The 72,089-nt window shown below is 47.1% G+C and overlaps 1 pseudogene; it reads left to right on the top strand.

Moving 5' to 3' along the window:
• Positions 1-15,067: 15,067 nt before the first annotated feature.
• Positions 15,068-67,779, top strand: LOC149360935 (uncharacterized; annotated as a pseudogene).
• The last annotated feature ends 4,310 nt before the right edge of the window (positions 67,780-72,089 follow it).

The following is a 72,089-nucleotide window of genomic DNA, read 5'->3' as shown; positions in this document are numbered from 1 at the left end:
GTGGTCAACCGGCCCTCCTCTTCGCGTGCCTGCGGACACCTAGTCCGCGCGCCATGCGAGTCGTCCCAGCGGAGACCTTCACGCCGCCTTCGGAATACCGCGGAAGACTGCGTGCTCGCTGTCGGCGCGACCTCCGCGGCAACTCCTGCCACAAGTGCGTGAAGACCAGGAGACTCCTCCATAGCATGTAACTTGCAGGCGCGGGAGGGGGGGGGGGGGGGGTCTATTTAAGGTTTGGCGGATGTGGCACGCATTCGTCCCCTGCGTTAGCTTCCCCGCAAGGCACCCGTCTCAGTTGTATTACTTTAACCAACAGGGGAGGGCGCTCGCGTCGCAGCGAACCTAGCGCCACGGATCGCGTTGTAATGCGGGCGCGCGTGGGGAGAGGCGGTTCTCTTCTGCTCGGCATCTGGGAAGCACGCGGACGTGTCGCGCGCCGCTCCGCTCTTCACCGTGGGCGCCTCGTGGTGGGAGCAGGCTCCAGCCGCCCTGTTCCGTCCGTCCTCGGAGCTTCCCCTTTTCCCTAGCGGTGGCGAACGTTCGCTAGTAACCGTGCTGGTGAGTGGGATATCCTCGATTCCTGAGTGTATTTTGTTGCTAGCTCGCGCTATTGTTTTTATAGCAATAAATGCCTTGTTTGTGTCAGCCAGTGTCTCGTTGCTTTGTTCCCGCAGAGCAAGGCCCGCCGTGGTTGGCGAGTGCTCGCGACCACGGGGTGGGGTCCGCGCGGTTTTGAACTGGGTCAGCCGTGGTGAAGCGGACAGAACGTATATATATCTACCGATTTAAAACCCACAAAGGACAAGGACGACAGAAAAGGAGAGACATACAAAGCGCTTTTTTTCACCTGATTTTATTTTTTGCGAAAATCAATTTTATACTCATGGTGATCGCCTGCGCTTGCTTACAAGAACATTACCAACGAGTGATAGCTGGCACGTTCTTTCAGACAACCGGAGTGCCCGAGGTAAGATAGGACGTACCTTTTTCTGACAACGAATTTGATGCAGCGCTTACGCAATTATCGCCCGCTCGTGCTATCTCAAGAGCCTCCGCAGACTCTCGAGTTTTTTTATATTTACTTTTAAAAAGTACTTTACAACTGTGAAAACGGGACGGCGGGCTTCCTTGCTTTTCTTGCTTTTGTCCTTACACTTCAAACAATTGGTACTCAAGTGCCCACCTCTTTAGTTTTCCACGTTGTAATTATGCTCTCCTAACTTCTCGTTTATGCATCTTCCTGTCTGCCCTATATAATATTTGCTACATGCCAAGGGCACCTTGTACACTACTCTTTCTACCCATCTTACAAATGGCTTTTGGTGCCTGAGTCTGCAAGCGGCCTTTGCCTGGTTTCCGGAAGTGCTTTTCGTGCACAGGGCGCTCAACTTATTCGGGGCTGAAATTAAAACGTTTACGTTTACTCTGTTGTCATTTTTTTTAGGTTGTGTGGTAGCCTATGTTTATATGGAATAACAGCCAATTTTCTTTTGTTAGTTGTCTTATCCCGTTGTCTTTTCTGTCATCCTTGTCCTTGTGAGCGCTTTCACTGTCAAAAACAAAATAAAAATGATTCTTTCCGGCGAGATCTGCGACAGGCTTTTTCGCGTATGTGTGACCCCACGCTCTAGCCCCCGATTTCGATTATGCCGCGTGGTCCCATCCTTACAGCGAGCTAGGCGCTTTTTTATTTTTTTTTTGGTTTCACATTAAGGCTTGGTAAAAAAAAAATGCAGGCCTCTTCACCGTTGGTGTAGCAGCCGCACTCCGCTGTTTGGACGACCCCAATTGAAGACCATCGATTTCGACGATAGAAGCTGGGAGACCGAACTTACCTCTTTCTTCGCGTTTCATAAGGACGCCACGTGTGCGGCACCGCTCTTTTAAGGCGTGGACACATGTGCGAAAAGTGCGTGCGATACGCTGCGGCGCGTCGTTGCGACCATCGTCGCAACGACCGAACGCAGCTCGTCGCATGCGTCCAACCTGCTGGATGTCAACGACGAGCCGTGCGCGGCAAACGCAACGACGAGAAGCGGCAGCCAATAAGAGCGCGGATAGCGGCAGCGTCATGATGATGTCAGCTTCGCTAACACTAACATGGTGGTAGCCTGTTTACCAGCGACTGCCGACCTGACAAGATGAGCCATCTTCGTGAAACGCGAGATTGTTACAACTGCCAGCATGAACGGATTAAAAGAGTCCCGGATAAACGAGAATGAATTGCTAATATCGCTGGTGCGAAGGCATCCAGCGATTTGGGATCAGAGGAGCCCCTTGTACAAGGACATCGACCGGCGATATGCAAGCTGGACGGCTGTCGCCAAGGAGATGGGCCTCGAGGGAACCGCTGGTAAGTACCTACACAGAAAAAAAAATGCATCGTATGCACCAACAAATATTTTGCCTGTTTCTTCAACTACTTTGCCTGCACTGTCTGTCGTTCGAGCCAGCGGCCTGCTCACCCTAGTGTGAAGCGCGCACTGTGCCGCAGCAGCAGTTGCGCGCCTTGCGCGGTTTTGCATGTGCTCTGCGCGAGCGACTGCCTCTTGTGATGAAGCGCGCATCAAACCGCAGTATCAGCTGCATACCTCGCACGGGCTGCGCGCGCGCTCAGCATGCCTATGACTGCGGTTGCTCCGAGCTTTCTCGGAGACACACAGAGGCAAATCGCCTGCAAAAGGGCTATTTCTTGGTATAGTTGGCAGTTTACCTTTACAAGCGCCAAAAAAAAGAAGGGACGTGAAAGCGCCCCATGCCCTGTCTCTTTCGTACCCCCGTTTTTTTCGGCGCTTAAAACCTCGCCATAATGAAGAGAAATAAGGATTCAATTCGTACTGCAAATGACGGGAAATATGTCACCGACTGTACTGTTCCCGAGATACTCTCCAACACCACCATCGTGTCGTTTTTTTTTTTTTATGAAAACGTGTCGTTTTTGTGAAAGCATGCCCCTTTGCAGAGCGCCGGCTGTTCGCCCATGTTTGCTAACAAGTGTGCCGTCAGGTAGCAATTGTTGAAGTGTGCAGCTGCAGTAAAACAACAGCTGTTAGTAATGAAAAATTGAGAAACAACTATGTTTTATTTCAACTCAACAGCCATACAGATTGAATTGCCTTAAAACACCATACAAGGTACAAGCAATCACATGAACAACACTGTGAACATACAAGGTAACATTAATAGTAAATTACAGAGACATATCAGAGAAAAGAGAATAAATGTCCGTACAACAAATGCTAGGCAGCAGGTACAAATAACCAAACACTCCTAACAATGCTGTACTATATAAAGTGCAAAATAACTCATTATTTCGGTAACAAAGGATATGAAGAGAAAACCCTAGTAAAGAGCAACATGAAGTTCATTTGGGGGATGAGGTCTTTAAGTTTGGCGGTAATGTGGCTGTCACTGGCACAGGACAGAGTTATCTGGATGTAGGCTGGTGATGACATATGGTGTGGTCTACTCTGTGTTTGCATCTGACACAAGCAACTAAGTAGCACATGCAATATGCATGCTTCTGGAAATTAACCTTCACAATAATGTCTGCTTCACCTGCTATATGTGATTACAGTGCTGTAAAGTAAAAATTCGAGAATATATACAATGCACAGGGAAGAAAAAGATTTCAGAGCCATAGGTTCGAAGAGTTAGAATGCAGTGCTAAAGAGATTGTTTCAGACACATTTGGCTTTATCTCATGTCTGTTGCTGTAAGCAGTATTTTAATGCTGCCAGAGCCCTTTTTTTATGGTAGAGCCTTGACTGTGGGTGAAATAGTTTTATTATCGTTGGAACAAGTAGCCATTCATTTAAACATTTGTACTGAGAATAAGAGATTCCCACATGGGTATGATATGCCCATTGTGCACGACAGAGCCTAAATAGTTTGGTAAATATAATCAAGTAAAGTGCTGAAATAACACTGCGCAGTCTCGACATATTTGGTATTCATAGTTAGGCTTTTTGGCTAACAGGAGTATGCTACGAGTACAAACCCAATAAAACTTGTCTAGAATGGTCGAATGACACTGTGTGAAGGAAATAAAGTAACCGTATAGTACAGGCGCTGGCTTTTAATCATACTTCATGTCCTTGAGCAAAGACACACAATCTTGAGAACTGCACAGGCACAACGATCTTGCATTCTGAAAATCGCTGCAATGAGATTTCACCTCATTTGTTCTGCAGCATGCAACTCGAGCACTCTGGATAAGTGAGATCAAAACTGCACTGTCCTAATCTTCATTGCTATGTGGCCTCCCTGACAGTGTTTCCTCCATTTCTTTGTGCTTATAGCTGACGTGAAGACAGTCAGCCAGCGGTGGCGCAACTTGCGCGACACATTTTAAAGGAAGGGCAAAGAAATGAAAAAAAAAAGTTGCTCGGCAGCAGGAGATGGAACGATATCTTGGCCGCATTATGATTTAATGCTGTTCCTGCGGGACGTCATCGAGCCGCGAGAGTATGTACAATTCTTCCTCTCGATTCTTGACGTTTCACTTTTAAAGGTGGTCTGTGTCCTGTAAATTCACTGCTTACGTTTCCTAAATATTATGCTCTAATTTCGCTTCGACTAATTGACAGTCACGACATAGGCAGCAGTACAGGATCCTGTACTGGAACAGCTATCTTGCTTCAACAAAAATTAACCAGAGGACATGAGTGTAGTTCAGAATTCAGGTGGGAAGTAGTATAGCATCGCAGGATATTTCCTAGCTTTGGCGGAAAACAAGCAGCCTTATTAAGAAACAATGAAAGTGACAAAAGATATCGCATATCCGCCATATCTTCCTAATCGATGTGAGAAAATTGAGCAACTCTAGTGTGGTTAACATGAACATTGTGACAAAGCCGCAAGCATGGAATATGCCTGAAGGCCACATAGAGGAAATGCCAGTAAAAACCAGGCTTACAAATTACAATGTGGTAGAGGCTGCTATTTCTCTTTCCAAAAAATAGTGATTATAAACTGATATAGTCAGAGCATTATAAGGCACCTGAGGTTACAAGCTTGCTTTCATAAAGGGCACTTGACAAATTATGTTGAGGGTCAAGTTATGAAAAAAGAAAGTTACCTTGGTACACAGGTTGTGATAAGGACAGTAGCTAAATATGAACAAGTGTATTAGCCCATCTGTGGTGATGATTGGTGGTGCTGACAAATCTGTTATTTCTTTCTCAGATCTTCCAGCAATGTTCGAGCTTTTTCCGCAGTAGAAGTTGCGATGATTTGTGGTGCTGACAAATCTGTTATTTCTTTCTCAGATCTTCCAGCAACGTTCGAGCTTTTTCCGCAGTAGAAGTTGCTCAAAGCAACTCCGTCGACGAGATTTTGACGGGGTTCGAAGAAGAGGGTTCGAACACACCCCCACAGCAGCTCCTCGTGGATATGCAGAAAGAAGCAGGACCAAGCCGTCAACTAAGCCAGTCACAAAATTCTCCGTTCACCCAGTCCGCAAACCAGTCCCCCTGTCCATCATTGCCTTCACCACTTATAATTTTGGCCGCACTATCCAACCAAGCATCAAACTGCCCCTACACCATAGCTTCTGCTTCTGCAGAGAAGAAAACCCCCCCAAAATAAAAAGTGAAGCACTGGACGCCGAGATTGCAAGCGTTAACGAAGCGCTGCAGAAAAAATTGGACTCAAATGAGCACTTCTGCCTGTCGCTAGAAAAGGAGCTCAGCAATGTTCCGGAGGATCTGCAAGGGTACTGCAAGATTAAGCTTCTGGAAACAATTATGCCGTTCAGAGCGGGCAGAGCGCCCACCTGTGCTGTGCAAGTGATGGACCCAGAAGGCCCATAGTTTCAGATAAAATAAAATATCTCAAAAGAGATTTGTGACTCTGCACAATCATTTTCCTTAAGACAGTCAGAACAACTTCATGCAGTCTCTCCCCTCGCTGTTGTGGCTATTTTCATGTTTTTTGAACCCCAAAATATATTTCTTACTGGCAAGGTTTAACTTGTAAACAGGACCTATTCACTCCTAACTAAGCCATATTTCTGGCACTTACCACTCAAGGAACTCTGTTTTGAGATTCCTTTTATTGCAAAAGCAATGGGGCATAGCCGAAGCCTCCAGCTGTGACTACAGGGCAGTGCCAAGCTAGTGTCTAAACAAAAGCAAGCTAAGCGAAGCATTAAATGCTTTCAGCTTTTGTTATTGGTGACCGTGTGGAGACTGAAAACCCAGAAGCGAACATCCAGGCAAACAAAAGTGGACCCTGAGGTGATCCGAGGAGAGAACATGAAGCTGAAACCAAATGATTTTGATAACCCACATACATCTAAGCGAGTCCTGATACAAGAGATATCTCTGCCCGCACCAAAAGAATGAACACAGCCATGTAGCAGCGACAATTTTCAGACCCAGTGGTCATTGCAAGAGCAGGTACAGTATCCACTCCATCCAAGCCACTGGATGTAGCGCCAAAAAGATCTTGATCATGCAGCAAATTCACAGCAATAAGTTATTTAATATGAAGAGAACTGTCAAATACATGAAATGATCCCCAAAGGCACCATTCTTTAATAAAGCACAGCGTCTTGCCACGGCACCTGGCCAACACCACTGAAATATTGCCTGTATATTTCCCGCACATAGCGGGCCCTGGTTCCGAAGTTCCTTGCACTGCAGCGTGCCACTTGCAAAGGAGGCTGCGCAAGCTGTTGCCGGCACTGGCCAAGCCTTCTTTGTCCGCTCATACTCACAGAGTCTGCATAGCCTGGTGCACAGTAGCAGCCCTCTCCTACATTGTCCACCATTCAAAAATTGTGCAGGACGCACAACGCCTTCACTAGTTCCTCGGTATTTTTTGGCTCCTCTCCCATCGTTCTTTCCAATATCCGCCAGCGGGTCACCAGGACTCCAAATGCGTTCTCCGCACACCTCCTGTACCATAAAAAAAAATATTTTAATCTCAATGATGCCAAAACAAAAAACACTTCTTCAGAACTACAAACATTTCTGTCAGTTAGCTGCAACTGCAGTGAACAGTCATCTTAACAAAAAAAAAGTTGCATTGCAACACAGACTGTGGTTGCAAATATGGAAAGGTAATGCTGCAACCTTTAGCAGTTTGTTGTGCAAAAACTACCACGGCTAGGTTTACAGCAGTAGTTTATTTATGGCTGAAGCACGCGAATACTTTGTTTGGTTTTTGCTTTTAATTGGGTTTAACATCTCAATGCAACTCAGGCTGTAAGAGAGGCGCCGTAGTAGGGGCCTGACGTTCTTTAATGTACAGTGACGTCGCACAGTACACGGGCCACTATCATTTTGCCTAATCATCACACCACCATCAAATCACCATCACAACAGAATGGATATAGCCGCACCGCAACAACTACTTTCAACCAGTCTTGTGACCATAACAAGAGAAGTTCCTTATAACTGCCTCACTTGCCAGATACATCAACCAAACCACAAGAAAAGAGCAGGGCCCGCTGAAGCAGAAGTGAGATGCCCTTGAGTGCAGCGTTCCTCAAATACATTTCCTGCTTAAAGGTACAAGGGAAGGTAGACTTGGCAGTGGGACAACAAAAAGCAAGGCGGATATTTTTCATGCATCATCTACCTCTTCCTTGTTCCACATATTAGCCACATGGTGTCACAATATGCACTATATGCAAATAGATCTCCGCATTCACACACATACAAGGTACTCAGAGAAGTTCCATTTGAGATGTCATTGGAGATGGTGCAATAAGGATTTCTTCTCATCATAACAAAGAACAACTGAAGAACAATAAACAAAGCTTGTCTCTTTTTTTTTGTGACATAAGATACTTCTAGTGCTTCAAGGATTGCTTGTTTTTGCCTTGAATTCTCAGTTCATAAAAACAGGGTTAGATATGCTTTAGATGTGCAGTCATTAGCACCTGTGTGCCTGCATGCCCTTTTTTTCATTCATATGAGGGAGGAAAGAACAGAAACCAAGATGTACGTGGTTACCCAGCAGCTTTGGGAAGCCATTAAGATTCTCTGAAGCTAAAAATATTGAGAACCCCTGCACTAAATGATTGTATATTATTATGATTTCGTAGCATACATAAGGTCATGAGAGTTTTAATAGCACCAATTTTGTTTGTATTACCTTGCCCGGCTGAGGCGGTAGTTGAAGATCCATTGGCTGGCTTCCAATCCCCGCCCAGGATATGGTCTTAAAAAGTAATGGCGAAGCTGGAAAGCCTCGTCGCCGACGAGAACACAGGGTGCAGGAAGAGTTGTTCCAGGCAGACGCATACCTCTAGGCAGGTCCAGCCTTCCCACTTCAAGGCGCTTCCCAAAATTGGATTCCAGAAGCACCCCCCCCCCCCCCCATCGCTCTGCTTTCCGTAGCCTCCAACATCAGCAACAACAAACCTGTAGTTGCTGTCGACTACGGCAAGCAGAACGATTGAGAAGGTGACCTGACATAAAGAAATGTTTACTTTAATGAAACTCGCACAGCGCTCCACAGCATTCAAAAGTGTGACTCCCGGGATCTCTTAACAACACATGAAATGCAACCATGAGGGCATAAGCATTGCCAACTCTCAGTAGATTAAATTGTCTAAAAGTTTTGCACAGCACAATCACCATGTGCTTTAGCATATAGAGTGTGAAAAGAGGTTTAAATGCTTAAAAAAGTAGAGCAACTTTCTAGCTGTGACTTGCACGCTTGTAACGTATTAATAATAAGCATGTTTATTTTCGTCACTTGGTGCACAGGAGTGAAAAGAGACGACTGATGGAAAAGCTGTTCTTTTTTCAAGTTTGCAGAGACTAGTATGATTGGATTTACAGTATAAACACAATTCTATAATGCATTTGCCACATGACCTGAATTCCTAAAATACCAATATAAATTTTGCATGCAGACTTGCCTTGTAATTAAAGTACATGCTGCCAGACTTGGCAGGGGCCCGAATCTGCACGTGCTTCCCGTCGGCAGCTTGGATGCAATTTGGGAACTGCCAATTTCTGTTATATCCCTCAGTGACACGCAACCAAGTCATAAGATCAGGATCCTGAAAAGTATGCATAAAAAGTAACGGAAGAATGTGCATTAGGCAAAGAGCAATATTGATGTATGAGGTTTGAGCGGCCTAACATAGCATTACTAACCTAACAAAGATAAAAGAGGCTAACAGCAAGGAACTGCCTTGCAGTTCCTAAGCAATGGATGAAAACTGCCTTGATTCATGTTTCTTTGAACCAGATGTGCTTATCTGTGTCCGTGTGAGAACGTGCATGCTCCCATGGGGTAATGGAGCCCTAGTTTAAAGTACCTTAACTGTGCCTTGGACCTAGTGGTATTATAAATTACTACAAAGAAAAGGCATGCATCAAAAAGTCTGGCGCTTATTCTTTTTTACGACCAAATGAGTGCCTATAGAATGCATGAATCTCGAACCAAAAGTGTTTTTAACGGCAGGATGTAGAATCGCAACACAGTTAAAACAAGCTAATAATATTCTTGGAAACATTGCCTGCTCTATGTTCATTCTAAAAAAAAATCATGCCACTGTGTGTGCTCTGCGAAAGGATATGCATCAGGTAAACAATGTTGATTATACAGTCCTGAAACTTATCATCCAGAGATTGGCACAGACTGTCCAATTGAAATCAAGCGGCCGAGCAGGTATTCGCAGCTTTCAGTACATCGGAAAGCTGCTATCAAATCTAGTCCACCTTGGGGGATTCCCCTAAACATATGGTCAATATAACTAATACATCAAAAAAATAATCTTTTGACTGCTGCAGTTCTTGGCTTAATTTTCTCTGAATGAGTGTTTTGCTATCACTGTATCATCATCATTTATTTTACCCTTAAAGGCCTCTGTTGAGGCATTACATAAGGGCGGGGGGACAAAGGAAATGCAACTGAGAGTAATACGTTAATACAACAAAACATAATGCAATGCCTAAGATGTAATACAAATAGCTTACCTCTTTTTAAATAATGACTACATATCTATATCCCATATCGGCCACCATAATAATAGCACTTACCGGCATGTACAGGAGCGGGAGCCTAGCCCATAGGGCCCGGCAGGTGGTACGCACAGCAGCCCGTGCAGTGGAGATCCCCACCCGAAAGGGCAATGCCACATTTCGAATGAGGTCTCCGGATGACAAGTACATATCAAATGATTGTGCAGGGGAGAAATGCATGTGGAATAAATTCTTGCTACAAACTGCAACCAGTCACAGCTTTTCTCGAATGCATTGAAATGTCCTGCCACAGAATTGCAAGAGTGACAAGCAATTCAGGAAAAAGGCTTGTCCTAGGTTTGGCTCAAGTAGCACATTTATGTGGCAATGCATACGAGCAAAAATTTTGGGCCTACCTTCGACTGATTTAGCGTCAGGAAAATCATTACTGCCCGTTCTGCATTTCTACACTGTGGCAAGCAATATACATAAATACTTCATGCAAACTGCAGGCATAACAACACCTCCAAGCTTCCACTGTGGTGCACGAAAATGACTGCTTAGCCTGAGATTTCACGTACCTCAGTGTTATTGCCAACCTTTCAGCTGGGCATATTGGTTCTCTGATGGCATGGATCCTCTGTATGTCATCTCTTATAATCCCCAGGACAAAGTCGAACTGCTGAGGGGTCATTCGGTAGTATTTATGGAAATACTCTACGTCCCTTACCCTCATTTTTTGCATCTGAAAAAAGAAAAGGCGATTATGGTTACCGAATCTTCTGCCTTCAGGAGGAACAAATAGAATGAGCAGAAATGCGCAGACAACGCCGCATGCAAGTCTGTCCACCTGCTTTGATGCTCATGACATAGACAACATTACAGTGTCGAATATAAAGTACGCTCGTCAATACAGGCTCTTAGCTCATAATGTGGTAAGACACATGTGATTACAGCCGTGCATCTTGGGGTGACTGCGCCTGCTCGCACGGTTGTTCGCAGTCCACAAAATTAATTTCGCCAGCCGGCCGTGAGCAGCCAGTTACTGAAATTAAAACGTCCTCAGGTGAGACTCACAGCTCGCGCCGGTGCAGTTACGCAATATACTAGTGCGCGTCTATGTGCAAGAAGACGGGAGAAAGGGGGTGGGGTTGTTACCGATGGTCGTATAGATGAAATTCTCAGTACATGTTTCCAAACTCTCCTTGTTTTGCTCCGATGAGTATTGCTCGAGCGCTCTGAACATGTGCTAACCACTCCACGACGTCGCACTAAGGTCGCCAGACACAACGTTCTGGTCACGCGCAGTACAACTGCAGCAAACTGCTGAGCTGCGCTAGCGCACTTCTGTTAAAACGAGAACGAGACGCGTCGCTCAGTGGATCAACGTCACCGATTCTTCGATGATCGACTGCACACCAAACAACATGAATGAAAAGCACTGTTCTCACCGTAGTGAAGAATTCGCTCTCCGTGTGGCGAGCTCTCCATGCTGGACGCACCCACCATCAACGCTTCTTTATTAAACATTTGGCTTTCAGGAGAAGCAGCTTCTTTATAAGCAGCAGCGGCTTTCGTCGGCGCGAAAGGTGTACAGACATAGCTGCGAATTTTAAGGACAGCAGGATCAATGAAACGCTGCAGGAAGACCGAAAAGCTGCGTCTCAACTCGCCCACTCGCCTGCAGAGAGATGATGTTGCCAGTGGGTAGTCGCGTATTTGATCATTTGATACTATTTAGTTTAAGCATTTTTAGCACTACAAAATGCAAAAATAAGTATACTTAGAACAAAATACAATGAAACCAAATGTTTTAACTACATACAATTGCTCTTTTTTCTTTAATAACTTTTTGCTCATAAAAATACCTCAGCACCAGTACGGCAACTTGGAGTATAGGCGGAGCTTGAACGCACCGACCCGTCGTTGCCGGCGGCGCTCCCGCGTGTCCCCGATTCTGGTGCTGCGAGCGTTCGTCAGCGACGCGTCGCGCCACAGTTCGCACATGTGTTCCCCGCTTTATGCGTCCGCTGTCCGGTCTGCTGCGTTGGGGGGGAGGAAGGGTAACGCTTTCGCTTTAAAATTCGAGTCGTCCAATTTAGGATAACTTTTAAACCGACTATCTACTATACTATTATCAGCGGAATATTTGTGCATTGCCGACTGCGAAGATGCACCAAAAACTTGCTTCTATTTCTTGGCCAATATTTCAAAAGCAAGAGCCAGAAAATTTTCCAAAAAATGTGTTTCACGATGCGAGCAGCGTGCAGAGCAAACACATTGTCATGAGTTTAATTGAGCGCTACTAAATAGGTGGGTTATGAAAATTGTAGCCACAACGCAAAACAGTGAGTAACAAGTAAATTTGTAAACGCAAGCCCATTCGGACATTTGGCAGTGCCCCACGAGCTTACTTGCAGAGAAAGTCAGCACGGCCACGAGTTGACTAGCATTAGAATTCAAGCAGGATGTTTCAGCTGTCTTGTTCCACTTTCAGTTCTCCAGGGAAAAGAGTCCGGAGTGAAACGGAGCTGAATCGAAGACGTCGTCAAAGTCGAAGATCCAACCCAAATCTATGGGCTCGTCATCTTTGATGGTATGAGGGTGCTCCTCTGGCTTTGGATTGGTCGTGCCAGCGTTCTTCATCGTCGGTGAGTGAGGATTGGTGTCGACGCCAAGGGTCCCAACTCCCGAGGGTCCGGCCTCCTCGTGGCTGCGGTTTTGCTTGCTACGCTTGGAGGCCGGGGGCTCATCTGAGAAGGGAAATGCGAAGGTTGAGAACCAAAGAGCAACGATCCAAACAGTTGAACCACACAGCACAATATTTGCTTGGAGCGAAAGGCAATTGAGACGAGGCCTACATGCGGCACGTGTGTTAAGAGTCCCTCTTTTCCATTCTGAGGTTGTTAAGCATGCAATGCCAATGAATGATACGCGGATGCTAGACTGATTCTAAAATGCAGGTATAAACTTTTGACTACAGGAGCATTGCGACCAGAGTACCCGAAAAAGTGCGCAAAATACAATATGTGGCTGATATCAGTTTGCGCATACGAAACCTGGCACCGCTTCCAAGCGTTTCCAACTGGGCGCAAAAGGGCGTTTTTGCACGTTCAGAGCTGAAGTGAATGCAAAACCACAGATACAGCGATAGGGAATTGGAAGAAGAGGGAAGTGGCCGCCTAACAAAATGGTAATTACGATCACGCGTCACTATATATCTCGCATAAGAAAAGATTATTTAACAAATTTCGATTAAAATATGGATAGGTTAGCAGTCATGGTTTGTATACAAGAAGGTCGTATAAAATTATAGTTTCGATTAAATTATAGTTTTTGGAATAACATTTTCTCTAAGCCGTCGTCTACTGAACACACGTCGGCGCCCATAAGTGGCAAAGGGGCTGGTCAATGGTATTGAGCGATCACCATTGTTGGACAATTTGTCGACGGCACAAAAGAAAATTGCATATTTTTATGCACACGGAGAACCCCTTTCGAAAAAAATCGAAAGCAAAGAAGAAATCTACAAGCAGCGCAAGAGGTTCTTAACAGCTACACTTTAAACTACTCTAAATTACGGAGGCCACACCGTGCCTGTTAAAAAACAATGCGCTAATTCTATAACTACGCAAGAACAACATTATTTGGAAAATTATTTACTTTAAACGCAGTAATGATTATTGTCATAAAAATTACACAGCAAAATCTGCTGTTCCTACACTACTTTATCCTATCCGATTTACTGAATAAGATTCTGGAGCTAGAACGAAATACCGCACCTTGAGATTCCTGTCGAACTCGTTCCGGACTCTTTGCCTTTCCGTCGGTCGTTTGGGGGCTGGCGTATTTGTCATCCTTGCCATGACCAGCACCGTTGTTCCCATCGCTCCTTACTGCGTCCCTTTCCCGGGGTCTGTAGCTGGGCGACGACCACTTTCGATGATGAAGCCGTAGCAAAAGGTGCTTGCGGATGCCGAGATTTCGACGGCTCTTCTGCATATCTCCGATTTTCTGCTCCGCTTCTGACAAAATACGGTCTACGTCAATCTCCATAGTGAAATGAACCGGGATCAGTGTGAAATTCCCTCGGTGAAGAGCTCAGCGTGCTGAAGCTGCGACCAAGCTCGCTAAGCTAGGACAAATCTAGTGACATTTTGAAGTCTTGAAACTCTTCCCTAGTGTCGGAAAGGGTTCCTGGTGACGACAATACATCGCGGCGCCACCAATAGGCTTCACTTTCAGTTAACAAAAACGAACTTGTCGGCCGTTACAAGTCGGAGAGATACAGAGACACAACTGGGCTAGTTTCCTGGAGACGTTTCGAACCAAAACCCTGAGGAATTAGGGAGAAGCGACCATTCTTTCCCTTTTAGGAAGTCCAACAGCCATGACCTCGTTTCGAGAATGTCTTTTTCACATCTCCCTCTTCCAGTCATTTTACAATAGAACAGGTTCGGGGTGTTGAAAGGCGTGGGGCGGTGGAGATGCCAGCTGCACTACAAGGTGCGATAAGAACTGAGGCTTGAGCTTAGTAGGAAGTAGTTCAGTCAGATAGGCGCTTCGGTGATAATGGCAAGAGCATTCTGCTGATGTCGCGGTGATTGCATGCGGAAAACATGATTAGGATGCGTGTTTGTTGCGTGGTGTAGATATTTCCAGAAGTTTCCTTTTTCTCAGTTGCGAAAATGTTCATCCGCTGTTTATATGTCTGTTTTGTGTCTTTTGTGTGGAGCTAATAAAAAGTATCGTACAAGAATGGGCTAAGCACAGCAGGGAGATCTTTCTCGGGAATCTGTCTAAACAGATCCGATCAGCTTAACGATCGTAGATACATCAATGAACGTTAGGTGCGGAACGCAGAGACTGTGCCCAGCGAGTATCAGTAGACGTTCGCTGTTAGGTTTTAGTGACTTTTTATAATTTGGCGTAACCAAACCGAAGTTAGATGAATACCAACGGCGGCAACACAACTCTAGCGTTTAAATAAAAGACAAGGCTGAATTATACGCAGCCACGGTGCCTCTTATAGAGCTGCCCACGGACAAGTGTGGTGGCATTTCCACGAAGTGCACTTCTTAGAAAGAATGCCACTCATTGTGCGCGCTGTCACTTGGGAAAAGAAGTGTCTTTTTGAAATGACTTCAGAGTACATGGTTGGTGCTGTAGCCTTATGGAAATTAATTTGGTATCGGTTAATTCTTAGCGCATACATTTTTTCGCAAACCTACCTACTTAAACTTGTTTTTGAATTCGCACATATTTGTGAACTACAAAAAGAGAACATCCCGTTCCAAGAGAAGTTATATACCCCCGCTCCACAGATACCTCCATACCTAATTTCATTCAACTCCACTACCGTGTTGTGGTACTACACGAATTTCATGCCGCAGTTCAGCAGCGATGCATTCAAGACGATGAAGCTCTGCAAAGACATTCGATACTATGGAATGGCTTGAAATGCGAACACATCGTTCACTGACCCATAGCCGTCGCCATCGATTTGCCGCGCCAACAACCACAACCGCTGCTTTGGTTTCGTTAATTTTCATCTGTGTTGCTCGCTTTTTTCTGCTGCTTCTCTAGCAAATATTTCGTGTACTCGCTGAATGAGTGGTTCGAAAAATTGTTCACCGCTAATAATTTGCCACGTAAGTGCGAAATTGTCCGGGAATGCACTTAGGAGGACAACTGCACTCCGGTACTGTTATTTACATTGCTATAGTGCACAATGGTCTTGTGCTCATTTTCATTATTTTAAGCGCAAGCAGCACCTTAGATGTAATGAACCTCATTTTTGTACCGGTTGTACCTTTGTACCGGTTGTATCTCAAGCCGGTCTCTTGGTGCCGACAGCTGTTCTACTGCGCCTGTCGGAGGAGCTCCTGGCAAAGCGCGGATACTTGTACCTCCTCACTGCTAGGTTAATCCAGGATTGCCTTGAAAATATTTTCCCAGTAGTGAGGCTCAGGAAACCTGTACCAAGTGCGTACGGTGTGAAAGACGCATTGAAGGCCCTTTGTGTTAGCCAGTTGCTCCATACACCTAAATCTTATAGCTACAACATTGATGACAGTAGTCATTTACTGACCTCCTTCATCCAAGCGTGGAGAAGCTGGCAGAAGGCCCCAGCCAGTAGTCTGGAGAGTTGGAGAACCTGTTTGTGGTCGGTCTGACGACTGCGGAGTGCGACATCATAGATTATGTGGGTGGTTTTCTTCTCAAGTCCATTATGAATTCTGTCGACAGCTGCAAGAGCTGTGAAAAAGTATTGACTGACAGTACTTTTGTCGAACACAGCAGCCTTGTTCACCTGAAGGAATATGTCAAGAATTCTGGAAACCTCATTCAGGCAAGCCAGGTTGTAATGAGTATTTTGATAGATTGAGAAGAGAACTTCAAAACTTTTGCAGAAATGGATGAAGTCATGAGGCTCAAGGAACCATTTTCTAGCATTTTGAATGCCCTGTAGAAGTGTGTAGAAATGCACATAGGATGTTGTGACTTGCACAAGCCTAAGGTAGAGAAGATGCTTCTCGAAAAGAATGTAAAAAATTAGGATTTCGCGGAACCGCAGAAGCGGTTTATGAGCTTCTGAGCCATGAAAGCTAGTATGAGGAGCCCGGTGTGTGAGCGCTCGGGCGGCCGCAGCAGCGGCCTCATTGCCTCGTAGACCCTGGTGGCCAGGAGCCCAGATCACTTTTGTGTGAGTTGGATCGGCGAGAGCGCGTCTTAGAATTTGCGAGGCAAGAGGTGATATTTCGCCTGCAAGATAATGTTCACAGGCCCGGCGAGAGTCTGTGATTACCGTTTTCGAATTTGGATCGGCGGCAGCGAGAGCTATTGCGACTTCCTCCGCTCGTATTTCGCGCTGACAACTTTGAGCGAGTTCTCGCGATTAACCATTAACTGCAAACTGCCAGGGTGGCAGGTTGGGTGGGGCCTTAAATATATATATACAGACAAAAAATCTCTGCCTCTCCCGTAACCGAGAGTAGAGTAAGCATGAAATGTTTACGGGCCTAATGTCATCTCGGTGGACACCCGAACCGCACCGTACAGGAAGGGAGGAACGCCATCACCCGTTCAGCGCGATGCCTTGCCATTTGAACGCAAGGTTTTTTGAGGAAAGGAAATGGCGCAGTAATTCTCTGCCATCTCGGTGGACACCCGAACCACACCGTAATGGAAGGGAGGAACGCCACCACCCGTTCGGCGCGATGCCTTGCCCTTTGAACGCAGCGCTTCTCCCCCGGGCCCCTGTGCGCCTGCGCGGCTTTGCTTCGATGCGCGAAGCCCCTAAGAGTTCACGTATGACAACGAAGTGTATCGTGGCATTTATGTGCTTTTTGCACGCGTTATTAGAAATCGGAAATTATAATTCCGTGCATTATCAAACGCACAGCGATGATATCTTGATAAACATTGAGAAGGCACTGGCAGCAGTTATTTTTTGTGACTCCTTTGGAGACCAACCGACGCTTGCATGCCGGTCGCGTAGGAGGGCTTATAGAGTCTCGTGAAATCTCGTCAAGTCTTGTACGGTGCCCGGAAGTTCCCGTTTCAGAGCCCGGATGACTGGAATTCAGTGCCCGGATGAGTGGATTTCAGTGCCCGGATGATGGCTCTCGGTCTCGGCGTGACGTCACCACACTGCCGACAACGGGGGCTAAAAGCATTTCATGCTTAAAACTAGACTGAAGATTTACCTGCGACAGCTGCATGCACAACGGGTAAACGGGCCATCGAGCAAAACCTGTGCTGCCGCAAACTTGGAATAGCTCTGCAGTCAGTTTATGTTGAATTCCAATGGCAGATCGGGATCAAGTTTTTCTGCTCGGTTTGGATCAGTCGTATTCCAATGGTAAAATGGGAGCGCGAGTTGTATGTTCCAATGGCAGATCGGGATCAGGCGTAAATCCCGGATCGCTCCGTGCAGCAACGATTCTTGATCTGCCGAAATCGGCGGATTTGACCGGAACCTCGCGTGACGTTTTCTTTTCCACCGCGTCTGCTTCCTGTCGCGACCAGCAGCAGCCGCTTCGTTCCTGTCGTCGCTACGTGGTGAGCCGGGCGAGCCGGGACAGACGGGCACTTTCCAGTCAACAGTGGACGGCAATGATCTTGCTTCGAGCCGTGCGGCACTAATTTTGCTTCATGGAAGTGACAGTTCAGACTCGGGCACTGAAAGCTCAGAGTCCAGCAGTGAAGATTCGTCTGAAACGGACAGCGAGTGTGGAGCTGCCGGCCTGTATATGCCTGCCGCCGGCGTGAGAAAAGTGCGCTAATATTCTTTGTTCGCGTTCATAACAAGCCCTGGAGTAGAGGAATGTAAAAAATGAATCATTTTTGAGGATCGTTGGCCAATACCGAGTTGCTGGTAGAAGTGATAACTGAGATACAAGCAGATTTCTTCCTGATGCCCAGTGCGGCTGGCCTGCTGTCTGCTAGCTCCGCTGTTGGAGGCGTCGCAGAAATCGATCATGTCTTTATTTTATTATGAGACGAGGAACACAGTAAAACGGTGACGCGAGTAGCACCTTTACTACAGCGCTGGCCAATTCCGAAGCGCCCTCAGCTGCGGCATCGATGAAAAACAGTTAGGCTTAGCGACGACTACGGAAGCCAGGGAGAAACGTTGGCCGGGGGGCAGCGCAGTTCGTCGCTCGGCGTGTCCGCGGGCGGCGTCGTTGCCGAAAGCTCGACTGTCTCGCTGATTGGTTCAGCGGCTTGCGTCTCGTAGTTGCAAGGCTGGAAAATCGAGCAGCGAGCAACTTGCCTGCGCGTCGTCCGCCACTTCTTTCGTGAACGGTAGGGACAGGCTCACTGGCTCTCCGAAGACCGCGGCCGCATACTCGCGTGTTCACGGAGAGTGGACCATCCTGTACATACGCTTTGGTTTTGGTTTTACATTACGGCCTTCGTACTACCTCCTTTTTGTTTCGCCGAGACGGCGTCTGTCAACGCGGAGATCGCGCCTCGCGCAACTCCTGTCGCACTCGAACACGAAGCTAGCAGGGCGTCCGCTCCGGCGGCGCGCCTAGTTTCCGCGGCTCGCCGCTGCGGCGCTGGCGTCGCGCTCCCGAGGGAGCACTGGCATTCCAATCGCAAACTGGGAGGTGGCAAATCTACGCGCTCCGGTCTGGGGATGACCAACACCTTTGGGGAGTTACGAGAAGCTCATCTTAACAATCAATACTTGCGCGTAAGCAAAACACCTGCGGGGAGCCGCCTTCTGACCCGCTTACACATATCCTACGCAACACATACAGAAGAACGGGTCCGCATCCCTGAAGCCTGGCGCTTTGCACTCCAGGTGCGACCCCTTCCGAAGAACATGACTGCAGACACCCATGATGGTCGCCGTCTCGCGCGGGCGGAGGCTATTTCTCAACAATATGGCCATAAGCCAGGTGTCTTCTATGTGGATGCGGCCGGCCCACACCATGGGGGTTGGTACACGGCGGCCGTCATCCACCAAAACACTACAGTTCAGGGCCTTACTTTCCGTGCCCCAAACATTACATTTGCGGAAGAGATCGCCATTGCACTGGCCGCCGCAGATTCAGAGTCCCGAGTCATTATTACGGACTCCAGGGGCGCCTGCCGCAATATTGAGCAAGGGTATATTCCAGACCGTGCTTTCAAAATTCTCCACGCATGCGAATACACAGGGTTTCCGACCCATCGTACCATCGTGTGGGCTCCGGCTCATGCGGGTCTTGAGGGGAACGAGGCAGCCGACACTGCCGCCCGCGCGCTTACTCACCGGGCGTCGCCTCATCCGCAGCCTGATCCGGAATTCAATTTCAATCCGGCCATCACCTTTAAAGAGGTCACCTCTCTTTATCAAAATTTTCATGGTCTCTATCCCCCTCCCTGTAAAGGCCTCACCAGGGTGGAGGAGCGCTGGCTTCTCCGCCTCTATACCAATACTGTACTGTGCCCGGCAGTACTTAAGCACTTCAATTCTTCTTTCTCGGGCGCGTGCCCACACTTTGAGGAGGAGTTTTCGGACACCTACCACATGGTGTGGGCATGCCCTTCCAATCCTGCCTACCCACCCCACCTCCACCCCACTCGAGAGGACTGGGAAGCTGCCCTGCGCGGCTGCTCCGAACTCCATGCCCAACAGGCATTGGTAGCTAGAGCCCGGGCCGCTGCGGAAGCTACAGGGATCCCGGACTAGGGATCCCTCCTAGTGTTTGTAAGGGGCGGGCCCTTCCGGCTCGCCCCATCGACCTCTCACTGTAAATAGAAATAAACGTTTTCCTCCTCCTCCTCCTCCGACGCGCTCCGTACGCGATCCGACGGAGCGGTCTCGATCTGCCATTGGAATTCAGCATTAGACTTCACAGTAGTGCTGCAGTTGCGACAATTTTTTTTTTATTTGAAGACACCTGCAGTGCGTTAATACGAGAGGCTCCGCGTTGACTCGTTTCGGACTGTGCGTTTGTTACGGACTCTACGAAACTTCAATGCCGCACATTGATGATCAAGGGAAATTTTTACCTTTTCTGCGTAACATTACATAGTTGTGTGTTCAAAATAGCTGTAAAATATTTTCCTGTTAAATTTTCTTTTTACTGTTCATCACAGCTTGCAAAAGGTACAAAAACCAAAAAACGCTAGCATGCTTTCATTCAAATCAGGCCTTTTGTTAACTTGGTTTATTGCTGTCATTGCTAAGTGCACGTTGCTAAAGACGAATTTGTTCTGTACATTATTTTACCATGTCATGTAATTTTCAGCGTTTTGCTTGAGGTAATTGATTTCCTTATGTATGTTGGTTTCTCCAATGATTCTGTTCGTGTATGTGTCCATGCTCAAAGTACAACTGACGCAGGTATTATAGCATTAATTGCTTTCCCACTGTGATCAGTGTAGCAAACTGTACTCTTCTCCAGCTGCTTTGTCGTAAAATGGTTTTGTCTGCTTTGCTGGCGCCAGCATTGTGCAACTGTGTAAAATGGCTGCTTTGCTCGCATCAGCATTGTGCACTTGTGCAGCTCATTTTGGCTTTAATTTGGCTTCTAGCCGCTCTGTTTTCAGGTTGCTTTTTCAGTACATGCATTGAAAAAGTCGAAAATGATCAATGTTGCTTTTATATGCCTTACCGTGTTAGGCAAAGTGCTGTTTGAAATCTGATACTACTGTTCATAATTCCGACATACGTTTAAATGCCTGTTGGATTTCCCATGTGCCCCTGTGATTCGTCGAGCGGGTTGTTGCATGTCAGGTAAGCATTGCAATAAAGTAACCTGTTGTGAATTGTGTGTCTTCCCCACTAAAATACATATAAATAAAAGGTCGCTTGGTTGGTTGGTTTATGGGGTTTAACGTCCCAAAGCGACTGAGACTATGAGAGACGCCGTAGTGGAGGGCTCCGGAAATTTCGACCACCTGGGGTTCTTTAACGTGCACTGACATCGCACAGTACACGGGCCTCGAATTTCTCCTCCAAAGAAATTCAACCGCCGCGGCCGGGATCGAACCCGCGTCTTTCGGGCCACCAGCCGAGCACCATAGCCACTGAGCCACCGCGGCGGCTAAAAGGTCGCTTGAAGCTACGCCGACTTGGCAGTTGAGTCATAAATGCGCTATTGTGTGTCGCAAAAGCAACTTCTATATTTCTTAAAAAATTCAGGAGGCACTTTGACTGTCTAAAGTGCGTAGAGGCGAAAGCGTTTTCCGCACCACTTTCACTGCTTCTGTGGCACTGGTGGCGTCACATGTAATTGAGTGCTAATTGCTAAGTGACGACAATTCACTAACTAATGCTTAATTACTGATTTGTGCCTGAATACTAATTAACTGCTAATTAATGACGCTTAAGCTTCGCCTTTAGGAGTGAAACGCGACAGCGTGTTGTAGCGCTGCCAGGCAGGCCACGGAACACCACCACCCGTTCGGCGCGATGCCTTGCCCTTTGAACGCTTTTGAGGAAAGGAAATGGCGCAGTAATTCTCTGTCATCTCGGTGGACACCTGAACCGCACCGTAGAGGAAGGGAGGAAGTGGGAGTGGAAGAAGAAAGACAAAGATGGCCCGTAATGAAGAAAATGAAAATTGTATTTGAGGAAAGGAAATTAAGCAGTAACTGTCTCACATATCTCGTTGGACACCCGTCAAAATTCAGGGGGGCACTTTTTTGACCTAAAGTGCGGTCACTGATGTGTGGTTAAGATGTTAAGCTTCGCCTGTAAGAGTGGAACGCGACAGCGTCTTGCAACGCTTCCAGGAGTCCATAGAACGCCTCCGCCCATTCGGTTCTATGCCTCTCTCGTCGGTAAATTGGTTTTTGAGGAAATGAAATGTGTCAGTCTCTCATATCTCGGTGGACACCTAAACCTCGCCGGAAGGGAAGGGAGGAGGATGGGAGTGAGCGAAGACACCGTATTCACTAGACGCACCTTTGTTCTTCCCAAACCATCGTGCTGGCATGGCGGGGTGGATATTGCCGCGTATCATTGTAGTGCCCGTTCTTTCGCGCAAGGCAGCAGGAAAGGGGTGTTATCATTTTTGTTCGTGACGCGAGAAGCGACCGGACTTATCTCGATTGATCACAGCCATGAAGAGCTGCATCTACGTGTTTCCAGATTAGTCTAGGTGATCTCGACCTTTTATCTCGAAGTTTCCTTGCCGGCTTTAAATTGAAAATAAACACGGAAATAAACACGGAAACACGGAAGATTTCACGTTGTAGTGACGGCAGTCCAGCGGTCAGGAAGACACCAACCAGTCTTGGAAACGAAGCTCTTTATTTGGGCTGACTTGCGCCCACAAAAGAACTGAATCACTCGGCGGCGGCGTAAGCAACAAGCGGGCTCCTTGGTCGTCGAACTACGAATGCCCGCTGCTCGCGGCATCGTTCAATTTAAAGCCAGCAAGGAAACTTCGAGATAAAAGGTCGAGATCACCTAGACTAATCTGGAAACACGTAGATGCAGCTCTTCATGGCTGTGATCAATCGAGATAAGTCCGGTCGCTTCTCGCGTCACGAACAAAAATGATAACACCCCTTTCCTGCTGCCTTGCGCGAAAGAACGGGCACTACAATGATACGCGGCAATATCATGCTCGTCTCACACTCCGAAGACCGGGGTTCGATTCCCGAGCTCGACCAATTTCTTACTCGGTTTTATTTATTTATATGGCCTGACTATAAAAGTTGTTTAGGCTAATTGAGTAATTAAGCAATTAACTAAGTCAGTCCCACTTACTTGGAGCATCACTATACGATCCCTTCAATTGGTTGCCTGGTTACTAGCCAAAGTACAATTGGCCCCGTTTGAAATTCGCGCACTGTGACGTCACGACCGTTTGGACCAACTGAAAAGCGTGACATTTCTGTCGACAACTGCTGCTTACAACGATGAGACATTAAAGGCTTTCGCCTTAATAAATGCATGGCTACGCATTAAATCGATACATTGGGCACGTTCAGTTCGCTAGTTTCTGTAGGATGCTTCAGGGAATTGACTCGGAGGGTAGTGCAATTGTGGCCTAGTTTACGTGCAGCATTTTTCTTATTTTCAGAATGGCAATGCTCCGGCAATGTGTAAGCATTGTTTGCGAGGTACCCTAGCAAAATCTCTCCTGAACGCCTTGTATCTGCACAAAAATGCGCAATTGGTGACGTTACACACTTAATCATTATAACGGCGTAAATATAGAATACTCGTACTTTTACAATTTTTTGGGAACAATTTACATGTACATAAAAGATGAAAACTTGAAAATGAACTAGCGAAATCAATGTCTATTTAATCCAGCGCCTTCACGCCATTAACAGAAAAAAAGAAAGAGTCGTTTTCTGGATTAAAAATGACATCGAAGAAAGGCGAGATAAAAGCCAGACGGGTTACTTCAATGCCACCAAGGTAACGCAATTCTGGCAAAACGAAGCGGCGTAAGAGTGCTTCCACCTTAGTAGCTAATGCTCAGATGTTTTCCTGTCTGTTGCACGATTTCACCTGGGAAAAGTTACTTACGCCTTAGCAACATTCTGAATATGAGAAACGAGATAACGAATTTGCAAAACGCGTACTCGCGCGCTTCTACGAATAGCCTTTACCAAAGATGTGAATGCCGCAGTAAACGATCGTTCCTGCAGTCTCGATCGTGTTCAGCAGGAGGTTGGTCTTGAAAAGGTGCTTTGTCGATATTCCTCACGCGAGCAGGGCGCTTCTCAAAGCAGGCAGCGCATACGCTGGGGACCAAGATGGCGGCCCGGCAAGTTTGGCAGTCGCCACAGCCGCCGTTAGGCAACTTTGGACCCAACTGGCACCACCCTAAAAGACGGGCATGTAGGCTCTCTAGGCGAGACCAGAGAGCAGCCACCTCCGGCTGCTGTTTCCCTGGCGAGTACTGCAGAATCCTGGCCTACAGTGGTGAACCGGCCCTCCTCTTAGCGTGCCTGCGTACACGTAGTCCGCGGGCCATGCGAGTCGTCCCAGCGGAGACCTTCACGCCGCCTTCGGAATACCGCGGAAGACTGCGTGCACGCTGTCGGCGTGACCTCCGCTGCAAGACCTGCCACAAGTGTATTATTTATTTATTTATTTTATTTACAAAATACTGCAGCCCGAGGGCCAAGCAGAGTGGGCAATTTAACAACAGCCAAAGATCACACCAAACTACAAAAAAGAAAGAAAGAAAACAAACACTACAAAACACCTGAATGATCAACATAAAGGCAGTCAAAAGTAAAAGGTTGCTGTATGAACAACATTGTCAAAAAGAAAAAAAAACAGGAAGAAATATTATAAAACACCAGGCGTAGGATTACAAACAGAACTCAGATGATAGGGAACAAGCGTTCTTCAAAATCATGAACATTACGCGCAGAAAAGACGAGAGCTGGCAAGCTGTTCCACTGAGCGATAGTGCGAACAAAAAAAGAGTTTTTAAAAAGGTTTGTACGGGCAAAGAACGGCGTAAGGCTGTGGTCATGAACGTTCCTAGTATGCCGGGTTAAGCGTGGGCGCAGGTAGTCCTTGGAAGAGAAATTGAACTGTTGGTGATAAAGTGAAAAAAGAAATTTTAACCTAGCAAGTGCTCTTCTTTTTTCCAAGGATGGAATATTATTTACAGACATTTACAGGAGACTCCTCCATAGCATGTAACTTGCAGGCGCGGGGGGGGGGGGGGTGGAGGGGGGGAGTCTATTTAAAGTTTGGGGGATGTGGGCACGCATTCGCCCCATGCGTTAGCTTCCCCGCAAGGCACCCGTCTCAGTTGTGTTACTTTAACCAACAGGGGATGGCGCTCGCGTCGCAGCGAACCTAGCGCCACGGATCGCGTTGTAATGCGCGCGCGCGTGGGGAGAGACGGTTCTCTTCTGCTCGGCATCTGGGAAGCACGCGGACGTGTCGCGCGCCGCTCCGCTCATCACCGTGGGCGCCTCGTGGTGGGAGCAGGCTCCAGCCACCCCGTCCCGTCCGTTCTCGGAGCTTCCCCTTTGCCCTAGCGTGGGCGAACGTTCCCTCGTAACCGTTCTGGTGAGTGTGGCATCCTCGATTCCTCAGTGTATTTTGTTGCTAGCTCGCCCTATTGTTGTTATAACAATAAGTGCCTTGTTTGTGTCAGCCAGTGTGTCGTTGCTTTGTTCGCGCAGAGCAAGGCCCGCCGTGGTTGGCGAGTGCTCGCTACCACGGGGTGGGGTCTGCGCGGTTTTGAACTGGGTCAGCCGTGGTTAAGCGGGAAGAACGTATTTATATGTCCCCATTTAAACCCCACAAAGGACAAAGACGACAGAAAAGGAGAGACATACAAAGCGCTTATTTTCAACTGATTGTATTTCATGCGAAAAACAATTTTATACTCATTCATTCATTTATTGTATCCTTAAAAGCCCCTTTCGGGCATTATATAAGGGGGGGGGGGAAGAGTTGAAATACAATGTAAAGAGAATAACAATGTTAATACAGTAAGATACAATGCAATGCAAGAAGAAAAAAAGAAAAACAAAAATAGAACTGGTATACTCTGTGAAATGTTAAGAAGCGGTTCTAATCAATACATGGTGGCGGATAGGCTAAAGGAGGGAATAGTAACAAGAAAAATAAATGGTAAAAATCAAAGCATGAGGTTGTATTTTCCTTTGCTGTAATGTTCGATTAGTGTGTCTCTAAATTTACTGGCGTCACGCTTATTTACAATGTGGTCTGGTAACTGGTTCCAATTTTCTATTGCTGTAGGTAGAAAGGATTTATGGTGATTGCCGGCGCATGCTTACAAGAACATTACCAACGAGTGATAGCTGGCACGTTCTTTCAGACAACCGGCGTGCCCGAGGTAAGATAGGACGTCTCTTTCTGGCAACAAATTTGATGCAGCGCTTACGCAATTATCACCCGCTCGGGCTATCTCAAGAGCCTCCGCAGACTCTCCAGTTTTTTGACATTTACTTTTAAAAAGTACTTTACAACTGTGAAAAACGGGACGGCGGGCTTCCTTGCTTTTCTTCCTTTTGTCCTTGCACTTCAGACAATTGATGCTCAAGTGCCCACCTCTTTTGCTTTCCACGTTGTAATTATGCTCTCCTAACTTCTCGTTTATGCATCTTCCTGTCTGCCCTATATAATATTTGCTACATGTCAAGGGCACCTTGTACACTACGCTTTCTACGCATCTTACAAATCGCTTTTGGTGCCTGAGTCTGCAAGCGGCCTTTGCCTGGTTTACGGAAGTGCTTTTCGTGCACAGGGCGCTCAACTTATTCGGGCCTGAAATTAAAACGTTTACGTTTACTCTATTGTCTATATGTTGTCTATATGTTTATATGAAATAACAGCCAATTTTCTTTTGCCAGTTTTCTTATCCCGTTGTCTTTTCTGTCGTCCTTCCCAGGTAGCACATGACAGTGGGCCAATATTGGAATACTGTTGGCAAAGAATGACCCTAACTAGGCCCAGAGTTCCCAATGAGTTTCCAATATTGGCTGAACCACTCACTGCCGCATCCAATGATGGCCCTGGTTGTCCATCAATTTCCCAATACTTGCTGTGCCCATCACTTTCCCAATACTGGCTGTGCCATTACAAAATCGTGGCTGTAGTGGGCCAGGTTAGCCAGAATTTTCCCACTCTTTGCCAATGTCGGTTGAGCCATCACAAAATCCTGCTATCATGGGCCAGGTTAGCCAGAATTTTTCCACTTTTCGCCATAGTCGGTTGTGCCATTTTGAAATCATGGCTATCATCGGCCGTGTTAGCCAGAGTTCCCCCCCTGTTTGCCAGAATTGGCTATGCTATTTAAGAAAACTGTATATTTTATTTATTTATTCAATGTACCTACAGCGCCCTCAGATGCATTATTGTAGGGGGTAAGTACATTAATAGTAAAATTCAATACAGCAAAATAAAACGCAACAGAGAAAAGAAGCTACAGACAAATGTGAAGATCTTCCAATAGACAACAGCGTTCTGATTACACCCGAGACGCCTTCAACAAAAATTGTCAACAGGCGCCTTCAACAAAAATCAAATAAGTTTCATTTGATTAACTTTTTGAAATAAAAAAACCACTTTTTTATTTGCTCTAGGAATTCACTGCCGCAGTGCGCAGCTGTCGTCTGCCTCATGGAGTTCGCGATACAAACGTAATAGATTAGTGCAAGTGCATTCGCTAAACTGAAATTGTGCGCAGTTTTGTCAACGTCCAGAAACGAAGCAATGGCCTCGTAATTTCGAATTATGCGTTGCGCTTGTGAAATATTAGGCGGGTGCTTCATAAACGCACGCGGACACGTGCTAAGCGATTCCTACGCTTCCCTACGTCGTGGCCTGTGATCGCGCCTTTCCCGTATTTTCGGATTTCCTGTTTCCTTCCTTCCTTTCTGCAAATCGTAGCGTTGGAAATTGTTGTTTTTGTCCGTTTTATTCTTCTGTTGCGTCATTTGCATTGGGGGCTATATAGCTCTTGCTCACGTCTTTGCATATTTACTCGCAAGTTTTTTTTTCTTTTGAACATCACCTTTATTGATGAAACCAACGAAAGTAGTTGCTAACCGCAATTCAACATGCCTTTGTCTGTTTTTGCTTTCTTTGCGCGAAACTTCCACACCAACAAACAATTTGAGGATTCTTCGACGGCCACTGAATAAAGGGACTGACAACTGGCGTTAGACGCATGTTAACCTATCATGTATGATACATGAAACTATGAAAGGGCGCGCATTCTGCTCGGATATTTTTTTTTGCTTTATATTCTTGTTATTATGTGGTAACATTTTAAGCTATCTTGAACTAACAGAAGCCACATGATACGGCCCCACAAAATACGCGAGTGTCTGAAGTCGTTTTGGCGAAATTCACCTTGAAGCTCCAAGTTTTTCACTTCAAAATTTTCAGGCTTTTCCTGCAGGCTTGTAGCAATACTTTGACGCTTCCGTGTTTCCCATCCACTTGTTCCTTGTAGGTATTCCTTTCCATACTGCCTGTGGCCATGTGACTCATTCTCCAAAAATTCCAAATCCTTTTCACGTGTTTTGGCGCCTTTCCCTCTCTCTTTCAAGTCTTCCAGTCCAATATCTCCCCACCTGTTCTCCCGGCAGCGCCCTTTTCCAGGTAGCGGGCTAAGCCCACCCCGCGAAGCGCTATTTTTTCTTTTTGGTTGTCACTTTCTCAAAGCTGTTTTCCCTCGCGCGCAGCTAGACGCTTCGCTGTTCGTGCATCCTTCCACGATCTCCCTGTCTCCACCTTTCAGCTCGAGGACTTTTCTCGGAACCACAAAACCTGTGTAAAGGAAAATGACTCTCTCCCCTTCAGCGAACCCCCCCCCCCTCCCACCATCGTCTCCACTGCTCGTCTTGGAACCGCGCGACGCATCACAATAAGACATCCTTGACTGCACGGCGGAGCCCAACCACGTGCACAACCAACGCGACGAAAATGCATGCACACTGTGAGGGGAAAGTCCCCCAAGCATGTTCGAGCGTCCTCCGAGGTGGGGCCCCGGAGGATCCAGGAATTCGTCCCAAACCGAGCACGTCTGTAGATACAACAAAAAGGTTTTACTTAAAACAGTAGAGCAGTCTCTGATGGGTTGGGTGCTTTGCGGCCGAGGGTCGAGGAGTGGCTCCGGTGTCAGATTCCGCTGCCCGTCGCCAGAAAGGCGCCGGGGCCAAGCACCACCGCGGGCCCGTTCTCCCAGCGGCCGTGAGTCGGGCGCGGAGAACCAGCACCAGTGGCCCTGACGACGCACTAGAGAGAGGACGGCCGCCCAGGTCTGGACACCCGGGCACGGCCAGGAAGGCACCCTTTCACAGCAGGGGGTCCCAGCCACGGGACGGCAGGCACGATCCGACAGCAAGGCCGGCAGGATCTCCGGGCAGGCAGCACCTGCCTGTGCCCGGTGCGGCGCCCGCTCTCCGAGGCAGCGAGAGGCAGGCAGGAGACAGCAGACAGCAGGCTCCTGGTTGCGGGGAACCGGGCGAGGATGGCTTCCCCAGCCCTGGTCACCCAGGTTCAAGAAGCCGTTCAGCCGTGACCTCGCCTGCTCCGTTGCCCAAGCTCGTCTCCTCGCGCCGCTTGCGCCACGCCCCGCGTCTGTCTTCTATTTGTTCTTCCTTCTCTTTCCTAAAAGAGCGTCAGGCCGCCGCTAGTGCTGAAGGGCGCTGGAGGCGCATCACAAATATGCCCCCCCCCCTTTGAGAAGTTTTTTTTTTCAGAAAAAAAAAACTTTTGCACCAAGCACTAGTCGGAGCACTGCACCACACCACATTGAACACTTACACACGCGCACCACCGTTCACTGGCTGTCGACAGTGTTTCACACACACGCAAAACACACAGCAAAACATAACTGCAGAGACACCACCAAAGGAAGTTCACACAAAAAAGATTGGTTACCCGACCAGTCAAAAGAACGTCACAGCGACAGAGTTCTATCTATGGGGCAAGGTTATACACAGAGTACACCGCCTAAAGACAGAAAGGACAGGAATACTACTGCAAAAAAAAAAAACACAAAAATGCTGTTCACATGGCACACTGGCCGCCGAAACGACGGAAAAAACACAAAGCAGAAACCAAAAAAAAAGTTTGCCATTAAGGTAAAATCCCAGAAGACTACAGGACACTGGACTCCACATCAGGTGATTCCATCCCACACTAGCCTAAAAACGCACCTATGAAATGTGTGGGAAAAACCACCAATGGGCACTCGAAAGACCCAACAGAACAACAAGCTGGTTTTCATAACAACACATGGTGGAAAAATAAGGCACAACGGCTTCTGCACAGATATCTTTTCTATATTGTAGTGAACCGAGGGCTTGATACTTTTTGCCGTTTTTTCCATTTCAATCCCTGAACAACAAAACAAAACTGCGTGAAGAAGACGGGACAAAAGAAAGGCACGAATACACACACACAAAGCGCAGACTCTTGACTGGCACGTTTGACAGTGTGATCAGGTTAACATAGGTAGTTGCCGCTTGTCCCTTGTTCATAGGAAGAGTGGTAGAGCCCAGAGTAGAAGAAATGTATCGAAGTAAGACTTGATGTTGGGCTAGTCGGTTCATGGTTAGAGCGAAACAAAACTGCGCGAAGAAGACGGGACAAAAGAAAGGCACGAATACACACACACAAAGCGCAGACTCTTGACTGGCACGTTGACAAGGCGATCAGGTTAACATAGGTAGTTGACGCTTGTCCCTTGTTCATAGTAAGAGTGGTAGAGCCCAGAGTAGAAGAAATGTATCGAAGTAAGACTTGATGTTGGGCTAGTCGGTTCATGGTTAGAGCGAAACAAAACTGCGCGAAGAAGACGGGACAAAAGAAAGGCACGAATACACACACACAAAGCGCAGACTCTTGACTGGCACGTTGACAGTGCGATCAGGTTAGCAAACGTAGTTGCCGCTTGTCCCTTGTTCATAGGAAGAGTGGTAGAGCCCAGAGTAGAAGAAATGTATCGAAGTAAGACTTGATGTTGGGCTAGTCGGTTCATGGTTAGAGCGAGTGTGTGTGTATTCGTGCCTTTCTTTTGTCTCGTCTCCTTCGCGCAGTTTTGTTTCGCTCTAACCATGAACCGACTAGCCCAACATCAAGTCTTACTTAATCCCTGAACCCTCGCGATATTCAGAACAATGCCCTGCTCTATCGCCTTTTCAACGGATGAACCGAATTCACAGGAGAGAGGACTCGCTCCAGCCTTCCCGTGAGCCTGAATAAAACCATTCTGTTGGGCAAGGATATTAACGAAAAGTGGTTCCGGCAGCACATCACTGTCTTCCACAACTTCTACAATGAAGCACAGCTCATGGCAGCCTGATATTTGGGACTCTTTCAACCAGTTACTCACAGCAAGGACTGGCGGCGTTGCATCCCCTGCTTGGCATGAAATCACTACAGTACCACGCTCGATTTTCTCGCAAATTTCGCCTTCCAAACAAGAATAGATGCCTACTCGGCCTGCTTGAGCCAATCCATGTTTACCAGCGAAGTCCTGTACGATGCTGCATTCTGTCTCCATGTGCTCTTACTCGGCATGTCTTTTCGATGCGGCCGATGTAACCAAATGCATGAACTTATATACTACTTCATCCGCGAATGAACGCCAATTCGATGTGAGTATCACGTGCTCTTTGAGCGGATCGCTACTTGCAAACACCTTCAATAAGCTATCATCACCTCTGGCGACGCCAGTTACCTCCGTAGACTCACACTGAAATACACCCAACGCCTGATGCCCATCTGTCCGAGCACAAATGAAATTAGAGGGGCAGGAATCACACACATTGCCTCCACAGTCATCTGCTTGCGTGACACTTCCAACTATGCTGAGCATCTTGAAGCCACTCTGTTCGCAAGTACATTTGTGGTCGTCTACACCCTTGTGCTGCAAGACACCGTGCCCAACAATTCCCTTCCTAGCACACGGAAGACCAACAATCTCCTCTTCGAACGCTGTGCCCTCTCCTGGTAGAAGAACCTCTACTTTTCCTAGAGGCAGTCTTTGAGTCATTTGCTATTCATACATCGGTATAAGGGCCCGCTCCTCACCACTGTCGGCCTGCGTTGAGCGAAGTTTTATTTCTAGAGAGCCTTCTAGGCAAGATGCTGCTGCTTCGGTACTAGGCTTCACACTGACCATTCTTGTGACGTCCTCGACAGCGCTCCAATGAGAGATGCCCGACTCATGTTCCGTTGGCAATAGGACTTTTGTGTCATGTGAGAGCTCAACACTGTCCACGAGCCTAAGAGCCTTCTTTGCATCTAACGAAGCCACATGCGCCTCGAGCACACGATGCTCTTCCTAAAGGCGCGATAATTCTTCCAAACTATGGGATATCTCTGCCATGCGGCAAGCTATCTCCGCTCGCCGTTTAGCTGCACGGTCCTCACGCGCTCGCCGCAGTGCGTCACTAACATACGCCCGTAGTGCGGCTCCCTGAAGTCCCATGCGCTCTCCTGCAGCAACCAGCTCTAGCGCACTCATCTTGTCCCACAAACTCCGTTAACTGGCAAACGCTGCTCGGCCTGGTCCTGTCGTAGCGGACGCCAAATATGTGAGGGGAAAGTCCCCCAAGCAGGTTCGAGCGTCCTCTGAGATAGGGCCCCGGAGGATCCAGAAAATCGTCCCAAACCGAGCACGTCTGTAGATACAACAAATTGGTTTTACTTAAAACATGACAGCAGTCTCTGATGGGTTGGGTGCTTTGCGGCTGAGGGTCGAGGAGTGGCTCCGGTGTGAGATTCCGCTGCCCGTCGCCAGAAAGGCGCCGGGACCAAGCAGCACCGCGGGCCCGTTCTCCCAGCGGCCGGGAGTCGGGCGCGGAGCACCAGCACCAGTGGCCCTGATGACGCACCAGAGAGAGGACGGCCGCCCAGGTCTGGACACCCAGGCACGGCCTGGAAGGCACCCTTTCACAGCAGGGGGTCCCAGCCACGGACGGCAGGCACGATCCGACAACAAGGCCGGTAGGATCTCCGGGCAGGCAGCACCTGCCTGTGCCCGGTACGGTGCCCGCTCTCCGAGGCAGCGAGAGGCAGGCAGGAGACAGGAGACAGCAGGCTCCTGGTTGCGCGGAACTGGGCGAGGATGGCTTCCCCAGGCCTGGTCACCCGGGTTCAAGAAGCCGTTCAGCCGTGACCTCGCCTGCCCCGTTGCCCAAGCTCGTCTCCTCGCGCCGCTTGCGCCACGCCCCGCGTCTCCTTCTTCTTCTTCACCATATGAAAATGGCACATACCCACGCGGGGGGATTGTCCAAGGCATAGAGTTTCTTACTATTACCTAGAGGGAAAGCTGGCAAGCCGTCTATGGGAGTTTGCATGGAGACCCCACGTGACCACCTCAGCCACCATGGGCGCTCAAAGCATCATGGGGCGGTGAGCTACTTGTTGCGGAACTGCAACTTTTGGCCAAAAAATAATCAAGAAATAAAGCTGTTTGATAACTACAAACGTCCTGACATTGAAAATCTTGTCTAATGATTGCAACAAACGAGCAGAAAAGCATTTAAGTGCAAAATTTGCCCAAAATAAGAGACAACTCGCTCTCCTATTGGCCAAGCAATGAACACTATAAGAACTAATATTTCGTAATTAACAAGCGCACTTTTAAAAGTAAATATGTTTTAAAAAAAAATGTTGTTGCTTAGATACTTTAAGAGGTTTTTTAATGGCATTTCAGAAGAGTAAAACCTTTTATTGGCGTCGTGTGTCGTCGCGTTTTCACTACTATGGTTTTTGCACACTGCGGTCGCGCGAAAGTCGTCTGCGCACACACGAACAACGTTTTTGAAATGAAACGTCTGAGTAGTACCACTCTGTGTTCCCGAAAAACTACGACTGTTCCGCAACAAGTAGCTCACCGCCCCATGATGCTTTGGGCGTCCACGGTGGCTGAAGGGCAGCGCCGCCAGCTTTCCCTCTAGGTAATAGTAAGAAACTCTATGGTCCAAGGTGCGGTGGTGAATGCCAAGGAGGTATGAGTGCGGGAAAAAAGCGAAGTAAAATAGTAGAATGTTTGAAATCAGAAAATATGTATGAATTGTTAGAAATGTTAATAATAAGCAAATTAGATACATCAGGAAACAAAATAAAATACGCTTTTGGACATTCAGTGGAATTGTATATTGATTTAACAGGGTAAGCGCCCAGTTGCAATGATGTAATCATGAAGGTAGCCGCAAATAATGCTTAACGAGAATCCCGTGGCGCTCGCACCAAACGAGAGCAGAACTGGTAAAGACAAAGGGAGTCCTAACCTCGAAAGAGGGTCTTCCAAATACTGTTTTCTCTTAAATGCGAACCGCCGGCAAGAGAGGAGATAATGGTCAATTGATTCAACTTCTCCGCATGTGTTACAAAGGTTAATCGTAGCGAACCCGCATCTGCATAAGTACAAGTTGAGGTGGGGGATTCTGCATCGCAGAAGCGTCATGGACACCTCACACCGCCTTGTCTTACATGATCGAACATTCCATGGGAACTTTAAATGTTGAAAGTCCACGGTATTCAGCAACGGATCACCCAAGCTGGCTGAGATATGTTGGAACCGCTGGAAACGGGAGGTCTCCAACATAATAAGCTGCGGTACGGGATATATTACAGGGGCAGTGAGAGCTGACGTTGCCAAAAAATCGGCCACCTCGTTGAAATAGATTCCCGAATGACCAGGTACCCAAACAAAGCGGACCTCCCTTACTGTGCGCGGAACAAAAAACCTAAGGAAACGCATCAATAGAGAGGTGCCGTAAGTGTGGAGAGCGACTAAAACTGAAAGGCAGTCTGCAAGGATAAGTACCGGTGCTACATGCGACGGAATTCTAAGAAGAGCCAAACCGAGAGCTAAAAACTCTGCAAAGAATACAGGAGTATAAATCCGGGATACGAACGGAATAGTTGAAAGCCAGATCCTGTGAGTATATCCCAATCGCCGCCTTCTCACAGCTCCCGGAAGCATCGGTGGAGAGAACAGCATGATCAGGAAAATGGTGCAAGTGCTCAGCCAGAAGACCATTTAGGATGTTTGCGGGCATGTGTTTTGCATGGGATGGAAAGATATGGTCGTAACAGAAGACGGGATCAGCCAGCGTGTCAGCAACTCGTTGCAAGGAGGTCAGATCGACCTGAAGCGGGGCCAACAGGTTCTGCGTAAACCGAACTTGCGGGAGCTGATAACGTGGCCAATGAGCAGAGAAAAACAGGTGTGGGTGGGATAGAAAAATGGGAGCATTAACACCGGGGGCCGGGTCAAAGGACCTGAGGAAAGTACGCACCGTTAGTAGTTGGAAGCGAGAATACAGATCGGGAATACGGGCTTCCAGATAAAGGAGAGCATTGGAAGCCGATCTTGGGAGCCCTAGGCATAGCCGTAGGGCACGCCTTTCCAGTAAGGCTAAAGGCTGCAGCTTATAGTTTGCGCTGCCAGAGAACAAGACGCAGCCGAATTCCAGAATTGGTCTCATATAAGCCTTATAGAGTAACAGTAAGGTGTCGCGACGCATGCCAAAATTTTTATTGCGTATCCGTGTCAGCCGGCCTAGAGCACGTTCGCCTTTAATAACATTATTCTTAAAATGCTGGCGCCAGTCCAATCTAGGGTCGTAAATAATACCTAGGTATTTAACCAACTCCACCTGCGGAATTGGGGTGGTACGGTAGACTAGCGAGATGTACAAATGGGTGTCTGGAGGAAATACCAGCACGCCGCACTTGCTAACATTAAGTGATAAACTAATTTGGTCCAACCAATCTTCAAGAGCAGTCAGGTATGCCTGCAAAGACTGGTAAAGAGCATGAATATTCTTTTCTGAGGCGAAAAAAGCTATATCGTCTGCGTATACAAATACTGTAATGTTGGGATGAATGGGGATGTCTCGAATCAATATGTTAAATAGCAGCGGTGACAGAACAGATCCTTGCGGCACACCTCTGGATTGGACATAGGTATTAGAACAGAAAGATCCGTCTGTACAGAAGAACATTCTGTCTTTTAGAAATTCACAAATCCAGGCATAAATGTAGTGCGGTAGATGTTGCTATGCAAGTTTGTTAAGAAGGACCGTGTGTTCCACGCTGTCATAAAACCTAAGCAACATCAAGTGTCACCAAGGCCGAAACTTCCCTCTTGCGCATCGAAAGTCTGATTCGGCTTTCTAGATCCACATGCGCGGTCCAAATGGAACATCCCCGACGAAAGCCAATCTGCGCAGAGCTGAGGCCATTTACGGCATTAACGTGCTTTGAGAGACGACTATGCACTACTCTTTCGATCAACTTGACTAAATTTGAGGTTAAAGCAATTGGCCGTATATTGACTAATTGGAATCCATTCTCTGCATTCTTCAAAAGCAAAATTATTTTCGCAATCTTCCAACTCTGAGGAATCCACGTGTTTTCCAATGACGCGTTGACGATATCTAGATTATGAGTGGTGAAGTTTTTCCGCTAAAATCTTCAACATACCCACAGTAACCCCATCAGATCCAGGGGCAGCAGAATGCATCGAAGAAACAGTTGGTAGGAGCTCCGACACAGCAACCTCAGTATAGTCCGAGCTTGGGCCGAGTGCGAGTAATGGTTCTGTTTTCTGCATCTGAAAACGCAAAGCCAGCCCCTGGGCGATTTGTTCAAGGTTTTTCTTAGCCTCCTGAGGAGACAACACTATTGACTTAGTGCAGTTGGTGGCCAGAGAGTTCTTATTGCGCGCCATGAACCTATACAGAGCCTTCTTATTTTGGGGACTTGAGAGATACGTATTTAAATTTTGATTATATTCCTCTTTGGCTTTTTTGACAGTTCGTTTGAAAGATGCAGAGAACTTATAATTTATCCAATTAGCTGGGCTCTGATTATAGGAAAGGCTTTTCCAGGCAGCTTTGCGACGACGATATGCCTTCTCACACTCCTCCGTCCACCATGGAGACGGCTGTCTGTCAGGAGCTGAAGTGCACACAGAGAATACAGAATGCTCGGCAGCATCTTGCAGAAAGGAAAAGGACTGCTGAGCTCTTTCTGCTCGACTCGAGCTAACTATAGATGGAAGTGAGGCAGACATTAATTTTTTGTATGAAATGTGATTTACAAATTTCATTGTCGCTCCACTTTTTCTGAGGGGAGATGTTAGAATGTTAAGTTATTTGAAAGTTGTCACTAGATGTACCCGAGTCCTCTGTTGACCATGCAGATACCCCAACCCCACGAGTAATTAATGTTAAATCTATGACTGAACGGTAAGCTCCTCGAATAAAGGTTACAGCTCCGGAATTGCAGCAGCGCACTGCATGCGTGGCCATCCATGACCAAAGAAGCTGGCCGCAGGAGTCTGAACTACTACCCCAGGAACTGTGGTGCGAATTAAAATCTCCTGCGATGACTATACTGTTTGCGTTGCTAAGTAAGCTATCCAAACTGTCAGTCCTGTGAACGCCTACAGGGAAGTAGACGTTTGCAATAGTAACTTTTGCGCACTGTGGAAGTGAGATGTCGACTGCCAACAGTTCACAGTCAGGGAGCATAATTTTGTTCGAAATAGAGGCGCGGTGACACATTTTGGTACAGATCATAGTTACTAACCCGCCGCCCCTGCCGGTAACGCGATCAACTCGGAAAACACAGAAGTTTATCATTGAAAATGATTTAAGTGGAGAGAGCCACGTTTCTTGCAAAAGAACTATATCTGGATTATGTTTACGAAGAAGTAGTTCAAGATCTGGAAGGGAAGAAAGTAGAGAGCGGCAATTCGACTGAATAACTTTGAGACCCGCCATGATTACTGACTGAGGAAAGAGGCAGCAACAGCCTCTTTCAGCACATCAGACTTGGGACTTACTTTTGAAGGTCCTTTCTTTGCTTTGGGTTGCGGAGCAACTGTCTTCGAGGGTGAGGAAGGACCTCGACGCTTCTGGGTAGGGTATAGCATTTCAACATCCGTGGTGCAAATATCGGCGCTAGACACACTGCCTGGGGCGGTGGTGGGAGGCGGGACTTGGGATGCGTCTGGAGGCGACATGGAGTGACTAATACTAGCAGCACAAGTTGGGAGAGATGCAGACGTCGCCGCCTGAACAGATGATTGAGGAAGCGCAGATTGGCCTGCAACTAGCTGCGATAAAGCCTCAGTAAAAGTGCTCAGCATTCGCTCGACGACCTCAGAAAGAGCCTTTTCTACTGTGGACACTATAGAAGCAGTCACATTAGACTCGAGTTCCCCAACAGAAGATCGCGCACGGCTAGCGTATGAGTTATTCCTGCGGTCAAGATGTGCATAAGGATCAGCTCTCGAGCATCGCTTCACCTGGATTATATCTAACAGGCTTTGCTCATCAGCGCGTTTCAAACAGTTGGCATCATCAGCTAGGTGGTTGGAGTTGCAGAGGCAACACAGGGGCTGATCAGAGGCGCAGTTGTCAGCTGAATGACCTTGACCACAAAGACGGCAGCGCGTCGCTGATTTGCACGCTTTACCACTGTGACCGAATCGCCAGCAGTTAGAACATTGGAGAGGACGGGGCTGCAGAGGGTCCACATGGTACACAATCGGCCAGACCTTGAGCTCAGAAGGACAGGAGGAGCCAGCAAAAGTTGTTATGACTGATTCTGTCGGTACGCGCGAACCATTTACTTCTCTACTGCACCTGTAGACACCCAGAACCCCCACACCTGCATCTTGAAACTCTTCAAGTATTTCCTGCGGGGAAGATGCTGGGTCGACGCCACGAACAATGCCTTTGGAGCACGCGAGCTGTTCCGGGATAAAGGCTTTCACCGGCAAAGAGTAAAAAATTTTGCACTGTAGCAGGTCTGTGGCGCAAGCAATGCTAGAGGACTTGCAGACAATGCCTCTACGACCGAACGGTCGCACCTCAGAGATCTGTAAATAGTGCTTGGTTAGAGACTTGAGCTCCTGTTGAAGAATTTTGGAGCTTTTCATCTTGATCACGCCCTCACCGATCGGTACGAGAGCCACAGGGATGACGTCAATTCCATTTTTCTTAAAAGATTCCAGCGGCAAGCTTTGGGTGGGCAAGCTGGCAAACCAGGCTGCCGACCCTCCGCCCGGGGAGGTCAGCGACATACCTGAGCCAAACGCGCCCTCAAATGCGCATTTACCACGCCTACAGATCTAACCTTAGACCTGGCCAAATCCCCCCACGTAGAAAGGCGTCACCAGTGACGAGCACGCAGGCACCAACAAGAAACCACAGTTGATTTCACAGCCAAGCACCAGCACCAGCACAGGGCAGCGTCTTCCCCTCCGAAGCCTAAGTGTTGTTGTTGTTGTTGTTGTCCTCTAGATAATGGCGCGTACCCACTGCGGGGGATTGGCCAAGACACAGGCGGCAACTGATAGGTGCACAAAATGTTAAACAAGAAAATAATGGTGGAGAAAATAAAATAATTATGATAATAATAGCAATTAGGAAATAAATGAAAGGTTCTCAGATGTGTAATTGAAATAGGCTAAACAAATGCTGTGAGATCGGTGACTGAAATAGAGAAGGGGGCTAAATATTCCACGTTTCAGAAAGCTTTCGTTCCAGAGAAATATTGATCATGAGAAAGAGCAGAGCTTAAGACGGCAGCCGTTTAGTGTCTGTAAGGAAGTTTTGCATGGCGGAGAGCACACTCCAGTTGCTGTGCCCAAGGGAGGAAGCGCCAAGAGACAGAGCAACCCCGGCTGACAGACTTAGACCAAGCTGTCGTAACGGAAGCTCCTGCAGGCGGCTCCGTAAAGATGAGAAACGGCGGCAGGTCAACAAGAAATGATCTATCGTTTCGGGTTCTCCGCAAAACGGGCACAATGGGGAGACCGCCAGACCAGATCTATAAAGGTAGAAGTTTAAGTGAGGCACGCGACAACGTAGACGCGTGAAGGAAACCTCAAGCTTGCGTGATCGCCATCCTTTACTGCACCACGGGTAAAGGAGATGCCGGAATTAAGGAGAGGAGGTCAGAGCTGATGCTGCGAATTCTTTCAAGAGCAGGTACCTGCGAAACCTGGCCGCCGTAATATATGCGCTGGGTGGAAGCACAGATACGACTGGGCCTTGAAGAGATGCCTTCGCCAGGGTATCGGCAACCTCATTCAAATGGATTCCTCTGTGCCCAGGCACCCAGACCAACCGTAATGAACACACGTGGGGTGGAACCAAGCATTTGAGTAACCGAAGTGCCTGAGATGTTGTAGGCGCGGTGAGAGAGGAACACAACGATAATGAATCTGTCATAATTATGACAGAAGACAAGGAGCTGTTTAATTTGCGCAACGCTAAGACTACTGCTAGAAATTCGGCCAAATAAATGGGGGTGTAATCGGGAAGACGGAGTGAGAATGACCAGTCAAGGGAGATGGAGAAAATGCCAACACCGGCCTTTTCTTCACACTGTGAGGCGTCTGTCGCTATGAGCACATGAGATTTAAAGCACCGCAGGTAATCCTGCAATAAACCGCTGAGCAAATGAAAAGGCATTAACTTTGCATGTTTTGGAAAGATGTCATCGAAGACAACCTGAATAGATGAAGAGTTGGCGCACACCGGACGGATGTCCGAAATGCGGACGTTTAAGGGGTCAAGGGGGGATTGCACAAAACATATCTGAGGGGTACGGAAACGAGACCAGGATTCGTTGAAAAATGGCCGAGGCTGACGAAGGAAGATCAAATCGGAGGCATGAAGCGAAGAATCGCACATTCGTACGAACGTTTTCACCGTTAAGAGCCGAAATCTAGAAGTCAATGATGGAATACGCGCTTCCAGGTACAAAACGGAATTCGCCACAAATTTTGGAAGGCCCAAACAAAGGCGCAACGCCTCCCGCTCCAAGAGAATCAAGGGGCGAAGTTTATACGCTGGCGCACCAGAGAATAAAACACAGCCGAACTCTAAGACTGGACGGGCGTACATTCTATAAATCATAAGAAGTGAGTGCCTTCTCATGCCAGAACGAACACTGCGCAGCCTGCACAGCATACCGACTGCTCGGACTCCTTTCGCAGTGATCTGCTCGATATGGGCCCCCCAGGAAAGAGAAGGATCATAAATTACTCCGAGGTATTTGACATTTTGCACTTGAGGAATTACATGGCTCCTGTAAACAATAGAGATATTAACTGGACGAGAGAGCGGAAAAACCAATAAAGCACATTTATTGACTTCAAGGGACAGATTAATGTCTCCTAACCATTGGTCTAGGACATTCAGGTAGGACTGTAAGGACTGGTACAAAGAGGAAATGTCGTTCTCTGAAGCAAAAAGGGCGATGTCATCAGCATACACATAGGTGGACACCTGAGGACTGCAGGGAATACTGCTGAGTAAGATGTTGAAAAGTACAGGGGAGAGGACCGCCCCTTGGGGCACTCCTCTCGCTTGTCGAAATTTGCTTGATGAAACACCGTTCTGGACGCAGTAAAATTCCCTGTCAGCAAGGAATTCAGCAACCCAAGCCACAAAGTATCTCGGAAGTCCTACTGCCTGTAGTCTTTGCAAGAGCGTCCTGTGCTCAACGCTGTCATAAGCTTTAGATACATCTAAAGTAACAAGCGCTGCGTATTGGTTTCGGCGACGAGCTAACTGTAGGCGGCTCTCCAGATCGGTATGGGCACACCATATAGAGCATCCTGGTCTGAAACCAATCTGGCAAGGGTTCAACAACCCAGTCTCTGAAATAACAGACATTATTCTGCCATGCAACACCCTCTCAATTAACTTAACGAGATTCGAAGTTAAAGAAATTGGCCTTATATTGTCTAACACATAACCATCTCCCTGCTTTTTAAGCAACGGGATAATCTTTGCTAGACGCCACTCATTTGGAATCCATGGCCCCTTAAGAGAGTAATTTATAAGTGCCAGTAAGTCGGTGGGAGATTCCTCGAACAAAATTTTAATCATAGAAGAAGTCACACCATCAGGGCCAGGGGCCGCGGGTGGGAGGCGGGATACAGTGTTCAACAGCTCAGTGAGGGTGACCTTCTCGAAATCGTCCAAAGTGGCAAGAAATCTCTGAGGAGATGGAAGAAGAGCCGTAAACCGTCGCTCAAGGCCTCTGCCTATCTCTTCCAGGGACTGTGCAAGTTCAGCCGGTGACTGAACTAGGGAGACAGAGTTCATGGCGGACGAGATTAGTTTCCTGGATCTTAGGTAATTGAATAAAGCGCCCCTATTTCCAGATTTTGAAAGGAATTCGTAGCGTTCACTATCGTGCAACTCCTTTGCACGAGATACGGTGCGCTTAAACGTAGCTGCACACACACACACACACACACACACACACACACACACACACACACACACACACACACACACACACACACACACACACACACACACACACGCACACGCACACGCACACACACACACACACACACACACACACACACACTCGAGCTAGCACCGTTCATAGTCTGTGCACGCGAAAAGCCACACTCATATATTAGGAGAGCTCCGACGCTGTTCGTACCGCCTGCAAGATCTTATTTGTAAGTACTAAAACTCTTTTATCTTGATATACGTCTGGAAGTTAAAGTGGTTTTTGTAGTAAATGTTGCTTTGACTACATGCGCCTTTATTTTTTCGGCAGGAAAAGAGTTAGTTAGTTTATGGGGTTTAACGTCCCAAAGCGACTTAGGCTATGAGAGACGCCGTAGTGAAGGGCTCCGGAAATTTCGACCACCTGGGGTTCTTTAACGTGCACTGACATCGCACAGTACACGGGCCTCTAGAATTTCTCCTCCAAAGAAATTCCAGCCGCCGCGGCCGGGATCGAACCCGCGTCTTTTGGGTCAGCAGCCGAGCACCATAGCCACTGAGCCACCGCGGCGGCCGGCAGGAAAAGAGAGCGAGCCAAAAAGCACGTGGACGACTTCTGTGTACCCACACTCATTGCGAAATGGCTTGTTTGACGTCGCGCGCAGTGGAATTGTGGCCGAATGGTGAGAATTTATTTTTCGTCTTTGGTGAGATGAACTGACTAAAGGTTCACTACTTTGGCTAACAGCGGGTTTGAACTCATATGACCTGAGGTAGGATGCATTCGGGAATATGTCCTTTGCCGCTTATGCACGACGGAAATCAGAACCGCTTAATTAATTTTCCACTGCAGACCAGTTGGTAAGAATATGTGTAATACTTCCGTACTGTTTCTTTTTGCCTTCTACACTTGCAGACTCAATAGAAAATCCGCAATTTCTCGTTAAAGTTTTTGCCCAAGTTCTCTCGCAATGAAAAAGGGCATTACTCTGGACTATCAGACTAGTATTTTTGTGTGGTTTTCAAGTCGCAGTTTCAAATCCAATTATAGCATGCATGCGAAGCGACTAAGGTAAAACAAAGGTGCCCTGAGTTCCTTGCGTCCAGCTTATTTCGCAAAAAATCGCAAGCCGTATTTTTAACCCCATTAAAAAACTAATCAAAAATGTTGTTTTGACGTCCATGTGGAAGAGACGCTACAACCTGTGCATATTTACTTGAATAAAAAATTTGCCCGCAATTTAGAGATAGGAGTTGTGATATTAAAGCAAAATAATACATTAATCTGTTTTCAATATCACATTAATTTGCTTATCTCGCATTGAATATAATTACTGGGAGTGCGACACGAGGCATTAAACTAAATCAAACCATTGGGTATAAAGGAAGTTTAGAAAAAGTCCACTTTGTGCAACTAATGTGGTGCTGGTTCTTAAGAATAAATTAAAAATTACCTTGTAAAATATATTGCTAGTGTCTTCACGATGACTGTGTTTCACAAAATTCGGTGTTATTTAATCATTTTTGCTTTTGTTCTGTGATGGCTATAATTCAACTTACCATGACATCATGCATCTCTTTGCAGGCTTGGCGCTTCGTGAGGCCATCGTGCAAGAGCTGGACAAGGAATTTGTTTGAATGCAGTCCAGCAGCCCTCTTCCAAGTGGAGTGCAACGATTACTTCGGATATGACTGATCAGTTCACTGGAGGAAAGCTCCGTTGAGCACTTTATGGATGCCTTAGCTGTGCCGCAGCACTATGCCGAGATGTTTTGTCCAATTTGATCGGGACGCACCAAACTTGAAAATAAGTTGTTTTCCCATAGCCTCTGCCACCATGCTCTTGGGCCCCCTTTCTTTACTCCCCAGGGTGGCTGGTGTTAGCGCAAACCATCCTGTGTGCGCTAGAAGCGTGATTCTTGTAACTCAAAGCAATAAACGGGTCTTTTTTCTGGAATTCTTTCGCACCCTAATTTATGAATATTTGCTAGGTAGAATGAATACCTTGAATATGAATACCTTCTTCCGCAAACGAGCAAACAGGAAGTGGACGTGGAAAAGCCCCAATGGTGGGACTAAAAATGAAATAGACTTCATACTGTGTGCACACCCTGGCATCGTAGAGGATGTAGAGGTCCTCGGTAAGGTCTGTTGTAGCGACCACAGAATGGTAAGGTCTTGTGTTAGCTTAGATTTGAAGAGGAAACGGAGGAAACTGGTGAAGCAAAATGCTATTAACGAGTTAGCATTAAGAGGGAAGGTACAGGAATTCAGAATGTCGCTGCGCCGCCGCGGTGGCTTAGTGGCTATGGTGCTCAGCTGCTGGCCCGAAAGACGCGGGTTCGATCCCGGCCGCGGCGGCTGAATTTCTTTGGAGGAGAAATTCGAGGCCCGTGTACTGTGCGATCTCAGTGCACGTTAAAGAACCCCAGGTGGTCGAAATTTCCGGAGCCCTCCACTACGGCGTCTCTCATAGCCTTAGTCGCTTTGGGACGTTAAACCCCATAAACCAAAGCCAAAACCAGAATGTCGCTGCAAAACAGATTTTCCGCTTTAACTGAAGAAGACGACCGTAGTGTTGAAACAATGAATGATAATCTTACAGCTATCGTTACAGAGTGCGCCGCAGAAGTAGGTGGTAGGATGGTTCGAAAGGATACCAGCAAGCTATCTCAGGAGACTAAAGGTCTGATTAAGAAACGCCAAAGCATGAGGACGTCTAGCTCCACAGACAGGATAGAACTAGCAGAGCTATCGAAGTTAATAAATAAGCGCAAGGTAGCCGACATAAGAAAGTTTAACATGGAGAAAATCGAGCATGCTCTAAGGAATGGAGGTAGCCTAAAATCAGTAAGGAGAAAACTAGGCATAGGTAAAAACCAGATGCATGCACTAAAAGACAAACAGGGCAATGTCATCAGCAATATGGATAAGATAGTTGAATTAGCCGAAGAATTCTACACAAATCTATACAGTAGCGAATGTAATCATCAAGTTACTGAGGGAGGCAGTCGAGCACTGCAATGGGATATCCCGCCAGTAACGAAGGAGGAAGTAAAAAAAGCCTTAGGAGCAAGGCAAGGAGGGAAAGCAGCTGGTGAAGATCAGGTAACAGCAGATTTGTTGAAGGACGGAGGTGAGATTGTGCTACAAAAACTAGCCACCCTGTATTCGCAATGCCTTGTGACCTCGAGAGTACCAGAAGCTTGGAAGAACGCTAACATTATCTTAATTCATAAGAAAGGAGACGTGAAGGACTTGAAGAATTACAGACCAATCAGCTTATTGTCCGTTGCCTACAAGGTATTTACTAAGGTAATCGTTAATAGAGTCAGGACAACCTTGGACTTTAGTCAACCAAATGATCAGGCAGGCTTTCGTAAAGGATACTCGACAATAGACCACATTCACACTATCAATCAGGTGATAGAGAAATGCACAGAATATAACCAATCCCTATATATAGCCTTCATTGATTACGAGAAAGCATTTGACTCAGTGGAAACCTCAGCTGTCATGCAGGCATTGCGGAATCAGGGTGTAGAAGAGTGTTATGTGAAAATATTGGAAGACATTTATAACGATTGCACAGCTACTATAGTTCTTCATAAAGTCAGCAATAAAATTCCAATACGGAAAGGTGTCAGGCAGGGAGACACGATCTCGCCAATGCTCTTCACTGCCTGCTTACAGGAGGTATTCCGGGGACTGGAATGGGAACAGTTGGGGATAAGAGTTAATGGAGAATACCTGAGTAATTTGCGATTCGCTGATGACATTGCCTTGCTAAGCCACCCAGGACAAGAACTGCAAAGCATGATCAATCAGTTAGACAGCCAGAACAGAACTGTGGGGCTAAGAACTAACATGCAGAAAACCAAAGTAATGTTCAACAGCCTAGTAAGGGAACAGCAGTTCGCAATTGGTAGCGAGGTGCTGGAAGTAGTAACAGAATATGTCTACTTAGGGCAGGTAGTGACCGCAGATCCGGATCATGAGAGCGAAATAGCTAGAAGAATAAGAATGGGGTGGAGCGCATATTGCAGGTTCTCTCAGATCTTGAATGGTAGCTTAACAATAACCCTGAAGAGAAAAGTATACAACAGCTGTATTCTAACGGTACTCACTTATGGGGCAGAAACGTGGAGGCTAACAAAGAGGGTTCAGCTTAAGTTAAGAACAACGCAGCGAGCTATGGAAAGGAAAATGATAGGTGTAACGTTAAGAGATCGGAAGAGGGCGGAGTGGGTGAGGGAACAAACGCGGGTTAATGATATCTTAGTTGATATCAAGAGGAAGAAATGGGCTTGGGCAGGGCATGTAATGCGAAGGCAAGATAACCGCTGGTCCTTAAGGGTAACGGAGTGGAATCGAAGAGAAAGCAAACGTAGCAGGGGACGGCAGAAAGTTAGGTGGGCGGATGAGATCAAGAAGATTGCGGGGATACAGTGGCGGCAACTGACAAAGGACAGGGTTAATTGGAGAGACATGGGAGAGGCCTTTGCCCTGCAGTGGGTGTAGTCAGGCTGATGATGATGAGAATGGTATGTACAGTCTTTGTCAAAAGTTTAGAGCCCAGGGGGTTCACTTCTAAGCTTTATATTGGGACTCCACGAGCGTTCGTGGAAGTGCTGCCTATTGCAGGAGGCAGGACCAGAAATCTTCTCATGTCCAGGAAATTTGGAGCGCTAGAGATCCATTAAGAACGACACAGTGTGGCTCAAAAGAAAACCCCCTGGCTCCAAACTTTTGACAAAGGCTGTACATCCATACACAGTGCCGGTCATTTGCGAGTGGATTAATAGCATGTGCCAGCGTTCGAAAGCTGGATGCCATTATTCGAAAGGTAGAAACCATTATTCGAAAGCTGGCTACCAATGTTTGAAAGTTGGATGCCAGTATGAGACCTTTGCTGGCCCATGCTGCAGAACGAACATTGGGTCTGCGTTGGCCGCTTGATCGGCCTGACGTTGGCCCGAAACTGGCATGAAAGTAGGGCCAATGTGTAAAGTGGTAGCGCTGGGCCCAAATGCTAGTGTAGGACCGATGTTCGTGCCAATTTTTGCCAACAGTTACCCGACGTTCGACCAATGTTGTCGTGCTGCCTGGGTTGTTCTTCTGAGTGCATTCACTGTGAAAAACAAAATAAAAAGCTTCTTTCCGGCGAGAAGTGCGACAGGCTTTTTAGCGTATGTGTTACCCCACGCTCTAGCCCCTGACTTCGAGAATGCCACATGGTCCCATCCGTACAGCGCGCTAGGTGCTTTTTTATTTTAAGTTTTCTTTTTGGTTCCACGTTCAGGCTTGGTAAAAAAAAATGCTGGCCTCTTCACCGTTGGTGTAGCAGCCGCACTCCGCTGTTTGGACGACCCCAATTGAAGACCATCGATTTCGGCGATAGAAGCTGTGAGAGCGAACATACCTCTTCGCGTTTCATAAGGAAGCCACGTGTGCGGCACCGCTCTTTTATGCGTCCGCTGTCCGGTCTGCTGCGTTGGGGGTAGGGGGGGGGGGGGAGGAAGAGTAACGCTGTCGCTTTAAAATTCGAGTCGTCCAATTTAGGATAACTTTTATACTGACTGTCTACTATACTATTATCAGCGGAATATTTGTGCATTGCCGACTGCGAAGATGCACCAAAAACTCACTTCTATTTCTTCGCAAATATTTCAAAAGAAAGAACCATAAAATTTTTCCAAAAATGTGTTTCACGATGCGAGCAACGTACAGAGAAAACACATTGTCTCGAGTTTGATTGAGCGCTACTAAATAGGTGGGTTATGAAAATTGTAGCCACAACGCAAAACAGTGAGTAACAAGTAAATTTATAAAGGCAAGTCCATTTGGACATTTGTCATTGCACACGAGCTTACTTGCAGAGAAATTCAGCACGGCCACGAGTTGACTAGCATTAGAATTCAAGCAGGATGTTTCAGCTGTCTTGTTCCACTTTCAGTTCTCCAGGGAAAAGAGGCCGGAGTGAAACGGAGGTGAATCGAAGACGTCGTGAAAGTCGAAGATCCAGCCCAAATCTATGGGCTCGTCATCTTTGATGGTATGAGGGTGCTCCTCTGGCTTTGGATTGGTCGTGCCAGCGTTCTTCATCGTCGGTGAGTGAGGATTGGTGTCGACGCCAAGGGTCCCAACTCCCGAGGGTCCGGCCTCCTCGTGGCTGCGGTTTTGCTTGCTACGCTTGGAGGCCGGGGGCTCATCTGAGAAGGGAAATGCGAAGGTTGAGAACCAAAGAGCAACGATCCAAACAGTTGAACCACACAGCACAATATTTGCTTCGAGCGAAAGGCAATTGAGACGAGGCCTACATGCGGCACGTGTGTTAAGAGTCCGTCTTTTCCATTCTGAGGTTGTTAAGCATGCAATGCCAATGGTAACATAAATGTTGAAAGTAACAGTCTGCCTAGTTTCCTTAGAAGCATTCTTGCGGCCTGTTTTCTGCAGTCAATCATCCGGGCAAGTTCCCCTGTACAGCACAAAGGAAAAAAATAATATAATAGGAACTGAAAAAAAAAAAATCCCATTTTATCTCTACACATGTGCTTTACAATGCAAGGCATATCCTGGCTAGGCCATTCTAGAAAGGCAATCTTCATCTTTTCGTTTGGTTTTATGGGGTTCAAAGACCCAAGGTGACACAGGCTACGAGACGCTGAAGTGAAAGGCTGCGCAATAATTTCGGCCACCTGTGCAGAGTACACAGGCATTTAGCATTTTACCTCTATTAAAATGCGACCGCCTAGGCCGGAATCGAACCTGCATCTTATAGGTCCCCAGACGACCATGATAGCCACTGAGGTATCACGCCGGCTCAATCATTTCAGTAAATACACGACAGTTTATAAGTGTCTTCATAAAACATTGTGACAAAGACCCATAATCCCTGGAGCACTCTACTCTGAATACAGTACGGACACTGATTTCTGTACGGCAATCCTTTTACATTATTTGTAACAGAAGACTTCCAACAATTGTGCCACATATCTGCATTGACTCGCAAGGAGCTGTTGAGAATGCCACCTTCATAAAATACAGTTCAATGCACTTTACACAGGGATCCAAAAAGGAGAATATTGGAGCATTTACTCTTATAACCGCTATAGAAGAAGTGCTTCAAAATACCCTGCGTGAAGCCTGGTACACCCGGCCAAATTTTTAACTGGCTCGGGTATTGCATCGCTAAATGCACCTTGTAAAAAAGGTGCCTTTCAGATACACTGCTGGCATATTCATGCTGTAATTTGACGAGTGAAATGTCATTTCCTGGTTCCTTTTTGTTCATATAATGTTTGAGTGGAGTACTTGCGTGTTTAGATCAACGTTATCAGAAATATTCGTCTGCCACTACAAACAGCTGAAGCAAGCGGCATACGCAGCAATGGATCTGGTCCATATGGCCTCATCCTCTGGGTAAACTACCACTGCTTTCATGGCGGACAAGTCGTTTACCCAGAGTAAGTGCAAATGCACCAACAGAACCATTGCTGCATTGCTTGCGAGTAGTTACAGACCTTAGTCCATACAGAGTCTATAGACCATCTATAGTCAAAAGGAAATTGAGACAGCTATAGACCTTTGCCTATCAGAGTCTATAGACAAAAGGAAATTGAGCCAGCTATAGACTTTAGTGTATAGAATGACTATAGACCGTCTATAGACTAAAGAAAGTTGAGGCAGCTATAGACTGTTGTCTATAGAGTCTATAGACTTTCTATATTTGAAAGGAAATTGAGGCAGCCATAACATTTAGTCTATAGATTTTCTATAGACTGTCCATAGACAAAAGGAAAAAGTCTAAAGGATGGCTATAGAGTCTTTAAAAAGTCTATAGAAAGTCTATAGACAATTTTTATAAGGGCTGTCACGTTTTTTATACAAGACACTAACTTTCGCTGTCTGCATTTTATCTGGAAGACTCCTGCAATCAAGCACATGTTAAAAAGATCAGCAAGAATCGGTGCAATGCCATCGGCTGCGTACTTGACGGGCCGTATCTGGATGCCATCGATATCACAGCTGGCAGAATTGTTCATATTTTTTAATAGGTCTGTCACTTCCTCTGCGCTAGTAGGGTGAAAGAAAAGCGACCTGTCGTTCATAGCATGCACATATTTGACCGCTTCAGATGGTACTCCATTCAAACACATATTTCCAAAGAAATCGTTAAATGCATTTGCTAGTTGGCTGCCGCACAAAAGATCATCATTCACTTGCAATTTCAGTGGGACAGCACGCGACTGGCCACGGTGTAAAAGCATGTTTAATCGAGACCACAACACATAAAGACCGCCGGTTCCTCACCTGAAGGAACGTAAAGTGGTACGCTGTTCGCACCGAGCGCAACTTTCGGGTTAATTTATTTCGAAACTGTTTAAAATGCTTCAAGTCTTAAGGTTTACGCGCAGTAAGAAATTTCTGGTACATCCTATGCTTCTCGAAGTGATTGCTGTGACTCTAGGGGTCAAATAATCGAAGATTTTATTCTCACAAATAATGTATGTCTCTTCAACACAGAAAAAGCCAATTACTGCTCCCCTACCTCGGGGAAATTGACCTGTTTAGATTTGTCGTTTAGTTGACCTTCTGTTTTTAACGATTTTAAATCGGATGTGATTGACAACCCATATGTCAGCGACCACCTCCCTATACTAATTACTTTAACATCCCCACCAGAAATAACCCCAACAAAACCGCTGCGCTGGAAGCTTCACCTCGCCGACTGGTCACGTTTTAGAGCCCGAGCAACTATAGAGAATATAGTTTTAGAAAATCTCTCCATCGACCTGATAAATTAAAAGTTCACTAATTGTATCATAACTGCCACACTCACAGCTATTCCTCAGTCGTCAGGATGGTGCGACAAAATCATAAAGTATGGTGGACAAAAGACTGCAAGGAAGCAAAAAAACTACAAAATAGAGCTCGGGGTAAATTTCGCAGGTATCCGACACATGAGAATCTCATAAAGCTCGTTACGTCCGTCGTAGTGCCGAGAAAAAATCATGGCAGACTTACGTCTCTTCTACAAACAGTCACATCAAATCTAAAAAAAATGTGGGAACATGTGCGAAAATTAAATGGCAACTTTTCACCATTCACAATTCCTTTATTAACAACACCTGGCATAGAAACAAGCTTAGGGGAACAGGCAGACTTATTGGGGGAACATTTCGCTGCAGTTTCAAGTTCATCACACTATGCGCAGTCTTTTTAAAATAAAAAACACAGCCGAAAAACAGACTTCCAACTAGTGGAGGTGCAAACCAAAAATATAACAGTGTGATTACCCTCCAAGAAGTAAACACAGTACTATCTGCTGGTAAAAAAACTGCTCCAGGACCCGACCAAATCCACTACGAAATGCTGTCCCATCTATCTCAACCTGCCGTAGAGGCACTTTTACGGTTCTTTAACATAGTTTGGATATCAGGCAAAATACCTGAGGCCTGGAAAAAAGCTATTATTGCACCGTTTCTTCAACCTAGTAATCCCCCAAACTCTGCTAGTTGTTATAGACCCATAGCCCTGACCAGTTGCCTCGCCAAATCCTTCGAAAGTGTCCTAAATATAAAACTAACCTTTGTTCTTCAATCCTGTGAACTTCTTGATATCCATCAGTGTGGTTTGAAAAAGGAATGCTACACTACAGATCACCTAGTCCGTCTCGAAAATACTATCAGAGAAGTTTTTATACCCAAACAACACTGTCTTGCAGTCTTTTACGATTTAGAAAAAAACATATGATACTACCTGGAGGTTCGGGATTCTTCAGGACTAAGCTGAGCTCGAAAATCCGTGGCAGAATGCTGAACTCCATCAAAGACATTTTATCTAACCGTTCATTTAATGTAAGTACGTTGAGGCTCAACCCTTTAGAGGAATTTTATTCAGGAAAATCGAGTGCCTCAAAGATGTATTTTAAGCACAACTCTTTTTATTGTAAAAATGAATTCGCTCAACAAAATTATACCAAGGTCCGTTATGTATTCACTTTATGTAGACGACCTCCAGATAGTTTACTAGTTTACACATCCCCCAACATAGAAACATGTGAAAGACAAATACAGCTGCCAATAAATAAGCTGACAACATGGGCAGACAGAAATGGTTTCCGGTTTTCTCCACAGATAACGGTGGCCATTCCGTTTTCACTCAAAAGCGGCTTACAGGCAGACCACACCCTACACCTTAACGAAATAGACTTTACCCGTAAAAAATGAGCATAAATTTCTAGGCATAACATTTGACAGAAAACTTACTTTCCTGCCTCATATTAACGTGTTAAAAAAGAAAACTTCCCGATCACTGAACATGCTCAAAGTCCTTTCACATAAACACTGGGGTTCTGACAGGGCAAGCCTTCTAAAAATTTATCGCTCTGTGGTGCGATCCTCATTACACTAGGGTAGTGTAGTATATGGTTCAGCAAGGCCATTGTAGTTGAAACGACTCGACCCAGTGCACAATTTAGGTTTCGTCTTTCAACTGGTGCTTACAGGATGTCGCCTATAACCAGTCTTTATGTTGAAAGTAATGAACCATCACTTACAGACAGAGAAATCATGCTCACATGCTCTTACATTCTAAAACTCCGTTCCCTAGCGAAACATACCTGTTACGAAATAGTTACAAAGTGTCCATGCAGAACTCTCCTTGATAACAAACCACAAACTACCAGGCAACTCCTGCTGCGTTTCAAAGAGATGTGCGAAAACCTCGGCATACTAGGCACATTACATGCCATTGCTCCAAGACTAGATCCATTACCTCCATGGTACCCTTTTCCTTCAATCTGCGATTTCAGTCTTAGAAAGTTCCGTAGAGAAGAAACTCCACAGCAGCATATAATACAAGAATTTTTTGCACTCGAGGAGAAATACAGTACTTTTACACCTTTTTATACAGATGGCTCAAAACCGATGTTTACGTTGGAAGCGCAGTGGTACAGGAGAATTGGAATCAACTAATAAGGCTTCCGCAATGTGCATCAATCTTCACTGTCGAATGTTACGCCGTCTGTGTAGCCACTCAGCAAATAGTAAACAAGAAACTCACAAACAGTATTATTTACACAGACTCACTAAGTTTACTTACTGCGCTCCACTCTAGCAATTCAATCACTCCACTACTTAGTAACATCATACATAACATAGTAATAGCCACAGGTCAAGGACAGAACAGAGCTGGAGATTGCGTCCTGTTGTACTTGTAATTCTACAGCTCAAATCGCTTCATAATAATTGTTGAGGAACAAGTGAGTTCATCAGTCTTACAGTGGATACATAGGATAAGACCATTAGTTTGGCAACTGTTGGCACATTTGCTGGCGATAACTGGTGCGTAAGCAATGAACACGTCTCTGGCGCTCAGATGCGTTGTATCTCACCTTAGCGCAGAACCCAAACAACAAAAAGGTGGAACTGGCTAACACTAAGGGAGGCCCCTACTCGGCGTTGCCGAAGATGCGTAGCATCTCACCTTAGCCCAGAACCCCGCTTCCGGCTCCGGGGCCCAGTTTTAAAGACTTAACGGCCCGGCCCACATTTGGTGGCTTCCAATCACAGATTCACAGATTCTTCTACTCTCTTTGCACCAGGGGTGCCCCGTCGGAGACTGTCTCTCGATGAGTAGAGATGCAGGGATAAAGGCAATACTTATGTACAGTTTATGTACAGCAATTTACAATAGATACAAGTTTAGGCACACTAGAGACAAATTAAACGGCAAAAAGGACAAACCAAAGAACAAAAAGGCGGAACTGGCTAATACTAGGGGAGGCCCCTACTCGGCGTTGCCGAAGATGCGTAGCATCTCACCTTAGCGCAGAACCCCGCTTCCGGCTCCGGGGCCCAGTTTTAAAGACTTAAAGGCCCGGCCCACATTTGGTGGCTTCCAATCATGTTACGATGTTCACATGATTGGTTTATCGAGAGCCTGGCCAGCCCTCCAGCTTCCGTAGGGCAAAACGCCCTTTCCACAAACCCAAACGCACGGTCGTGTCAAATGAAAATAAACACAAATATACATTCGTGCTCGGTACCGCGTGTCGAGTGGACACCCGTACTTCCCGGCGCGTTCGCGAGCGGTCGCGTTCCAAGAAAGGAGACGCTCCGCTTTGAGTGCCCCCAGCCGCGTTCCGATGACCCCCGCGAACGCTACCGATACCTTACACGCCCTTCCCAAGATTGTACAAAGGGCCCAAATGGCACTTTTAGAATTACAAACAAAAGGGATCGGTGTCTGACACGAAACCACCCTTCGGGTGACATAACATAAACAAAACGTACACATTCAAATGCGCGTTTCACACCTGTAAAACCAGCACATTCACCGAAGTCCAAGCTGTCGCGCTGCGACCAGTTGCACCAACAAAACCAAAAACAACACTGTACACGGGCACCAACACAACATTACGCAAAATGCACACTTAAATACACACAGTGGCATGCCTGCCGTGCGCCGTAACACAGCGTCCAAGTTGGTGCGTTGCACCCAGTTCACCAGCATGCACACCCGCGTCCTGCTCGACACACACACCTGCTCTCGCAACTGGAGCGTTCAGTAGCACTCGCACGACGTCCGTAAGTGGCCACGTGAGCCTCCTTAGTCGCACCGAGCGTCCCTGTGTGCGTTTCGAGCCACCACGCGTCTCAATCGATACGATCAACGCCCAATTGCTACTACGCTCATTAGGCCGGTGCCACAGCGGGGCAAGAATTCAAAAATTGCTGCCCTCCAGGATCGAAAACAACGTCCTGATCCTCGATAAGTCCAAACACCTCAGCACGCGACACACTTGAGGGCAAGCTTTCTCCGGCGCGCCGGTTCGAAACGCGTACTGCGTGAGGAACATAGTCCCTGTCCAGCCTAATCATATAAGTGCGACCACTCTTGCCACACGTGATTTGGCGTTCTGCAGCACGGGACGTACTGTTCCCCGCGCCTACTTCCACCGTGAAAGACACGCACCTGCCTCCAGCTACTCTGCCTCGCTTGGAGCCATTTGTCCCGTTCCTGCACGGGCAAACCTTGACGTTGCCGTTCCCGGCTTGATAGACGCTGGCCGGCTTCGTGGCATCGTCTGCTGCACGAGCTGACTCGCCGTCGCTTGACCCGAGCTTGCCTTGCGGCAAGTCGCCACTCATTTCCGGGTACTCAAATGACCTGGCCGGACACACATCGGGTGCGTTCCACAACTGTGCGGCGCTCGGCCCGGTCGGCCCAGCAGGCCCACCTCCGCTCTCTGCCTCGGATGAAGGGCTCTTGCCACCAGCAACGCTACGGGGCACTTCATGCCCTACGGCCGACACAGTCTGTGTTTGCAGCAACGCCAGATTTTCTCCGGTCACTAGCTCCGTGTCAGAGATCACAATCTCATACATAGAGCCTGCAGGAATTAGATCACTCTCCTGCTTGGTCTCGGACAATTTTTCGGACAATTTGGTCTCGATTGGCCTTAGACCATCAGAATTGAGCTGCTCTTTTTCTTTGCTAGCCGCCCGCAGTGGCGAAGCTGTGATTCCTTCAGAAATCTCGTTTTCGCTCTCTGCGGCATTTCCCAACAAAGAGGCGTCCGCGCATATCGGCTGATTATCTACAGCGACCTGACTGCTCTTTCCACCACCTGTGCTTGAGCAGGATAAGTCTTTGTCTTCCAGCACAGGCGGCCTCATCTCTCGGGACTCGGAGCAGTTCTCCGTGGCTGATTGACTGGCTCTTCGATCTCGAGCTCTACCTGCTGGCGTCTTGCTTCTATAACCTTCAAGACATACTTTACATCCTGAGGTTCTTCCTCGCGAAGCACCGCCTTTCTGCCATTTACTTTCAAGAGTTGAGCCTGAAGGTCCGCTAAGCGCGCCTTCGCTAACTCAACCTGGTACCTCACATCGAGTGAGGGCCGGCATGGATAGCCCTCCATACCGCCGTCTGTACTCCTCAACTGTCCTACCGGCTCGAACACAGGGACGTGAACAATGCGACCAAGGAAACTCACGGTTTCGATGCGTCGATCCGCATTGCCCGCTCCTTGGCGTCGGAGTCCACCGCCACTTTCCCCGGACGCTGCGATGAGCTGTCGCACGCCGCTGGTCCGCCGCCGGTGACCGTCAAGTTATCGACGCGCTGCTTTTCTGGACCGTATGCAGTCCCGCGTCGCTGGACTACTGCCGTGGTCCTTGCATCCTTGCCGCCGTCTCTCCGCAGGTCCTTTCTCGAACGCTGCTGTTGCCTGACCGTCGCCTTTCTCCCTGCGTTCAATCTTCTTCCTGCGCCGTCTTCCGATGGCCGCAGGATCCTGTCGACTGCGCCAGTAAATTTCACAGATTCTTCTACTCTCCTTGCACCAGGGGTGCCCCGTCGGAGACGGTTGGTTCCAACTGGAAGACTGAAGATTGATCTCTGCACCAGGGGTGCCCCGTCAGAGACTGTCTCTCGATGAGTAGAGATGCAGGGATAAAGGCAATACTTATGTACAGTTTATGTACAGCAATTTACAATAGATACAAGTTTAGGCACACTAGAGACAAATTAAACGGCAAAAAGGACAAACCAAAGAACAAAAAGGCGGAACTGGCTAATACTAGGGGAGGCCCCTACTCGGCGTTGCCGAAGATGCGTAGCATCTCACCTTAGCGCAGAACCCCGCTTCCGGCTCCGGGGCCCAGTTTTAAAGACTTAAAGGCCCGGCCCACATTTGGTGGCTTCCAATCATGTTACGATGTTCACAGGATTGGTTTATCGAGAGCCTGGCCAGCCCTCCAGCTTCCGTAGGGCAAAACGCCCTTTCCACAAACCCAGACGCACGGTCGTGTCAAATGAAAATAAACACAAATATACATTCGTGCTCGGTACCGCGTGTCGGGTGGACACCCGTACTTCCCGGCGCGTTCGCGAGCGGCCGCGTTCCAAGAAAGGAGACGCTCCGCTTTGAGTGCCCCCAGCCGCGTTCCGATGACCCCCGCGAACGCTACCGATGCCTTACAATCATACATAACATAGTAATAGCCACAGGTCAAGGACAGAACAGAGCTCGAGATTGCGTCCTGTTGTACTTGTAATTCTACAGCTCAAATCGCTTCATAATAATTGTTGAGGAACAAGTGAGTTCATCAGTCTTACAGTGGATACATAGGATAAGACCATTAGTTTGGCAACTGTTGGCACATTTGCTGGCGATAACTGGTGCGTAAGCAATGAACACGTCTCTGGCGCTCAGGTTGTGTAGGGGAGTGACCGCTTTTTGTGAGGTCAGCGAGATAATTAATAGTAGCAGAAATATTTTTACATCATTTTTTTCTGTGTTGACGGGAAGTGGAGGTTCTTGAAGGCACGCACGTTAAGAGCTCTCAGATCATGGAATAGAGCAGCAGAATGAAATTCGTGAGGCTTATTGCATTAGAAAAGGGCAGAATGAAACTCACGAGGCTTATTGCACATGACGCGAACAAGTTTCTCTCAAGGAGATGTAATTTTTAAACGCAATAGCGTTAAAGGCCTTGTTGTTCAGAAAATCCGGGGTCGGCTATGTGAGTGAGAAATCGCGAGCATTACTCTCGCAAGTGGCGACGTCTAGGGTGGACCACCTAGGTCCTGTGAACTTGCGGCGTCATCACAACCTACCCAATGGATAGTGGCCAAACTACACACCGTGACAGGTGGCCGTTAAATTAATGATTAGTTGCTCGCAAGACCAACGTCGGCCGCGGAGGCCCACCGCTGGGAGCAGCAGGCAGTGGCGCATGGCCTAACCGCTGCACCACTGCACCAAGCGTGGTATGAGAACTGCAAGGAATTTAGGAATGTAAAGTAGACCCGATACTGCGTCATACCCTTAGGGCGGAGGTTAAGTGTACCCTCCAGTTTTGAATGGCTGTTATATTTGTTTACCCCCAAACGAGGCAGCAGTAATTGCGATCAGCGAGAAAATGGGACCTATATATTAGAAGTTTTACACACTGAGGAAATATGTGAGGAAAGGGGCTAGGCCACCACCTGTGACACTCTACAGACAAGGAGGAGAGAGAGAAAACTTTTAGTTTGAATAGATTAATTCGCACGAGCCGGGTGGTCGGGGCCCTAATCCAGGGCTCTAGTGGCGGCAGCTGAAATGCAGACTAGCTGGATGATCCAGGCTTGTTGGTCCATGTTGCCGCTAGTCAGGGCCTCCTCCCGCTGCCCGTGTGCCAGGGTGGGGTAATATTAATGGTTTGTCCGGTTTTTCCTGGCATTCCAAAGATGTACGGTAGAGCGTGGGGCTTGCTCCGCACCAAGGACAATAACTTGGCTATTGTGTGGGTCTAGTCCTGTGTAAAATTTGAAGACTTGGATATATGTTTTTTTTTCTATTCTCCTCCAGTCAACAGCATTCGAGGAGGACAGTTTGTGTGGCGGTGATAAATGTCGTCTTCCTAGCCTAAGATATTCGAGCCTGTCCCCACACAGTCCTAGGATGAGGGTGGGGTAAGGATCTCCTGGTTTGTGAGAGCTCGGGCTAGATATTTCGCTACCTTATTACAGTCTAGGCCTTCGTGACCTGTTGTCCATGTTATGCTGCGTGAGCGTGAGAGTGCACTAGATCGTGTGCTTGCCCTTCCGCTAGGTTTTTCTCTAAGGTAGTCCCGGCAGGCTTGTTGGGAGTCCGTCACTACGTGTGATGATTTCCCCAGTTGGTCTTGAGTATTGATGGTCATGGCAATGGCCAGTGATACTGCTTCGGCAGGATCTTTGGCACAGATTGAAGCCCTGATGATTGACCTCCTCTGGTTGTCGACCGCAGCAGTCGCGAACCTGCCTGGCTCGGCATAGGTCCCGATGTCCACGTATACCGCTTCAGGTTCTTTTAGAGCTTTTTTTGCCAGTGCTTTGACTCTGGCTCTCCTAACCATCTACCGTTTGTGGTGCATGTGGCTGTGTTTGGATTTACACATAACTTCCCTCTTGCAGTTGCCCGAATTGAGGACTTGCTCTCACTAGTTCGTAGTGCCTGACATAGCCCTAGTCTCGTTACGATATCCCCACACACTTGACTTTTGGTTGGGCGCTTTTCTGACCCTCCAGAAGCGCCTCCCTGAGCTCCTCGAAGCTGCTGTGTACTCCGAGTGCCCAAAGCCGTTTAATTGATGCCATTAATGGGTGGTTTAGGGTACTTTTATAGGCTCCCCTTATGATGGCATCAATGGCCCTTCTATCAGTAATTGTGATTTCTTCACGGGGGAGCCCGTAGGTAATCCTACTTACGACTGGGCCTTGGACTAGGCGGAGAGTGCCTTCCTCCCTCATCCCTTTCCGATGCAGGGTTAATCTTCTAATCATTCTAGATATTTGGTTCATCGCAGCCTTGAAGGTTTTGATTGTAGAATCTGCTCTCAGATTGCTTTGTAACCACAGTCCCAAAACTCTAATCTCCTCCTTTTCCTGAATTTCTTGGTTTCCTAGGTAGAGTTCAATTTCACCCGGGGACTTGTAATTTTTCCTGTGTAGCTGACACCCTTAGAGCGTGGGGGGGGGAGGGGGGTGGCGGTCCCGGACATAAAGAAGATGCCCTCTACTCAGCGTAGCAAGCTCAGCGGAGGCCAGCTTCCAAGTGACAAGAGGTTTGGTCGTTTGGTGCCCAGCTTTCGCCGCGGTCGCAAGCCAGAGAATTGGTCGAAGCCAAAGGTTCACAAGTAAAACAAAGCTTATACAGCTAAAAAACTATACAGAGGATTTCCCATTTACTCGTAAGAGCACATACCAAGTGATTAACAAAACAATGCAACTCGTGTAAAGTTACACTGGGGAGATATTACAATACATATGAGTTATTGCACCTAACGTGCACTAACCCAAGAGACAGGCAAACATACAAAACACAATTTGTTCACCGAGTACTGCGACAGTCCGCCGACCAGAGGTTAACGACGGTGCCGTCCCGCAGACTGGCGCGCGCTGCCTCGTTGAACCGCGGCTGCACGAGTGATGTTATCCAGGGAGTTGAGCGGGTGCACTTCTCGGAAGCTTAAACGGCGGCTCGGGCTAGTCTACAGAGGTCAACGCCATTCTTATAGAGTCTTGCTCTACGTCTGTCTGTTCTTCGCGCTACGGTAGGCGCGCACATACACACAGTATCGGCTGTGCAGTCTCCTTCTCGCGCCGGGTGCGCGTCTTCATTGGGGAAAAGCCGGGTGTGGCCGGTCTTGCGCCGCCGCCTACGCGCGAGTGACGAGGCAGAGCGCATCTCTTAGCTCGCGCAAGGCTACGCCCTTTCCGCCGGCATCGAGTAGAAACGACTCTGACATTCTTGAAGGTTCTGATGTAATTCCCTGGCGTTGCGCTGGCGAGCGGTGGTGGAGGGGCAGCCACACACAAAAGGCTAGTCGCTCTCCGGGGTTTCTTTCTTCTCTGCGTCCGCGCGGCGCTGTTTTTTTTTCTTTTTTCAAAAATGCGGTGAATTTTGTGACAGTAGCCTAATAAGTTCCGATTTCTCCGGGGAGCAATCAAGACTGCTCTCAACGACAAATTCTTCGAGTATACATATAGCTACTTGCAGAGCTTCCTTCTGCGCCAAGGGTCTCTGTGCAACCCATATAGTGATGTCGTCGGCGTAGAAGGCGGAGAGAGTCAGCCAAGAATCTTCACGAGTTAAGAGTTTTTTGGCTCCTATGTTGAACAGCATTGCAGCGACTGCAGAGCCCTGTTGTGTGAATTTATGCGGCATGGGTACCGTGGGTGACCGGGTCTCACCAATTCCTATGGTGGCTGTGCGATTCCAGAGGAAGCCTTTTGCATAGTTGAACATTTTATTGCCGGAATAGATAGTGTTGAATTTTTGTAATATAGTGTGGTGGCCGATATCGTCGAATGCTGCTTTGAAGTCTTGCGCGAGAAAGAGGTTTTCGCCGTGTTTAGGGATGGTATTTATTACTTAACACGGAGGCAGGCATCTTGCGTGCAGTCCCTTGCGGAAGCCCAGCGAAGGAAATAGGTTGTTGTCTTCTGTGTAATTTTGAAGCCTCAGCTGGATTACTAGTTCACAGAGCTTTCTCAGGGAAGAGAGGGAGATTGGACGGAGGCTTTGTTGCCTTAGGTATAGTGATGACCTCCACACGTTTAAAACCCGACGGGGGTTGGCCTTTCTCTCCACAGTTCTTCGTTGATGCACTTCGTTAGGTACGTCATGTATTTTGCCGGTGCTCATCTATGAGCCAAAAACGTGGAGGCTAACGAAGATGGTTCAGCTTAAGTTAAGGACAACGCAGTGAGCAGTGGAAAGAAAAATGATAGGTGCACCGTTAAGAGATTGGAAGCAGACGGAGTGGGTGAGGGAACAAACGCGGATTAATGACAAACAAGTCGAAATCTAGAGAAAGAAATGGGCTTGGCGAAGGCATGTAATGCGAAGGCAAGATAACTGCTGGTCATTAAGGGTAACGAAGTGTATTCCGAAAGACGGCAAGTGTAACAAGGGGCGGCAGAAGTTAGGTGGGCGGATAAGATTACGAAGTTTGCGGGGATAGGGTGGCCGCAACTGGCAAAGGGCAGGGTTAATTGGACAGACATGGGAGAGGCCTTTGCCCTGCAGTGGGCGTAGTTAGGCTGGTGATGATGATAAATGAGGGCCGTCAGGTGGTTGATGTTGAGGTTCCTGATTATGCTGTTTGTAGCCCTGTCACCTACCGGGGCAGTGTTTCTTGTGGACATACGGGCTGCTGCGTAGACCTCGGCCAATGTAATTGGGATTCAAGGGAGGGGGTTTGGATGGCCCTCATATGGAGTTTGGGAAACCGGGGAGGGGTCCCATATGTATTTTTTGTGCATGGCTGCTATTAAATCAGCGCCCACGCCCGGAAATTTAAGGGCTACATTGAGTATTCTGCTTGAACCCGATTGGACTTTGGATGGGTCTATCAGGCATCGTAAGATCGACCATGCTTTGGCCGTATTTAGGGTAGTTTTCAGCGATTCACAGAATTCCACCCTGTTATGAATGCCGAGCTATATAGCATACTGCTGGGCTTCTTTCGTAAGCTTCGCTTTTTTTATGCGAAGCATATTAACATAGGTTTCAGGCCTTCGCGCGACGCCCGGCGGTGGCCACCATTGACCTTGAAGTGAGATCACATGATGTGACGTCACGTGATGACGTCACACCGGCTGCAGATGGGGCCTCATATCGCGCCGTCGGACGTCGCCCGGCGGAGGCCTCCACGCTTCGGTTCGCGCCGTCGCGCGCGACGCGGCGGCGGCGCCACCATCGCTGCATCACGTGATATGTGACGTCACGGCAGGGATGAAGCGGCGCGCGCCCGCCGGCGCGTCAGTCTCTGTGCCCGCAACCGCGCCAGCGTGTTTGCGCCGGGCGTGTATGCGGTCAAGATGCCTCCAAACGCTAAGGACATTAATAATAGGAATGCAAAACGAATCAGTGGGCAAACAGTTTAGACTTGGTGTTGTGTAGAAATGCTCAAAGACAATACAGAATAAGTGACGTGCAAACCAAGAGTCATGCATTTACGGACCATAACAGTCTGTTTGTCGGGCTGCAAAGAATAAAGTACGACGATTAACCTAAAACCACGTCTCCGTTACTTAGCCCCATCCACACTGAGGCAGCTGCTTAACATGCTTCGCATCCACTGGGCTTAACCTTGATAAGCCTCCAATTTTTTATCTGTAGTTTTCTCTATAATATTTGCTTTTTCCACCATTTTGTTAGACATTTTGGGCTTCTCATAAGTGGAGGAGATGTCTGTCTACCTCCAATGTTTCTGTTGTTTGGATGATTTGGGTCATTTCCTTCTTTTATGCTTTTAACTCAATCTTCAATCATTGTGAATGCCGCCTTCAGGCGGTTATATATTCCTGAATTTATCCCAGCTTGCTATTTCTGCAGAGCCAATAGTCCGCCTCATGCTGGATGTCGTTCAAGATAAGCTAAGAATTTTTTGGTCGCTGCACAGAGTTTTTTCAATTTATTCCATTTGCAGCGCCTTATGTTTTACGTGAAAGCTACACGAAAGAACATGTCTCCTTATACCGTGTGCATAAACGGCACAGCAATACCCTACGTAAAGAGCCATCGGTTTCTGAGAGTTATCATCGACCGAAATCTATCATGGACCCCTCATATCTCATACATGAAAAAGAGACTGACAGCGATTTCTCACGTTCTCGCCTTTCTTGGGGGAAAGTCGTGGGGAGCGTCGGTGCGGTCGATGATGCAGCTCTACAACGCCTTATTCATGGGATTTCTTCGCTACAGCCTCCCTGTACTTGGAAATATTCGAAAAACAAACATACGAAGTCTGCAAAGCGCTCAAGCTCAAGCTCTCCGGACTTGCCTAGGATTGCCGAAATGTGCCTCTACGGCCGCATCTGTACTTATCGCCCAGGAGCATCCAATCTCTACCTACTTAACAGTTGACGCACTGAGGGCACATTTCCGGCACATTTCCCGGGTTCCCTCTCACCATCTTGCCAGTCTTCCTATTACCAGGCCGCGCACATCGTTTACAGACATCATTGACGCACATCCCGCCATTCTGCCGTCCCAGTTTACACCCGCCTCTAGACCATCCTCGCCACTTTGGAGCCTCCACAATCCCCGTGTGCTTCTTTCGATACCTGGCATCAGGAAGAAGATAGATTTATCGCCGACAGAACTACAACAAGTCACCCTTGAATATTTACATGAGCACCATGCAAACCGGGTGCACGTTTACACCGACGGCTCAGTGAACCCTATCTCTTCTTCTGGCTCCGTCGTCATACCCGCAAGCACTACAGAAATTAGAGTTAGGACAGGTCACCGCACTTCTTCGACGGGTGCAGAACTCACCGCTCTTCGTGTCGCCATTGAATACATCAGTCAGCAGTGCCCTCAGTGGTGGTCTATTTTCACTGATTCGAAAGCTGCCCTCCAAGGCTTACAAGCTGCTCTTCGCCGTGGAGCCCATGAACAACTGGTCGCTGAAATTCGACAGCTACATCACTCTGCCATCAACAAAGGACATGACATTATCTACCAATGGCTACCGGGGCACAGCGGCATAGCAGGTAATCACCGCGCGGATGAGGTCGCGCGAACTGCTCACAACGACGGCGATTTTGTGTCGATCCCCATTTCGAGATCGGATGCAGCGAGCAGGCTTCGCGCACTTGCGCGGGACATCACGCTTGCCGCGTGGAATTCCGGCCAATTTTGCAATTCCCGCTTACAATCCTTGGACCCAGATCTGAAGCTCCGGCTACCGTCAGGCCTACCAAGACGAGAAGAAACTTTGCTGTGTCGCCTCTGGCTTGGTGTAGCTTTCACCAACCACTACTCATTCTTAATCGGTATGGCTGATAGTCCTGCATGTTCCATCTGCGGGCATGACGAGACCATAACCCACATTCTTTGTGACTGCCCTGCCTACACCACCGAAAGGCAGTCTCTCAGCCGTGCGCTGGAGCGCCTAGATACACGCCCTTTCACGGAAATGAAGATTCTCGGCCACTGGCCGCGGCGGTCGTCGGCGGAGAAGGCCTGCAAGGCACTGCTCCGCTTCTTGAGAACTTCTGGCCTGCACGATAGGCTGTGACTTTAACGAACAGTGACGTTTTATAGTGACTTCAATTTTCGATTACTCTCCTTTCTCTTTCTTTTTTATCCCCTCACCCCCTTCCCCCCGTGTAGGGTAGCAAACCGATTATTCTTTTGGTTAACCTCCCTGCCTTTCCTCTTCTATATCCTCCGCCTCCTAGGTCTGGGCAGGTGCCTCTGCTAACATTGTTCCCTAAAGTGGGGGACATGATGTGCGTCATATGCGCAGGTTCAGGGACTCAGCTGCATCCAACAGGTTGATTCCCCTCGGGGCGTCCTTTTGGTAGCCCCTTGTCGTGTGTACATGGTTTACTATATGTCGACCATAATTAGGGGACTCTTTCCTGCTATCCGTCTGCATTATAGTAAAATTATCTTGAAGTCTTCTTGCGTGTTGTTTGGAGGACTGTAGAGGTTTACGATGAACACGCTCTGTTTTCTTCTTTTTTTCTGAACTAATCTCGATGAGGACTTCATCTTTTTCACGGAAGTTGAGATCGTGCGATGTGGCTGTTAGTTTGGGTGCCACTAGAGTAGCTACTCTAGGTGCCATATGGTGGGTGTATGCAAGGTATCCCTTGGCGTACGGGGCGCTTCCCGTTTCTTGTAGGGAAATGACGTCAGGGGGTATCGGTTGAGTTTGAATAAGCACCTGCAGGGAGCTGCTTTTCTTCTTCAGGGAGCGACAGTTCCACTGCCAGACTTCTAGATGGTCTGGCAAGGAAATTCACACGGCAGTGCGGGGGCATGTCGAGATCAATGTGCGTGCCCAAACAATTTATTGATGGTGCAACTTAAATTTTGAAGGGTTTTTCAGCAATATACTCCGAGAATTAATTCAATTCAATTCAATTTTATTCTCCAGTTATACACTGGAACGTTCTCCAGGATAAAAGGACCGACTGGGCTTTGACTGAGCCCCGGAGATGTTTACAGAGCAGCAACAGGCAGTATATACGGAGAAATGCTAAACAGTACAAAATTAAACAAAGTGCACACACATAAAAAGTACATACATATATACAAAGCACACAAAAGAGGACACACATACAGAGTTATATAACCACAAAATGAGAGGCACAGGGAAATTAAAATTTACTGAAGTATTCGTGCAGCTTATTGCGCGAAACTTTTTTCATATCTTTATGACGATTTAATATAGCAGGTACATTGTGTTTTACGGACTGCAGTTTATAATTGGTGCGAAACTGAGGAACGAGCCAAGGTTCGGTGTTACGGGTAGCAACGTTGTGTTCGTGGCGTGTCAATGAAGGTACACGTTTAAAAAATGATCGGAACTCCTTTGTTGAAAAGAGAAATGACTTTAAGATGCGATACTCGTAAAAGTGATGAATTCGGATAATGTTGTAGTCAGCAAAACTATCGGCGGTGGTCAAGCCAAGATCAATATTTGCTACGTGGCGCAGAAGTTTCTTTTGAATTTCTTAATAGTCGGTTAGGTTCCTCAGAAGGGCTCAGACCCTTCCAAAGGTGGGTGATTCGGCGATCATTAAGCAAGGTGGGCACATGCAGAAGGTCAAAGGAGGATTTTATTTACATGAAGTACAAGGGCAAAGTGTGGGCTACAGAAGCAGTCGGGCAGACAATCGAACCAACTGTAACTTAATGGCAAATTATTGTGAAACCTGTAACTTAATTGGAAGTTCCAGAGCGGGTAAAGAAAAATCTGTGAAGTTTTTAGTAGCAACATACTTTCTACGGAGTCTTTTTCTGCAGCATTCAAAGGAAGCTCCCGAAAAAAAACTACACAGCATTTTTACTACATTCGAATCAATCTGAAAGCATAGGTTTGTGTTACGTAGAAAATAACGATGAGCAGGCAGTGCTGCGGGATGAAGCAGATGGAAGCTGATGAAGACGACGCACTGGAATGCACAGCGCGGCTAACAACAACAACAACACGGAGCGTATTCGGCTCCGCCTATACGCCTATCGAATGTGCAAGTGCTGAACTCGCTTCAATACACTAGAATCCATAAAACCAAGGTAAGGCTGTCGACCCACAGGCATAGAGAATAGAGACTGTATTAGTACTTGTGTCATCTTCCTTCTTGGCAGGTCGAATAAATATATCAATATTCAATCAGCTGCAAAAACCTTCTTCTTAAACTACACACTTCAACTCTACCCTCAAGGCCTGGCTTCGCGCCAAGGGATGTTTGTGTCATGGTCGGTGAACTACTGCCTGTGCGGCCAACCAAAGATGATCGATCATTACTTTTGATGGTGCCGTGGCGCAGGTTTTCTGGGACATACTTTAGCGGACAATCAAAAAGGACATTCAGGTATTGCCTTACGCTCCAATGTTCTTGCCTGTCCTCAAGGACTCCGGTATTTCCTGCAATCTGTTAATGCTCATTGGAATTTTAAAAAATACCTCTTGAAGATCCGCATGATGGATCGGCATGCTAAACCACCTCGTCCATCGAAGTCTCTGCACAGTGAACAGCCAGCATTGGTGTGGGGGTTTATGCTGCGCAGGAGCAGCCACCTGATTGGTTGCCGGTTCTTTACGCATATGTCATCCTCAATTTTGTTGTGCAGACGGAGCGCAGCGCATGAAGACATGAGAAAGTGTGTCTGCATTGCGAAATAATGTGTGCGTACATAAAACATTTGGTACCTCAGCGGTACAGATTTCCATGAAATGAGGAATAAAGCTGCGGTGATAGCTTAGTGGTCTCTTGCAGAAGCATTTGAAGCTGTTGTGCGCGCGCTGCCACGGGTTCTACTTCTAGTCCTGGATATTGATGTGACTTCTTCGTCCCTGTCTTATGTGCTCCCGATGTGCTCAGACGGGCGGTGAATGGGCGCGGCAGCACTGCAACGATGCCAATCTACACTCACCTACATCGTCTCTTTGTCGTGCAGATGCTGATGTTCGCGCTCGTGCCTTTCAGTCCGCTTGCTGGTGGTGTTGACGCGAGAGGAGCCATCGGCAGCACTCTTCAGCCGGGAACGTCGTCCTCTTGTCCCCAGAACTCCGACCCTCCGTCCTCCATCCCGGCCGGACCGCAGTCAGCTGGCTCGCTCGAGTCGGCATAGTGCCTTCTTCGTGCCCCCTTCAGCCGGCCTACCACGGAATACTGCACGGACGCCAACTTTGGTTCCTGCCCGAGTACGGCGCATGCTCCAGTCTACCCGCCCACCCTCCTCCCAACGATAACCAGCATGACTACGTCACCAGAGCGTGCAAGCTACTTAAGGACTGCATCACCACCCGCGCCGCTTAATGGGTTCGGCAGCACTGCAACGATGCCAACGTACACTCACCTACATCGCCTCTTAGTCGTGCAGGTAAGGTATGATCAATCGCTATTTGCGCGGCGTACGCGTTATGCGGCCTTGCTAGTGCTGCCGAGCCCACAGTGTTGTGTCGCAATTACCTTTGAATGTGTTGGCGTCATACGTCAACTGCTGATCTTGTCGGGTGACGTTGAGGTTAACCCGGGTCCCAACACCCGCGGCGCTGCTCCGCAAGATAACTCTGACATAATGGAGGCTTTGCAAGAACTGCGATCTGGCCAAGCATCTTTGTTGTCAGAAATGAAAACAATTTGTTGCACGTTAACTGAAAACGACAAAGCGCTGGGGGAAATAAAAACCAGACTAGCAAAGATTGAAGATGATTGCGCAACATTTGCCGCAATAAAAACCGATATCAGCGATGTTCGGGAACTTGCGGAGCACAATGCCGGTGAAATATCAAACATTATGTCTAGCTGGTGGATTACGAAGACAGGGCGCGCCGCTCGAATTTATTATTTTTTGGATTAAAAGACACTAACCCTGAAACATGGGCTGAATCTGAAAACTTGATCACGACGGTATGCAAAGAAAAACTAGATATAACAATCAGCCCCACAGACATTGAAAGATGTCACAGATTAGGAAAATTTGATGCCAACAAATACAGACCAATCATTGTTAACTTTGCTCACTACAAAAAAAAAGAGAAAATTCTTTCCTCTGCTAGCAAACTAAAGAACAGTTCCTACAGTATTTCGGAAGATTACTCGAAAACTACCCTTTCTGCCAGGAAACAGCTACTTGCATTTGGTAAATCACAAAGTGAAAAATACAAACTCCGCTACAATAAGTTAATCATCGGCAGCACTACCTACATTTATGACCATATTTCAAACGAAGTTGTTCCCCGCACCCCATAGCTACTACGTAATCCTCCGGTAAAGCCTAAGCTCCGCCCTTTGTCCATTCTTTACACTAATATTCGCAGCCTTGTACCGAAGTTAGATTCCCTCTCAAGTCTTATACGCACTACGGAGATCAACATAATTGTACTAACCGAAACATGGCTAAATTCAACAGTAGCGGACTCCGAAGTAACTTCCATGTTTCCTGATTTCAATATCTTTAGACGCGACAGAATTAATAGGCGAGGAGGAGGTGTACTAATAGGTGTTCATCATTCTTATCCTTGTTCCGAGATTAAACTTGATTCCCCTCTCGAACTCCTTTTCATTAAGTGTCATGCCTCGTTCCCTCCTGTTATCATTGGTGTTTGCTATCGGCCCCCTGATCTAACTGATTCCTTTGTTGCCCAATTACACGAAGCACTCCGCGTGATAACTACGTCCTATCAGCACATACCGATTCTTTTTTATGGTGACTTCAATTTTCCTGACATTACCTGGTCCGATCTTCCCACCATTACATCAAAAAATAACATTGTAAGTGACTTTGTTAACACGTGCCTAACCTTTGGCTTGTCTCAAGTCGTATCTGAACCTACTAGGCAAACTGATCATTCCTCCAACATTCTCGATCTCATTCTCACTTCCCACCCTGATAAAGTTTCTACGCCACTTCATTTACCCGGGCTTAGTGACCACTCCATTATACTAAGCACATTTTCATTCCAAGTCCCAAGTTTGAAGAAAACCAAAAAAACACTTACATTATACGACAAAGATAACTACGCTGCCATGAACACAGAACTAACCGATTTTGGGGCGTGGTTCGTCCATGACTTTTCAAGCCGGTCAGTAGAAACTAACTGGTCCCTTTTCATACACAAAATGCATCAACTAATAGATAAGCACATCCCTACTATCACGATCACAGAAAAATCATCGTCACCGTGGTTTAACAACGATCTGAAGCGCCTTAATAACAGGAAGAAACGGCTTTTCCGTACAGCCAGACGTGTGAACACTGACTGCTCATGGAAAAAGTACCATTGTGCTGAAAAAACATTCCAATCTCTGGTAAACCAAACTAAACGTTCCTTTTTTTCATCAGTATTATCTTCTATGCTTCTCACTAATCCTAACAAGTTTTGGAAATCCATTAATCCTTCACGCAACATACCTATTACTTTACATGATGAGGACAATAATCTCATTCCGGAACATGATGTCTGTCGCGTTCTAAATTCTTTTTCTGTTCAGTTTTTACTAACGAACCGGACGGCGAATTACCGCACTTCCCTGTCTTCGATCATCCAGCTATGCCAGACATTTTGTTCGATAGCAATGGTATTAGGAAACTAATTGAATCATTGAAAGTGTCATCGTCATCTGGCATTGATGGCTTGAACTCTAAAGTGCTAAAAAATACTAAAAAACGTGGTTAGTGTCATTTTTCAACAGTCATTATCATCAGGCGTGCTTCCGCAAGACTGGAAAATCGGTAAGATCGTTCCAGTCCCCAAGAAAGGTTCATCGTTTTCATGTAAAAACTACCGCCCTATTTCTCTTACGAGCATCTGTTCAAAACTAATGGAACATATTATTTATTCTCACATCGTTAAATTTTTAGTTGCGCTCAAGTTTTTTCATCCTAACCAACACGGCTTTCTAAAAGGACTTTCCTGTGACACCCAACTAGCCCTTTTTGTTAATGATCTTAGCTCTCATTTTGACCTAAACATTCCCGTTGACACGCTCGTCCTTGACTTTGAAAAAGCTTTTGATAAGGTACCCCCCAAAAGATTACTACTAAAACTTTCACGTCTTAACCTTACCCCCTTGGTGTTAAAATGGCTACAAAATTTTTTGACCAACAGAGAGCAATTTGTCTACGCCAACAAATCATCGTCACCTCTTTCCCCCGTTACTTCAGGTGTACCACAAGGCACAGTGCTTGGACCCTTGCTTTTTCTAATCTACATTAACGATCTTCCCTCTAACGTCAACTCGAACATCCGATTATTTGCAGACGACTGTGTAATCTACCACCCTATTACCAGCAGAACTGACTCTGACACCCTCCAAACTGATCTAACCCAAATCGAAACTTGGTGCAAGCATTGGCTTGCACCCTTAATATTACAAAAACATGCATGCTTTCTTTTCATCGCAGGCAATCCCATATTCCCTCAAAATATGTTCTTTTCGTTTCTGAAGTATCATCTGTTCTTTCCTGTAAGTATCTTGGCATCACCTTAACTCATACCCTAACATGGTCTTCGCATATCACGAACATCGCTAATGACGCTAACCGCACCCTTGGCTTCCTACGTCGAAATCTTCGTTTTACTACCCCTTCTATCAAATTATTAGCTTATAAAACATTCGTCCGACCTAAACTAGAATTCGCGTCAGCAGTATGGGATCCTCATCAATCTAACCTTTCTATAATCCTTGAAAAAGTTCAAAACCGTGCTATCCGTTTTATTTATTGTGACTACTCTTACTATACTAGCGTGTCCTCTTTAAAATCCAGAGCATCCTTGCCTAACCTTGAAACTAGAAGAAAAATATCTCGACTATGCCTATTCCACAAGTTCTATCATTCACCTTTAGGATCATCTATCATATCAACAGCTCATCGTCCTTCTAGCCGCAACAACCACATCAAGACCGTATACCCACCCGCTGCAAGAACAACATCTCATTTCCGTTCTTTTTTTGTCATATCATCTCGGGACTGGAACGATCTGCCGCCGGAAGCCGTACTCATCGTCAACTGCATCGACTTCAAGAAAAAGATTGAGGCCATCCTTATGTAATCAGTAATCTTTATGTATCCTGATCTTTATGTACTCTGTAATCTTTATATAATCTGCATGTAATCCGCCCATCCCTCATGTAATGCCCCACAACCGGGGCCTTTGAGGTAATAAATAAATAAATAAATAAACATACTTTACAGTCACATACAACGTAACGCTGCCGTGAAGCATCGCCCACATTCAGGGCCGCCGCACAGAATTCCTCCATTACAGAAAAGCAGTACATTTTTTAAACTTTTTTGCTACCTGGACAAGAAGGGAATTGGACACAAAAAAATTAAGCCTTAGAATTTCGATAGCTGGCTCGTTTAATAAATTAAAACAAGAGAAAGGCGGTTTCTTTTAGTGTTTTATTGGCTAGCGAACTAATACAAGACGC

The sequence above is a fragment of the Amblyomma mixtum genome, chromosome 2, assembly GCF_055824585.1.
Source record: "Amblyomma mixtum isolate Tamu chromosome 2, ASM5582458v1, whole genome shotgun sequence".
In the NCBI taxonomy this organism is placed as follows: Eukaryota; Metazoa; Arthropoda; class Arachnida; order Ixodida; family Ixodidae; genus Amblyomma; species Amblyomma mixtum.
Note: the sequence above shows the minus strand (reverse complement) of the source record. Positions and strands in the feature narration are given on the sequence as shown.